Genomic DNA, 71476 nt, shown 5'->3' with positions numbered 1-71476 from the left:
GTATAGTGAATAATTTGTGAAGTACTATTCTTATTGTATTGGCCTTTAATTGTATTAGGACATCTTGTTAAAAATTTTATCTTGAAATAAAGCTAATTAAATTAACCTTTTCATTCAAATGAAATAGGTTATACAGTAAGTAGTAGGTTTGAGAATGGAACAAATAAAAAATAGCCTTTCCTCAATAACCTTAGGTTTCTTTAGCTATGAACTGTGCATATCGTAGAGGCAATCCAGGGTATTTTTCCTGCAAACTTGCTGCAAACTGATCTAGAACATCTTGACCACCCATGATCAGTCTGAATCAGGTCTTAAGTCTGTCGCAAAGTCTGACTCTTTATGAAAGGTGTTAAGGAAGAAGACTTTGTTTCTAAGGTGGATGGAAAACGGAAGGTTGATATTCCGGAAATTTCTACCTCAGATGCTGAACGAATCAGCAGGTATTATGAGGAAGAAATGAAGAAACAAAGGAAAGGAGAAGAAACTAGAGGATCAAAAATCACTCCAGGTCTTAAAAAGGCGGAGCTCAATGAGCTAATCTCGAGACTCAGGGAATCTGAGTTTAAAGATGATCCACTTGAAGGAATTCGAAATCCTTTAAATTCTTTCGAAGGATTTCTTAAGGAAATCTCTAAACCCGAATATAAACAAACTTATCCCACAAAGATAAGGTCAGAGTTTATACCTAGGGGAATACCTAGAATGGTGGAGATACTGTCTAGTGGAAGTTTCCTAAACATCGATTGTGTCACGAATGTGACAGATGCAATCGAAGCATGGGAAATTGATAACTGGGTTCATGTACAAAATAAAAATTTTGGATTCAGTGATACTTACAGGTTTCTAAGATCCACATTGTAGGGAGCTGCAGTAAGCTTTTGGAGAAGTTTAGAAGCTGGTACGGGTCTATTAGATATTGTAAAGGACTTGAAGAATGCAGAGGCTATTTTTGCAATCTTCAAGGATATTCTCTGTAGAGAATTTATTGGGATAACTATTACCAATAGGAATCTCGCAGAGGTAGTTGCCTTAGAAGCTTTAACAAAGCTTAGGCTTTGTGACATGTGTCTGTTTGAAAATTTCGTCTGTGAATATAGACGTTATTTTTATCAGTTGCCTGGTGGCACACAGGAAGTCATGAAGAATACTTTCTTTGCTAAGCTTCCCCAAGGATGGGATAAGGCAGCAAACGAGGCGTTTAAGCTTCTACTTGAAAAGAATCAGGTTGTTGATTCTTTGTGGCAGGATAGAAGCTGTTAGACAACTTGTGAAGACAAGATGTTTGAACGCCAAGCTGAATAAAGAGGCAAAAAGGCTTGAGTTCAACGAATCTTGTTGTCGAAACTTTGACGGAGTGCGGGGACAATATGGCTGTGAGTCAAGGAATTCGATTAAACATCAAGGTTGGAAAACCCATATGAAACGAAAAGGATCGTTCGATAAAAACAATTTTAGGCCGAAACGTTTTCGTAATATGGTAAAAAGACCTGTTACTACTAAACAGAATCTTCCGGATCATGGAAGTTTTATTAGGCGAACAGGGAAAGGTAGACTTAACGCTAAGGAAAGTAGAGCGCATAAGTTTTGTGCTACCTGCCCATCTGGCAAAAACGCAAAAGATTGTAATTGTTGCTGGATTTGTGGTAAGATAAATCATTTTGCGGATAAATGTCCTCACAAGGGTAAGAAAAAGGCGGCGGTAAGATTTTTGGAAATCAACACGGAAAGCCAAACTTCTTAATTTGAGCCAGTTTGGGGATACGAAATTGATTCAGATGATGAAGTTTATAAATTAATTTCGGATTATTCTGAAGATTCAGATTCTCCATAAGATGACTCAAAAAATATTTCTTTTGAGGAACAATCTTCAAATCTTCAACGCATAGCTATATTCATGCAAAAGACTAGTAGTCTTAATGAATATCCTAGGAATAGCGGAATTGGTGATAAGGATGATCTAATTCCAATTAGAAATGAAGATGAAAACCCTAACTCGGTAATTAGTTCATCATATAATTACGAGGATCACTCGGGTAGCCCGGATAATTGGGTAATTCCGAGGTTAACACCTAAAGAAGTTTTTGACAAACGCTCTAAGTGGTTATTTAAAGCTGAAAGCTTGGAAGACGTACATGAGAAACCTGTTCATGTAGCTTTATCTTAGTCTCGCGAAGGTGAGTTAATACACTCCGACGATGAGAGGCTACGGAAGGTTAGACATCTTGCCAAACGGGCAAATGGCAAGTATAACTATGTACAACTTGGTGCTGTACAGATTCGTGTACAAGGACTATTTCGTTGAGGAATGAATGTACCTATTCAGGTTGCTTTACTGGATAGACAATGGCTTACGTTTAGCAAAGATTTAGTTGGTGGTTTTCACGCTAATTTAGCTTTGGGGGATGCCTATGGGACTGTTAAACCAGGATATATGGTTAGTCTCACGGATCCAAATCTTAAACGGATTATGGTTCTTCGAATTCATACTTCATGATTAGAAGACTTGATGGCTTCTAGTGACGGAACAGCAGTTCAGTATAGGTTGATTTATTGGTTGATAAATTTTGTTAATCTTATACGAATGAATTCCAGTGTAGATATTGAGGTTCATGGCCCAGGACAGGATTATGTAATTCCAATTCGCCCTACGGTGGTCAATGCTAAGGCTCTTACATGGTCGAGATGATGGGTTTTAGAATATTCGACGCAGCCCAGCGTGGTGGAATTAAACCCAAATCGGGGAATTCAAATCTAGGAACTTGATAATGAGGTTGAGGTTACTCTTCCTACGCCTAGAAACTTGGTGTCTCTAGAGTGGAATAAAGAGGTTCAACCTATCATATCAAGAAAAAATATACTAGAGATAGATGACACTGCTAGTGATGCTAGGAGCAGCAGTAGTAGGAAAATAGTTGGGTATAAATCTGTGCAAATTCCAGTAGATGAAGACGAAACTCCAACCACGAAAATGATGATGAGTCATGAAATGCACTGTCATGCAATAGTTCATGGAACTATTGACACGTGTATTTGTACTAAACTGTGTTTTCCAGAATATTAGGAATATAATCTAGATATTCTTGTAGACACATGAGCAACCAAATGTATTGCAAGGAAGCAATGTTTTCTACAAGAGCTTTGGAAATCATTGGAAAAACCAATCCTAAATACGGTTGCAGATGGAAGTCAAAGTATGATCACGGATGTGGTTGAAAACGTGGTTGTACTGTTAAACATCATCAATATAGACTACACAAAAGTTAGATAAGTCTCCAAAAACCTTATCCATTTTCCTCTGGAATATTGATGGTGCTTGCTTAAGTCCAAAAGGCAAAACCATCCATTCAAACAATCCTTTCGGACAGGTGAAAGCCGTCAAAGGAATGCTTGACTCTGCCATTCTGATCTGCCAGAATCCTGACTATAGAGCGAATTTTTAGAAGATTTTTTCAAATCTAGCTTTATTTAAACAAGCCGATTTGTTTGGTATCTTATAGGCATTGTCAATGGTTTTCTCATTCAACTGCCTATAGTCGATAACCATCCGCGCTTTACCACTTTCCCGCTTAGTTCTATTCATAACCATGAATGCTGGTGAAGAGTGTGGACTTTTACTGGCGCATATCAATTACTTTACCAGCAATTTCGATATTTGCTTACTAAATTCCTCCTCTGCATCAGGAGTATAAGGATAGGATTTGGTAGTTATCGCATAATCTTTCCTTCTCAATTCAAGCGAAGCATATATACCATTCCTTTCCTCCCATAACTTTAATGGTTGATCATCAAAGCATGGAGAAAGTTCCTCTTTAAAGGATTTAACAAGTTCCTCAATCCTTAAAGAGTTCTTTGGCTCTTATTTTCAGTCTTCAAGAATTTTTTCTTATGTATGAATTTATCTGTGCTCTCAGGACATGCATCAGAGGGATCAACCTCTTGCGATATATCCCATGCGATCCGGTTTATATGATAACTAGGGTATAATCTCTGAAAGAAAACATTACAAGCCTCATCCACTTCTGCTTCAGAAGTTTTCAACCACCTTTTTCCTTTTCCAAAATTTGGAAAACAATGTGATCTACTTCTCGCCTTAGTTTCACTAGTCTAACTTTTGAAACTTAAGGCTTAGCAAGAATAGGGATTTTATGACCTCCAAGGATAATGTGGTCGTTATCCTAAGTAAACGGCCTAACTTCTGTTTGACCTTGCAGAAAGCTATTTCCGAGAATAAAATCTACCTCTAAGTAATTCAGTATTAGGACTTCCCTTAGAGTGAATTTCTTCTCATTTAACAGTACAACCATGTTTTCAACCACATCCGTGATCATACTTTGACCTCCATCTGCAAGCGTATTTAGGATTGGTTTTTCCAATGGTTTCCAAAGCTCATGTGGAAAACATTGCTTTCTTGCAATACATTTGGTTGCTCCTGTGTCTACAAGAATATCCAGAGTATATTCCTCATATTCTAGAAAATACAGTTTAGCACGGATACACGTGTCAATATTTCCTTGAACTATCACATGACAATGCATTTCATGACTCATCATCATTTTCGTGCTTGGAGTTTCGTCTTCATATAGTGGAATTTGTACAGATTTATACCCAACTATTTTCCTGCTACTGCTGTTTCCAGCATCACTAGCAGTGTCATCTGTCTCCAGTATATTTTTCCTTGATATGATAGGTTGAACCTCTTTATTCCGCTCTAGAGACACCGAGTTTCTAGGCATAGGAAAAGTAACCTCAATCTCCTTATCAAGTTCCTAGATTGGAATTCCCCGATTTGGGTTTAATTCCACCACACTGGGCTACGTCGAATATTCTAAAACCCATTATCTCGGCCACGTAAGAGCCTTAGCATTGACCACCGTAGGGCGAATTGGAATTACATAATCCTGTCTTGGGCCATAAACCTCAGTATATGCGCTGAAATTCATTCGTATAGGATTAACAGAATTTATCAATTGATAAATCAACCTATATTGAATTGCTATTCCATCGCTAGAAGCCATCAAGTCTTCTAATCATGAAGTATGAATTCGAAGAACCATAATCCGTTTAAGATTTGGATCCGTGAGACTAACCATATATCTCGGTTTAACAATCCCATAGGCATCCCCCAAAGCTAAATTAGCGTGAAAACCACCAACTAAAGCTTTGCTAAACGTAAGCCATCGTCTATCCAGTAAAGCAACCTGAACATGTACATTCATTCCTCCATGGAATAGTCCTTGTACACGAATCTGTACAGCACCAAGTTGTACATAGTTATACTTGCCATTTGCCCGTTTGGCAAGATGTCTAACCTTCCGTAGCCACTCATCGTCGGAGAGTATTAACTCACCTTCCCGAGACTTAGATAAAGCTACACGAACAGGTTTTTCGTGTACGTCTTCCAAGCCTTCAACTTTAAATAACCACTTAGAGCGTTTGTCAAAAACTTCACTAGGTGTTAACCTCGGAATTACCCAATTATCCGGGCTACCCGAGTGATCCTCTTAATTAGATGATGAACTAATTACCGAGTTAGGGTTTTCATCTTCATTTCTAATTGGAATCAAATCATCCTCATCACCAATTCTGCTATTCCTAGGATATTCATTAAGACTACTAGTCTTTTGCATGAATATACCTATGCGTTGAAGATTTGAAGATTGTTCCTCAAAAGGAATATGTTTTGAGTCATCTTCTGAAGAATCTGAATCTTCAGAATAATTCGAAATTAATTCATAAACTTCATCATCTGAATCAATTTCGTATCCCCAAACTGGCTCAAATTCAGAAGTTGGGCTTTCCGAGTTGATTTCCAAAAATCTTACCGCCGCCTTTTTCTTACCCTTGTGAGGGCATTTATCCGCAAAATGAGTTTTGTCACCACAAATCTAGCAACAGTTATAATCTTTTGCGTTTTTGCCAAATGGGTAGGTAGCAAAAACTTATGCGTTCCATGTCCCTTAAACATTAAGTCTACCTTTCCCTGTTTGCCTAATAAACCTTCCATGATTCGGAAGATTCCGTTTAGTAGTAACAGGTCCTTTTACCATATTACGAAAACGTTTTGGCCTAAAATTCTTTTTACCGAATGATCCTTTTCGTTTCATATGGGTTTTCCAACCTTGATGTTTAATCGAATTCCTCGACTCACAGCCATATTGTCCCCGCACTCCATCAAAGTTTTGACAACAAGATTCGTTGAACTCATGCCTTTTTGCCTCTTTATTCAGCTTGGCGTTCAAACATCTTTTCCTCACGAGTTGTCTAACAGCTTTTGTCCTGCCGCCTAAATAATCAACAACCTGATTCTTTTCAAGTAGAAGCTTAAATGCCTCATTTGCTGCCTTATCCCATCTTTGGGGAAGCTTAGCAAAGAAAGTATTCTTCATGATTTCTTGTTTGCCCCCAGGCAACTGATAAAAATAATGTCTATATTCACAGACGAAATTTTCAAACAGACACATGTCACAAAGCCTAAGCTTTGTTAAAGCTTCTAAGGCAACTACTTCTGCGAGATTCCTATTGGTAATAGTTATCCCAGTAAATTCTCTATAGAGCATATCCTTGAAGAGTGCAAAAATAGCCTCTGCATTCTTCAAGTCCCTTACAATATCTAACAAACCTGTACCAGCTTCTAAACTTCTCCACAAGCTTCTTGTAGCTCCCTGTAATGTGGATCTTAGAAACCTGTATGTATCACTGAGTCCAAAATTTTTATTTTGTACATGAACCCAGTTAACAGTTTCCCATGTTTCGATTGCATCCGTCGCATTCGTGACACAATCGATGTTTAGGAAACTTTTGCTATACGGTATCTCCACCATTCTAGGTATTCCCCTGGGTATAAACTCCGACCTTATCTTTGTGGGATAAGTTTGTTTATATTCGGGTTTAGAGATTTCCTTAAGAAATCCTTTGAAAGAATTTAAGGGATTTCGAATTCCTTCAAGTGGATCATCTTTAAACTTAGATTCCCTGAGTCTCGAGATTAGCTCATCAAGCTCCGCCTTTTTAGGACCTAAAGTAATTTTCGATCCTCCAGTTTCTTCTCATTTCCTTTGTTTCTTCATTTCTTCCTCATAATACCTGCTGATTCGTTCAACATCCGAGGTAGAAATTTCCGGAATATCAACTATATTAAAAAAATATATATACATTAAGATACTTTGCCAGTAGGACAAAAATAACTCAAAACAAGGAAAATAAATTAAATAATTAGTTATCGAAGGTGCCGGACGGATCCACAGATCGATGGCTGTAAGTGAAAAATTAATCTTTCACAAGATGACAATTATTATTTAAAAATAAAATTATAATTGTCGATTCGCTGCCAAGTCTCTCGGAATCTCGTCAACATGAAATTTGCCCCCTATAGTTAGCTTAAATGACAGTTATTTTTCCTTAAGTTGGAATTTTTTTTTTTTTTTTAGTTGCCTTTGTAAATTGAAATATCATTTCTTAAAATGTTTTTTGTTTTATTTATTTATTTTTAAAATTCAGATATTTTCATCTTAAATTATCTTTTTTACCCATGCATCTTTCATTTAATGATTTTAATCAAATAATTTTATTATTTTTGAAACCTCAAAAAAGAATACTGTTGTGCGAATATGGAATGAGAATATGTGAAATTATTCTCATTCCTATTGTATTTTAGATATTATTATCTTTCTTTTTTTTTTTTTTTTATTGCAGAGATTGCATCATTATTGTAATATTTTCTATTCTTACATAGCTATCACATTTTTGTATAAATAGGATGTGTATTCACATACAATATACAACAACTCAATATCAAAGATATTTCTTGGGCATATTTCGGCTTTCTTCAATTGTCTTTCTTGCTCTCTCAATTCTAACAAAGTATCAGAGTATCCGGGTTTAGGACAGTGAGTAGCTATTTATATGAATATAAGTATGTCTAGAAAAATTCTGTCAACAAAATGATAAATGTCTAAGCAGATTGTGTCTCAAGTGGGGCCCTTTTTGGCCCCTCCAATGTTTCCTAGGAATTTTCCTGACATATACTATCCTAGTCTATTGAGTTGTTGTCCAACATCTTCCCTAGTAACTCATGTTGTTCTTTCTTTCTCAGGTACTACATAGGCAGCAATATTCACATATACTAAGCAAGCTTGAAGGTTATGACTTATACAAGCCACAAGCTTGAGGGGGAGTGTTGACATGCAAATACAGGATGAGAATATGTGAAATTATTCTAATTCCTATTATATTTTAGATATTATTATCTTTCCTTTATTATAGAGATTATATCATTATTGTAACATTTTTTATCCTTACATAGTTATCACATTTTTGTATAAATAAGTTGTAAATTCACATACAATATATAACAATTCAATACAATTAAATTGAATTCCTCTAAGATATCTCTCGGATATTCTCTGATCATTTCAGTTGTCTCCCTTGCCCTCTCAAAGATATTTCTCTCCAGCATACTTCGACTTTCTTCAATCACCTCTCTTGCACTCTCAATTCTAACAAATACGTTATTAATTTAAGCTAATTTTGGGGTCAATTGTAATAACCCCATACAAGAAATCCTTTAACTCTCTAAGTAATAGCTCACTTAAGTTAATGAATGTTATCACTTGACAATCGCAGAAGTAGCAAATACCGTAAATACCCCTAACATTCACCATAAATGACTTTAGTGCCCTAGTCACCTAAAATCTAGAACTATGCCATCTACTTTTTCCCTACTCAATCGCGTCTCAATGCCACCATAAAAACATCGAATATCAGCATCACGAACCAAAAACATTTGAAACAGCCATCCTCACGAACCCCGTTCTCCTTCCCGCACGAGCGAATTGCTTTCCTTAGTTTGCTATTATATATACTTTGCTCCAAAGAAATGCTCCTACTATATTATCTGTTAAGGATAAACATGTACTAACGTTTGCATAATGGAAGGTTTTGAGCTATTACCTATACTATGGGGGTTTATTAATATGGAAAACCTTGGGGGTTGTGTGAGTTACTAACCCTTTTTTGTAATAAAAATGCATGTTCATTTATATCTCTGAATTTATTGACATAGCATGTTACTTTCCTTGTCAATCCTTCTCACCTTTAACATTTTATATATATTGAAAAAACAACATTAAAAAAAGGAATATAATATTATGGGGACGTTTGGATCGTATAATTTTTTTTTTTTTTTTTTAATCTTAGTAATAAGATTACCATAAAGAAAGATTACATTGTAGATTATCGGGTTTAAATTATTATTGTGCTTGGTTCAATTGGGAAGTATTAATAATTAATGTGTTTGGTTGACAGTAATAGCAGATATCCTGAAATACCCTTTTACTAGAATACCCTTGGGATGATTACTTGTATTACTAATTAATCTGTTTGGTTGGCTGTAAGACCAGATTTCTTGATTACGTTTTACTAAATGCCCTTTAGCTAATTACTGGATATAAATAATTAATGTGCTTGGTTAATAAAAGAAATGATCAATTAACAAAATTCTTTTTCTTATATTTTAGCCAATTATTTTATTGTTAAGTCATTGTCGGGAGCAAATAGATGGAGACAAAGACTTGAGTTTACTGCGACAGAGATGGTCGACCAACAGTAGAGGGAAGAAAACGAAAAATACAATGGAAAGAGGGCGAGGGACTTATAGAAAATGGTGAATGGAGTGTTGTCCGAATCAAACAAATGGAGATGAAGACCAATGGTGTTGTGGGGAAGATGGTCAACCAACGGTAGAGGCAAGAGCGAGATCTTAGACTAACGAATGCAAAACAAACCCAAAATGAAAAATACAATGGAAAGAGGCATTTGACTTATCGAAAAATGGCGATCAAAGTGATGGAGTCGCAAATGAGTCAAGAAGAAGAAGACCAGTGGCGACGATGGAGGTTTAGGGTAGAGTCTCAGTCGAAATGTGTATTAGGGTTGAGAATTTTTTTTCTTTTTATATTGTAGTTTTAGTGAAATAAAAAGGCATATTGGTCACAATATGCAAATATGTGAGGATAATATGGGCACACCAATATTTCATGGCATTTATGAAAATATTGATAATAAGCAGGGCAATTTTGTTTGAAAAATTAAAAAACTGAGAACAAATCCATCTTCTTGTGCAAATTGGGTGTTTTGTAATTATTAACAAAGCTAAGGATATTTTCATCCACATTGTCCACTATTTTGGGGCAAAATTGGATAGAAATTTGGATTACCGGAGTAATATTTTTAATAACACCCTCCCCCCATGTAATATTATTCCCAGCGCTTTACCCCAAATTTTGCACTGTTTGACATTGTTTTTCCAGGAATGTTTTTTTTTTTACAAAAAAACCAAACATGGTTATCTATCCAGTTTAAAATATATTACCCCAGTTATATAATATCAACCTGATCCAAACGGCCCCTATAAGATACTCTTACCTGTTAAATAATTTAAATATGGAAGGCCTCAAATGGATTCATGGATGGTTACAAGTGAAGGATAATGGTTCAATGTTTTTTACCTTGGTAATTTCATCGTTACTTGCAACACAAATGACAATCTTCTAATAATTTTTTGAAAAGGTTGCCAACTCTCAAGGAGTCTCATGAACCTCTGAAGGACTTATTACTACCTGCCGTCTATATGTTTATTCAAAGGCAACAATTGTATAATCCTCTCTCACTATTCTCTTTCCATTTTCACATATGGAGTTTTTAATCTCCTCATTTTCAATTCTTCTCAGTTTTCTTCTCTTTGTCTTCATGATGATGACATTAGGGAAAAGATTTACAACAAACGGTAAAACTTTAAATCTCCCTCCAGGGAGATAGAAATTACCTCTCATTGGAAATCTACACCAGCTTGTTGCTCTTGGGTCTCTACCTCATCAAGCACTGGGAGATCGAGTTGGCCAAGAAATATGGACCCTTTATGCACCTACAGTTGGGAGAACTTTCCACTAATTTTGTTTTTGCTAGGGATTGGTTAAACCACTTTGGTTTTAGATTACCCATTTTTTAAAATGCAGTGGAAAATTACCAAGTTGATTAAGAGATTTCCTCTTTTTTTATTTTTTTATTTTTTTTTATTTTTTATCACTACATCAAACACAAGTGCAGAAAGTAAAGAACACAACCATATACATGGTTCGGCTAAATCTACTTTTAGCCTACATCCATGGGACCTTTTCTAGATTGAAGCAATCCACTAAGTTAAAAACACATGACAAGATATAGTTCAAAGTTGATATAAGTTACAGTAAAAAGAACTCTTTGTTCAACTTTACACTTAGCACCACACTCTGAATCCTTAACGTGTAGCAACTCCTTGGAGCTTCTTCTCACCAGGAACACACCCGAGAACAACTTATAAACCACAAGCTTCAAGCACCGACGCCACGCACCAGCATCAGCAAAGGAACCACGTTCCAAAAGCCATCAGGTCTATGTTTGATATGGTGAGGTTTTGGCACAAAATGGAAAATGAACCTTGAACCTTAAGAGAAAGAATACTCTAAGTGTAATTTTATAGCCATGTGTGTGACCCGTAGGCTCCTCATCATACCAGTAGTGAGTAGTATCGTGATTAACACCAATTAATCTTCTCACTACACACATACTAAGATTGGCCCCTAGTAGGGCATTGTGACCACCTGATAGATTTGGATTTAGGACACAGCTACCTGTCAACGATATGGTTACCATGCAATCAAATCTTTTTATCATCTATTATCTCATCGAGACAGAGGTATAGAAATAGTGTCAATCTCAGTTACTCTTGATGTGTTTGCATTCAGTTACTGGACTAATAACCAGAAAGATAAATTGGATTGGGCAATGACTCAATCCCACTGTGGCCACATATTTAATGTCTTTGTCATTTATTGAATTGCACAGTGAGATAACTTCTCCCATACTTGGGAGTGATGAATCCTCTATTGATCCACCATAGTCTTAATACACTCGTCGATGTAGTCAATCATTACCGTATTGATAGCTTTGAATAAAAATACATTAGGCTAGTGTCAAACTACACCAATCGATACACAAGGTGCTTCGATGATCTCAAATCCAAGGATCACATGTACCACCATTCGTTAGAGGATTTATTCCATAGACACTAGGGTTACCATCTATATGGAATCCTCTGATGGGTCAGTCCAGTGAACTTACTATAGCAAGCATCTATGTGTTGTACCAGGTTGTTGGCAAACAACCTTGACAAATGAGATCAATCACTGCCTTTCGACAAGGTCGTTCAACCCTATGATAGTCTTATTGTATTATTTGTGTCCTTGGTCAAAATAATACTAAGGCTGCGAACATTTCTAGAATGACCTCTATATGTGCTCATAGGGTTCTCACTATCAAGATTTGAAATACTTGATACCCTCGTCATGGTTCTACCATTCTAAGGACATATATCAATACATATGAATATGATTTAGACGATATAAAATAAAATTCTTTTTATTGATCAATAAACATTATTACAAAAAGTCAATTTTACAATAATTGATTGGCTCTAGGGCACCTACTCTAAGATAGCCCACCTGATAGTATTCCGAAGTCATCCGACTTAGACTCAGATGCTTCGGCTGTTATTGTCTTCCTTTTCCTCGAAGCCATGGTTTTCTTCCTCGTTAGGTGAGCCGCAATAGGTTGGAGAGCTTCTTCACATCGCTCCATAGCTGGTTGCCTTTCAGGGCTAGCTTGGGTCCTCGTTACAAGGACATTGCTTGGAATTGATCCAACTTACGAGTCTGGATTCAATCTCAGGAAAGTAATTCCCCCAGATCACTTTGATTTCTTTGGCTGCTTGGCTTACAAAAACGATTAGCATAAAGAATCCAAATATGCCAAAGACTTGGGTTTTTTCTGTTAAAAAAAACAAAACAAAAAAAAATCTTACGAGCTGAATCATCTAAGTAAGCTCTAGGAGGGAAGAATTCGTACTTTTGAAGATTTTAAGTTGTCACGAGCAACTTCACATCGTGACCTCTGTCAGTGAAATTAATAGGTAGTGAAATTCACTTTAGCTATATTCTGAATGATGTGATAGATTATTCTTTTGACAATATCATATACCTATAGGGCCCGTTTGGATCGGGTTGAAATTTTTTAACAAGGGTAATATTTGTTTAATTGAGCAGATTACCGTTTTTGGCATTTTTGTACAAAAACATTACCGGAACATAAGATGACAAACAGTGCCAAAAAGGGGGTAAATCACCAGGAATAATATTACCTCGGGGGAGGGTGGTATTAAAATATTACTTCGGTAATCCAAATTTTTGTTCAATTTTGCCCCAAAACAGTGGACAATGTGGACAAAAATATCCTTAGTTTTGTTAATAATTACAAAACACCCAATTTGTAAAATGACAAAAACACCCCCACCACCACAATGCCAGATTCTGGCCACCACCGCTAGAATGTGGTCGAAATCTATCGTTACGACTCAGACTGGTTGAATCTGGCCGGTGGTGTGTCGATCTGGCATTTTCCAACCAGATACACCATGGATCTGGCCGAAAAAGGCCAGATCTATGGCCAGATTTGGTCGTTGATGATCGTAAAGGCCAGATCTGGCCGTCAGAGACAGCCAAAGAAATGGCCATCTTTGACGGTCAACGACGGCTAGATCTGGCTTTTTCACGGATCTGGCCGAAAAGGCCAAATCAATGAATAAACGGCCATTTCCAATCATTTTTAGGCCGTTGTGACATATTTTAGCCACCATTGACGGTGGTTGCCGGAATTTGGCAACTATGGGTGGGTGGGGTTGTTTTTGTTAATTTTTAAACTTTTTTCTGGGGGTGTTTAATTAAGTTAATAAACTTAAGGGGTCTAAAAGTAATTTAATAAATAGAATAGTATTTCCCAAATAATTAAACAAACAAGTATTTTGGGAATAGGATAGAGAATGGGGTTTGAAATAATAAAACAAACAAGTCCTTAATTATTTATACCTAGTAATCACCTAAAGGGCATTCTAGTAAAAGGGTCTTTCAGGATATCTGTTATTACTATCAACCAAACACATTAATTATTAATACATCCCAATTGAACCAAGTACAATAATAATTTAAACCCGGTAATCTACAATGTAATCTTTCTTTCCAATAATCTTATTACTAAGATAAAAAAACATTATATGATCCAAACGCCATCATATTATAGAATAATATTGTATATCATATAAGTATAATAAATTAAGTACACTATGTTGTCTATGTTGTTTGAAATGCAAAATTGAAATGTATGTAGCATGGTGTTTAATCTATATGAAAAAGAGGATTAAACATAGAAATTAATTATGCTTTTCCTGCAAACTTTGAAATATAAAATTACATGTGTTTATTTGAAAAAGCGGATTAAATGTTGTTAGTTACCACATGTAAATGTTTATTTGCATGTGGTGTTTTATATGTTTAATAATAACTATAGTTCATAGTTTTCTCATATATTTTCTTTTCTTTTTTTGGCCAGAGGGATTTGTTCATATTCCAATGGAGCCGTCATCCATTTTCAGGTGTTGTTGATGGATACTCTGTGCATAGCACATTTTATGTGAAAATAGAAGTGTTTGAATTCCAGCGTTCTATATTCATTGCTGAACTTGCGAATTGAACAGCACCCTTTTGCTGATATTTTTTTGTTGGCTGCTGCATATGTGTTTAAATCCTTCCTTGGTGGCTGCTGTTATTGACTCCATTTTTACATATATATTATTGCATATGTGCTATTGCTAGCGAATTGAAAATCGGCCAATGTGTAAGGATGTTCAATTTATTTGTTATGGTATTTAAAGCCTGTAATATTCATCTGGACATTTTCAGAATTCCCAAGCTTCATTTCTCATGCGTATTTCAACGTCTATGTTGATTGTTTAAAAGTCAATATAATTCTGCTTCTTGGTTTTGGGCTTCCATTCTTAGATATGTTAGAATGGATCCATATTCACATCTACTGTCTGCTTCTTTTCATGCATTTCTTGGTTTGCTTTACTATAAAATTCAATTTTAAAAACACATAAATACTTCTGATTGGTTATTTAATTAATTAAAGGGATGAGAAGCAAGGTTTGTGCATTTATTAACACTTTGAAATTTATTAACAAAATAATTGAAATAATACAGTATTAAAAATATTGTTGGCGAGCCGAGCTTGGCTTAAGCCTAGACTTGGCTCGGCTACTGTTCGAGCCGAGCTCAAGCCATGCGTAAATGCTTTGAGTTGAGCTCAGCCAACCACTACTTGGCTTGGTTTGGTTCGACTTGAGTACACTTCTAGGTATAACTAATCTCGATGGCTAAAGGGTTTGTCATCTAACCATAAAAGGGAGAGGTAATGCATATAGGACTTGCTAATATGGAGCAATGCTAAAAAAAAAAAATGTGATCATCATTTATCTTCACAAGAAGTCAAAATGGAGAAGACTTCACATACTTAAAACAAGATTCTACCTTTTTATATTCAATAATACTATAATTATAAAGAAATCTTACAAAGTGAGGTGGTAAAAAATGAATGAAAGAGTGAAACAAAAAATCAAACTCATTAAATTCACTCTTCCATTCATTTTTTGTCACATCACTTTGTATAAAGATCTTTGTAAAATTTATTTGTAAGTATAGTATTACTCTTTTATATTTACAAAAACGTGGATTTTTCTATTCTGCACTCTTCATTATTTATTTTGTCAACTCTCAACCCAATGAACAACTTATAAATATAGACAATTAAGTAGTAATGGCCGCAAAAGATTTCACCTACGTTTTTAGACAATATATAGAGACCGTGTTTTATTCCTAGTTAGTAAATTCACGTTTTATACGTAAATATTCGGCTAGCCGTATAATTCACATATAAAATACAAATTCATATATTTTATAAGTACAGTCAAATTATACGCGAATTACATGCCCCAGCCGTATAATTTGCGTATAATTCAAATATAATTCGGTTGTATTTTTGAAAATAAAATTTTGTCATTTAATGAGCTAGAACAACATCATTTTAGGCTTCTTCTTTTTTTTGGCGCCCTCTTCCTCTCTTCTTCTTCAACTATTCTTCAACCACTAAGGCAATAACGACTCTCCATCTCTTCTTCTTCAACTTAATGACAAATAAAATTGTTTGTTTTGTTTGGTAATTGGCCAATTTCTATAACATTTGTAGTAATTAATTATGAATCAAATGATACAATTTTTTGCAAACTGAAATATTATAATTTAAAAAGATATAAATCATACACCTATAAAGAAAAACAATGGAGGATTGATTCAGTGATCATGAAAAGTGCTAAAATCAAGATTATACTGTCGTATTTTAAAACGTATTATTGATAATATATCGTATTAAATCCATATATACTCATATCGTATTTTTTCCGTATCTGAATTTTATGATTGAATTTTTACAAATGTATTTTTCACCATCTACCGTATCAGACCCGTAAAATTTCTGTACCCTTTTTTTTGCTATATCCATATTTACTAACTAGCGTTTTGTTATACATTAATTAATGGAAAATGATAGAGTTATCGAAAAGTGTACACCGAAATTGTGCACCGAATGACATGGCAAAATCATGGCCGTTGATTAATATTAACTTATAATGATATAATGAATCAACGGTCAGGATTTTGCCACATCATTCGATGCATAAATTCGGTGCACACCCGTTGGTAACTATAGTATTACTCTTAATTAATTATTCTTGAAGATTGATGTGTTTGTTTTATAGTAAACGATAAGCCTAAAATTCCAACAAACGATATTATTTAATGAATTAAAACAGTATCAAAATGAGAAGATACTCTGCTATTAAGGGACAAATCTCATCAGAAAACTTTTTTTGTATGAAATTTCCTGAGGTTCAGACATCAATATAAGTTAATGAAATCGATGTAATTCATTGGCAGGCCAAAATTAGTATAATCCTATTACTCAGATGGAGCTCATACCCCCTCCTTCTCAATAACCAACTATGCAAACACTTCTAATCTACCCCCAGGGCCATGGAAATTACCTATTATTGGAAATTTGCACCAGTTTGCTGCTGTTGGGGCTCTACCGCATCGTGGACTAAGAGACTTGGCAAATAAATATGGACCGTTATATGCACCTTCAGCTTGGAGAAAATTCCACTGTTGTTGTTTCTTCTCCAGAGTTCGCTGAACAAGTGATGAAAATCCATGACGTTACATTTGCATCAAGGCCTTACAATTTAGCAGCAACTATATTGTCTAATGATGTAGTTTTTTCGCCGTATGGTGATTACTGGACGGCGAAAAAACTAAGGAAAATTTGTACATTGAAGCTTTTGAGCTCGAAAAGAGTCCAATCGTACCGATCTTTAAGAGAAGAAGAGGCGTCTAATATCATAAATTCGATTGCTTCAAAAGCAGGATCAGTGGTTAACTTCACGGAGATAATTTTCTCATCAACATATGGTATTACTTCAAGGGCAGCTTTTGGCAGAAACTGCAAAGACAAAGAATTGTTCATATCTGTTATGAAGGAAAGTTCAAAGTTGCTGACAGGTTTTAACATTGCAGATCTGTTTCCTTCAGTCAAATTTCTTCAATCGGTTAGTGAAATCAAGTCAAAAATGGAGAAGCTGCATCAAGAATCTGATAGCATACATGAAAACAACATCAATGAACATAAGATGTTGATGTTCTCTTGAAAGTTCAAGAGAATGGAGGTGATCTTCGATTTTCCTTATCTACCGAGAACATCAAAGCGATCATTTTTGTAAATATTTAACAACTCACGGCACGTTCATTTTTGCTAGAACATGTATTAGGTTTGTTTTAACTCTGGTTTCTCGTATAAATTCTTTAATTTCCAGGATATTTTTAGTGCTGGCAGTGAGACATCTTCTACAATAACCGATTGGGCAATGTGTGAGATGCTCAGAAAACCAACACTCATGGAAAAGGCACAAGCTGAGGTGAGGGAAGTGTTTAATAGAAGAGGGAAAATTGATGAAAGGCCATTGAAGAAATCAAATCCTTGAAGCTAATTATAAAAGAGACTCTGAGATTACATCCTCCTCCTTTACTTCCAAGAGAGAGTTCAGAGAAATGCGAGATCAATGGATACATCATACCTGCCAAAACCAAAGTGATTGTTAACACATGGGCAATTAATAGATATCCAAACTATTGGACTGACCTGGAGAGCCTTATTCCAGAGAGGTTCCTTGACGGTTCTCTTGACTTCAAGGGAACAAAATTTGAATACCTCCCATTTGGTTATGGAAGGAGGATGTGCCCAGGATCTATATTTGGTCTGGCCAATGTTGAGCTTGCTCTCGCAATGTATCTTTATCATTTTGATTGGAAACTTCCTGATGGAATGAAGCCTGAAGATTTGGACATAAGCGAGTCCTTTTGTGTTACAGTTAGAAGAAAAGATGATCTCTGCCTCATTCCCATTCCTTATCATCCATCACCTGTTGCTGTTGCAAAGCCTCAAATCGTAGTCTTTACGGAGTTGAATCAGCCATAAGCACTGCGCATTTTAAATTATTTGGTATATATTTGATATCATCCTTTTCACATTAGTTGAAATACTTTTAAGTTTCATTCATCTTTTATCATTCTGTCACGTCAGGTTACCAATTTGGCAGCTCATCCTTGGCAGTTATCAATTTTGCAGACGAAGTCATGTACAAATGAATACAGTCATGTTTGACGGTAGTATCAAGAGTTGCAAATTTTGGAGGTTGGATGATGGTGAAGCTTTGCCACGTCCCTCTGTTATATATGTTGTTATATTTATATATATATATTAAAAGTATGGCTGTGAAGAGAATTGTGAATCGAAGAAGAAGAAAGAAAAACTCAAGAGAAAGACGGAAGCAAGAAGAGAGCAAGTAGCATAAGCTACTGTGAATAATATTCTGTTTTCTGTATTGAATGACTAACTGAAAACGAAACAGAATGGCTCCTTTATATTAGCTATTTAGTACAAAACGCAGCATTTAAGACTATACTGAAGCTGCTTAAAAAACGCAGCGTTTAAGACTATACTTAAGCTGCATATTACTTCACCAACACAACACAACACATTCTGCATTTACTCTCTGCATAATATGCTCCCTTAAACCAAACTCCTGTACACCTCACATTCTCTGCATAATACCTTCCCTTAAACCAAACTACTGTACAATTCACATCATTAGCTCAATATCTCCCCTTAGACCAAGCTGGTCTTTGTTCTATATTGCATCTTCTGCTCAATATCTCTCCCTTTAAGCAAAGCTACTGTACAACTCACAGTCACTGCTGCTCAATTCTCTTTTAAACCACATCTGAGCTGGTCTTGTTCTACATTGCATCTTCTGCTCAATAGCTCCCCTTAAGCAAAGCTACTGTACAATTCACAGTCACTGCTGCTGCTCAATTCTCCCCTTAAGCAAAGCTACTGTATAATTCACAATCACTGCTGCTGCTCAATTCTCTTTTAAAAAAAATAAAAAAATAAAAAAAAATTGATAGAATTTCGAAGAAGCAAAGCAACTACACAGAAAAACAAGGTATCCAAACAAAAACAGAAGTAACCAACTGTAACCAACCAAACTTAAGACTCCAATAAGTTGAAGTAGAATCAAGTTTTTTTAATGAGGATGCCACATTGAGCTTATCACGAAGAATATGAAACCTTTGCCAAGGAAGGGCTTTTGTAAGGGCATCGGCAATCTGATATTCAGAAGCGACATATTGCACACACAATTTCTTTTCAGTAGCCAATTCTCTCACATAATGAACATCGATTTCAATATGTTTTGTCCTGGCATGGAAAACAGGATTAGAAGAAAGAGCTCCTGCACTCATATTGTAACACCAGAGTATAGGAGTCTTATTTATTTGTATCCCAAGCTCTTGGGAAAGGTTTTGAATCCACACCGGTTCTGTAGCTTAGAGCTCTGTACTCTCCTCTGTTGAAGACAAAGCTACAACTTTCTGCTTTCGAGGACTCCACTGAACCAAGTTCCCTCCAAGAAAAATGCTATAGCCAGCAGTCGATCTCTTGTCACTAGCCCAGTTAGCATCAGTATACCCTTCTAGGATACAAGGAAGATTTTTGGCAAAGATTAAACCATGTTGAATGGTACCCTTAATGTATCTGAGGACCTTTTTACAGGCTGTCCAGTGAGCAACTGTGGGATATTGTAAGAACTGACTTAACTTATTGACAGCAAAGGCTAAGTTAGGTCAGGAGAGTATTAAGTATTGTAACCCTCCTACAGTGCTCCTATATACTGATGGTTGATCAAGCAGATCACTATCTTCTTTTCCTAGTTTAGTCCCTGTTGCCATAGAAGTAGTACATGGCTTACAATTAGTCATTTCAGCCTCTAGAAGTAAGTCTTCAGCTTACTTAGACTGTGTGAGTAACAATCTTGAACTGTTCCTATTAACCTCAAAGGCAAGGAAATAATTCAATGCACCTAGAGTTTTCAAGGCAAACTTCTTGTTTAAATCCTCAACATTCCGAGCAATTAAAGAGGAGTCAGTACCTGTGATGAGTATATCATCTACATATACAAGCAAGTAGATGACCTAGTTGTCAAGTTTGAAGTATAACAAACTTGTGTCTAAAACTGAGTTCACAAAACCCCAATATAGTAGAGAGTTCTTCAACTTGTCAAACCATGCTTTGGGGCCTGCTTTAGTCCAGACAAAGCTTTGTTAAGCTTGCATACATGGTGAGGTAACTTCATATTAGTAAATCCTTCAGGTTGTGCCATAAAAACATATTTTGTTAATTCACCATTCAAGAAGACATTGTTAATGTCAATCTGCTGAATGTCCCACTGATGATGAATAGCAAGGGAGAGGATGATCCTGATTGTGGTAGGTTAACTTCTGCAAAAAAAGTATTGAAATAGTCAGGGCCTGGTGTTTGTTGAAACCCCTTAGCAACCAATCGAGCCTTGTATTTCTAAAGAGTACCATCTAATTTCAATTTTGTTTTGAACACCTATTTACAGCAGACTAGATTGATTTCTGAAGTAGAAGGAACTGGTTCCCAGGTGTCATTTCTTAAAAAAGCTTGAAATTCTTCCTCCATGGTTGCTTTCCATTCTGGTATGGTTAGTGCCTCAGAAGTAGTACCTTTGGTATAGTCAGTATAATCTGAGTAGAGAGATAAGCATGGCCTGCAACATGACTTGCAGTTTGAGAAGTTGAAGTTTTAGATCGAGTCATCATGGGATGATGATTAGTAGCTGTGTTTGGTTTCGAAATTGGCAACATCACTTCCAATTGTATGCTAGGAAAACAATGAGTAGGGGACAGAGGTGAGTGTGCTTCAGACAGCATATTAGGAACTATTGTCTCTTCAGCCATGTTGTCAGTATAAACTTCTTTAGAATTAGGCAACTACACTCCTAATTGAATGTTAGAGGAATTATGAGCAGGAGACACAGATGAATTAGTTACAAACATAACACCAGTAGCTGATGTCTCTTCATGTATGTTATCAGAAGTAAAAGGAGAAACTGATGGACAAGCCATGATAGTTGCTTTACTGGCAGCTTTTGACTCATCACTAGTAGAAGTAGCTGGAACAACAATAGGAAAAGGTTTTGGAACAGAACTTAAGTTGATACAGTGATCAAACCTCCATGAGGAAATACCTCCTCCATTATGAGAATCTAAATTGGAACTTGAACCTGCAACATCAGAATCTTGAAAAAGAAAACAATTAAAACCATCTTTAAAAAGAAAAGCTGTTTCATGAAATTTGGCTTGTCTAACAATGTAAACCTTTCCTGATGCTGAGAGGCACTTATAGCCTTTATGTGCATTGTTGTAGCCTATAAATACACATTTTTCAGTGTGGTATGACAACTTATGTTTTTGGTATGGCCTGATGAAGGGATAACAACAACATCCGAAGACTTTTAGATCAGTGTAACTTGGTTTCTGTTTGAATAGCTTCTGGAAAGGAGAAAGATTTGAAAGAGGGGCTAAGGGTAATATGTTGGTAAGATAGGTTGATGTGTTAAAGGCTTGCCACCAGAAGCAAAAAGGCATGCCAGCATGTGCTAACAATGTCAACCCAAATTCTGTGATAATTCTGTCTCCACTCTATTCTTCCATTTTGCTATGCAAATATGGACAAGGATGTCTTAAATGAATGCCATGTTGTTGAAGATAGCCAGCAAAAGGTCTAAATTCTCCTCCGCAGTCAGTTTGTAAGCATTTCAGTTTAGCATTCAACTGTTTTTCAGCAAAGCAGTGAAATTGAGTAAAAACCTTGAAGGCTTTAGATTTCAATTTCAAGGGATAGATCTACATGTACCTGTTGTAATCATCAACAAATAGTATATAGTATCTAAAACCATCAGAGGAACAAACTAGTGCAGGTCCCCAAAGGTCTTAATATACCAATTCAAGTGGACTATTTGTTTGAAAATTAGACATAGGAAAGGAAATCTAATGCATTTTACCCAACTTGTAGGCTTCACAAAAATCCAATTTTTTATTCTTATCAGAATCAGTTACATGAACTTTATTTAGTATCAACTTCAGAGTTTTCTCTTGTGGATGCCTTAACCTAGCATGCCACAGAGCTGGAAGGCTATCAGGAGTTGTCAAATGAAGTTTATTCATACAATTGTGATCACTATTGTGATTTACAGTATGTGATCTACTACTACTACTAGAAGTGACAGGTATAGAGTCTGAAACAGTAACATGACAATGTGAATCACATGTTTTTGAGTCAGCAACAAATGAATAAGCCACACTGGGAAGTGAAAGTTGAAGTTGATACAAACCATTCTTCAAAGAACCTTGGAGTAGCACTTCTCGGGTGAGTTTATCCTTAACAAAACATTGGTTAGAATAAAATTCAACAATCACACCATTATCTTTGGTTATTTGAGAGATGCTTAGCAAATTTTTTGCTATATGTCGAACACATAACATATTCCTAAGATGTAACAACCTTGGAGAAGAATTAGAAAGGCAAATTGACTCATATGTGTGTGTAATAGGAACAGATTGGCCATTCCCAACTTGGAATGTGGAACCACCTTGGTAATTAGTTTTGAGCAGCAGGTTAGTTGCATCAGCAGTCATATGATTTCTGGCCCCTAAATCCACATACCATTTCATCATCATTAATAGTTTGAGGAGTGGCTATAGTCATCTGATTAATCTGTCCTGAAGTAGATGAATGGGCACTTTCAGACATAGAGGACATGCTAGAAACATTGGCTGAAGAGAAAGGAGATTGGAAAGGTTGATTTTGTTATTGAATGCCAACCAATTCCTTATTAAACCCTGTAAAACCAAAGCCACTGTTCTGAAAATTTGTTAGACCAAAACCTTGAAAACCTGGAGAATGTTGGTAATTGCCTTGAAAACCTAGACCACCATTTTGAAAGTTTGTTAGACCAGATCCATAAGAGCCTGGAAAGTGTTGAAAATTGCCTTGAACACCTGGACAATTAAAATCATTAGAAGTTGGCTAATGCATTAATTGTCCTAGTGAATTTCTTGCTGCAAACATGGCTTGAGCTGATTTATTTGTTTGACCAGAAGTCTGATTATGTGATGGCACTGATGAACTGGAAATAGACATGGGAAAACCTTGGAAGCCTTGATCAAACCTATGATAACATTGTACAATAGAATGTCCTCCTTTTTCACACACTTGACAAATTAGTTTAGGCCTAAGGAAGCCTCTGCCTCTGCCTCTTACCATATATGGATTATATGGAAACATGCCGGGGCCAAAATGATTGAATGATTCATTACCTGATATATGTTGAGACTGATATGGAAAAGAAAAATTAGGTTTTGAATTTCCTTGACTCATAGAATTTCCAATAAATTGAGGCATATTAGGTACAATAGAGGTCATTGGTGCAAGCGAGTGCATAGGCATATTAGAGGGCACAAGTCCATTAAAGGGAGGTAATGGTACATTAGAAGGTATGAAAGACTGACTTGGAAAATTCAGACCTGTATTTACATCTCATACAGAAGTAGTTTTGTTCTGGGATGCTGAGAACATATCATGGTTCCCTTGACCAATTCCTTGTTTGGAAACTGCAAAAGTTGTACCAAGCTGATCATGTAAACTATTGTAAGCAGTATGTTGTCGTTCAAGTCTCATTTCATGTTTATGAAGCAAAAATTGAGCTACCTGTAGCGTTATTTTACTACTATTAGATGTAAGATTAGCAACCACAACATCATACTTTGCTCCCAAACCATCCAAAATGTACAGCAACAGCTCCTCATCACTTATATTCACTCCACTAGCTATTAGTTCATCTCCCAAATCCTTCATTTTTAGTTCATATTCACTAATGCTACTTGACTCTTTCTTAGTGCTTTGTAACAAGTTTCTTAGATGTAATGGTCTGGCTTTAGACACTGATTGAAAATGTAATTCCAAAATATTCCAAATTTCATAAGCTGTATTGCATTTGGCTACATGTCTAAAGTCTAAACATAGACCCAGAGATAGTAGAAAATAGCCAACTGACCAAGAATTGATCAAATTTCTTCCAAATAAAATAGTTAGGGTATGGTTTCTTTATCGTTTCCCCTGATTCATCTAACTTCTCAATTAGAAACATTGAAAGACATACTTTCTCTCTTGTAACAAAACTGTCCAGTCCATGCAAAGTCAGAGCGGGCAGAATCTGCGATCTCTAGAATGTATAATTTTTTTTCCTAACAACTTAATCAAGATTGAAGGTAAGGTGGGAGTTGTAGTGGTACAGTTCGTAAAGATAGAGTCCATCTCTCCTAAGATTGAGGATGAATTAGCTAAATCAAAGTTTGGATTCACCATAGACGCTTGTCTAGGGCTCTGATAGCATGAAGAGATTTGTGAATCGAAGAAGAAGAAAGAAAAACTCAAGAGAAAGACGAAAGCAAGAAGAGAGCAAGTGGAGTAAGCTATTGTAAATAATTCTGTTTTCTGTACTTGAATGACTAATTGAAAACAAAACAGAATGGCTCTTTTATATTAGCCATTTAGTGAAAAACGGAGCGTTTATGACTATACTAAGCGCAGTGTTTAAGACTATACTTAAGCTGCATAAGCTGCATATTGCTTAAGCCCAGTAGCCAACAACACTCTGCATAACAGGCTGAGAGGAATTCCTGGACTTTATATATGTCTCTACGCGCAAATAAATATTGCACCTGTCGAAGTTAGAATGCGAGCTAGTGTGAAATTTGTATTTCAAAAATTTGCTATATGTAATATGAATTGGCTATGTATTTGATATCTAATCTGTACGTATCGGGATTTGATACTTCGGCATACAAAAATTGAGAGAATTAATATAATTCAATCCTGGTTAAAGACATAATTTTGACTCCCATTAACTCCACAAACATATACATCGAATTAGTGGATATAGAGCTACTTAGGGGTGAGCGATTTCGGATACCCTGCCTTTTTCGAGAAAATTAGAACCGGAACTGCATAGTACAAGTTCTAAAAAAAAATGGAACTAGAATCGCATAGTGCAGGTTCTTAAATTCAAGGAACCGAAACCTAAAATGCAAGATCCGGTTCCTTTCCCGGGTACCCTATAAAAAATCAATTACCCTCCTATTAGTTTAAAAAATGACAAAAATACCGTCAAAGTTTACAAATACACCTCTAACAAATTTTGATTACTCATTCATTTGTGTCCAATGTAACTCATAAATCCTCTAATCTCTAAGCAACACTTGAATTTAATCAATTCATCACAATTCACATGAAATTCCTCAATCAAAACCAAAATACAAACAATTATTCATCACAATTCACATCAAATAACTTCACTAAAATCATTCAAACAAACAACAATATAGAAAGTTCGAAACTGTCGCCAACTTCTTTGATTCTCCCACTACTAAATACTAATGTAGTAAATTTAATGTTATAGATTATTAATGTTTATAATGTAATATAGTAATACTGTTATTAATTAAGTAATTATTTAATTATAATGTAATGTTATAATTAATTAAGTAATCATATTATATATTTATAATATAATGTTATAATTAATTAAATTTCTAATTATTTAATTAAATATTGTATTAATATTTATAATGTAATGTTATAATTAATTAAGTAATCATATTATAAATTTATAATGTAATGTTATAATTAATTAAATTTTTTAACCATTTAATTAAGTAATGTACTAATGACTAATGTAGTAAATTAATAATGTTTATAATATAATGTTATAAATTTATAATTAATTAAGTAATCATTTAACTGTGTAATGTTATACATAATTAAGTGATCATAATATAATGTATTATTATAATTGATTAAGTAATTATTTAACAATAATGTCATGTTATAATAAATTAAATTTCTAATCATTTAATTAATTACTAATGTTTAATGTTTATAATATAATGTCATAATTAATTAAGTAATCATTTAATTATGTAATATTATAATTAATTAAGTAATCATACTACAATATAAATTATAATATTATAATTAATTAAGTAATATACTATTTAACTATAATGTAATATTATAATTAATTAAATTTGTAATCATTTAATTAAGTATTGTACTAATGTTTATAATAGAATGTTATAATTAATTAAGTAATCATATTATAAATTTATAATATAATGTTATAATTAATTAAAATTCTAATCATTTAATTAAGTATTGTGTAAATTACTAATGTTTATAATATAATGTCATAATCAATTAAGTAATCATTTAATTATGTAATGTTATAATTAATTATGTGATCATACTATAATGTAATGTTATAATGAATTAAGTAATCATACTATAAATCTATAATTTAATATTGTAATTAATTAAATTTCTAATTATTTAATTGATATACTAATGTTTATAATCGATTAAGTAATCATACTATAAATCTATAATGTAATGTTATAATTAATTAAATTTTTAATCATTTAATTAAGTAATGTAATAATATAGTAAATTACTAATGTTTATAATGTAATGTTATAAATTTATAACTAATCAAGTAATCATTTAACTATGCAATGCTATAATTAATTAATTGATCATAATATAATGTAATGTAATAATTTAATAGTTTAATTAAATAATTATTTAACTATAATGTAATGTTTAATTAATTAAATTTCTAATAATTTAATTAAGTAATCTGTTTATAATGTGATATTATAATTAATGTTTATAATATAATGTCATAATCATCTAATTATGTAATGTTATAATTAATTATGTAATTATACTATAATGAAATGTTATAATGAATTAAGTAATCATACTATAAATCTTTAATATAATATTATAATTAATTTGTTTATAATATAATATTATAATTAATTAAGTAATCATTTAATTATAATGTAATGTTACAATTAATTAAGCAATCGTACTATAAGTTTATAATGTAATGTTATAATTAATTAAATTTCTAATCATTTAATTAAGTATTGTGTTAATGTTTATATAGTAAATTAGTAATTACTAATGTTTATAATATAATATCATAATCAATTAAGTAATCATTTAATTATATAATGTTATAATTGATTATGTGATCATATTATAATGTAATGTTATAATGAATTAAGTAATTATACTATAAATCTTTAATATAATATTATAATTAATTAAATTTTTAATCATTTAATTAAGGGTTGTACTAATGTTTATAATGAAATGTTATAATTAATTAAGTAATTATACTATAAATCTATAATTTAATGCTATAATTAATTAAATTTTTAATTATTTAATTAAGTAATATACTAGATGTTATAAGTCAATTAATTAAGTAGTAATCAATTAATGTAATGCTATAATTAATTATACTATAAATCAATTAATGTAATGCTATAATTAATTATACTATAAATCAATTAAGTAATGTTATAAAATTATAATTAATTAAGTAATCATTTAATTATAATGTAATGTTATAATTGATTAAGTATGATATTTAACTAGTAATTAAATTTATCATCTTTATCAATTTATCATATGTGATTAATTAATTGTTAATTTACTATAGATATACTTAAAACTTAATAATTGAATAAAATAACTAAATATATTATTATTCAATCAAATATATTATTTTATTAAAAAATAATTCTTTTAATAACATTAAAACATTTTTAATTGGATCCTAATTCCAATTATACACTTAATTAATCAAAACTTTAATATATTATATTATAATATATTAAAGTTTTTAATATGATGTAGTTTATATGTAATAAGTATAATTGTATATTTATTTAATAAAGTTATTCTAAAAATTTAACTTTTTCTATTTTCAATTTTTTTATATGTAAAATAATAGAAACCCCCCATTATTCACAAATATTTCATTGCAACCCAAGTTCCAAAAATCGATTCCAAACAAGTTCTAAATCAGGTTCCCGCTATAGGTTCCAAGCAGGTTCCAAATCGGATACCTGTTTTAGGTTCTTTTTCCAGGTTTCGGTTTCGGTTTCGGTTCCTCCACACATAAGAACCGGAACCGGAACTGCACAGTGTCAATTCCAATAAAATAGAATCGGAACCTACCCGCACAGTGCTGGTTCCGGTTCCGATTCTACCCGTAGGTTCCGGTTTTACCCGCTACCCATGCTTACCCCTAGAGCTACTCTTTTGAAGAGGCAAAGGGTCTATGAGCAATAAGGCAAACTTGGTCTTTAAACGTAAGAGTCTTTGTAAAGCCATCATAGTCATCCTTTGTAGAAAACATGAATTACACACAAATAATTAACAACTCGCTTAAGTAGAGGTATTGATACACCAGTTGGTTTGAGCATTTCCTCAGTCACATCTTTCCAATCGTTTGCTTCCTCATTCACATCTTTCCATGCATTCGCAACATGTTCCTGAATCACTTTAACTGCCTCTTCTTCCATGCATTCGCAACATGTTCTTGAATCACTTTAACTACCTCTTCTTTAGAAACACCATGCTGCTTCATATAGCATTCAACAGCTGAGGTAAAGGCAATACCTCTCTAGATAGATCTAACTATACGAATTCATATTTGGGAAGTGATTTTTAGCCTCACCTAATTGATCTTCACCGAATTCATATTTGGCATTTGAGAAACTGCCCCTGTGTTACTTACCTAGCACACATGTTTTACAAAAGTTCAAAGGTGTTATATTGTCTCTACCAAACAGTCCCTGTTGACCTAGGATGTTTAGGCCTTTTTGACTCATTTGTCCTAACCTCAAATGCCACTTTTGTGTCACACTTAATTATGATGAAATCAATGCACTATTGTTCTTATCGCAATAACAGTTTCCACACAAAATATACAAACCATTTCTTTTTAGACCTCTTAGCACTATGTTGTTATTCCTGTATACATTGATGAAACCATTTTCTACCCTATAACAACAACCAGCTTCATCTAAAGTTCCTAGGGATATTAGGTTTCTTTTTAGTTCAAGAATGAACCTAACATTAGACAACATTATCAGTTTACCATTTTCTAGTTTTAAGGTTATTTTACCTATTCCTCTAACCTTACAAGCATTGTTCCCCATAAAAACAATCTCATGTTCGTCATCTCTAAACTCTTGAAACCACTCCCTATTTGGGCTCATATGAAAGGAACAACCTGAATCTAGGACCCACTTTTGGATCTGGTTTGACTTAGACACTGTGAGGACATCTGAGACAACAATGCTATCATTAGTGGAAGCTAAATTACTCTCAGTGTTTCCCTGTTTTTGCTTTTTATCCACTCAAAACAAATTTTCTTTAAATGTCTAGTCTTATTGCAGTGAAAATGCTTTCTGGTCTCCCCTCTTGTTTTACCAGAACCCTTCCTCATTTTCTTATTCTTTGGGCCATTACTATGATGCATACCATTTACAGATTGACCTAAGTCTGATCTACCCTTCATAAAAATTATTTCCATTTCTCTTTTGGACCCTTAATTCTAACTTCCTAGCCTTTAATCTAGCAATTATCAAGTCAAGACTAGGCACAATACCAGTATATTGAAGTGCATTTTTGACAACTTGCTACTCATCAGTTAAGGAATTAAGCAGGATCATAGCTAAGCTAGTGTCCCCTAATTCTTGGTCTGTTCCTTTTAGAATAAAAGTCATCTTAAAAAATTCGTCCAGATTATCTTCTAAAGACTTAGAGTTATCCATTTTGTAAGAAAACAATGCACCCTTTAAGAAAACTAGGTTTGGAGTAGACTGTGATGAATAAAGTGTTTCGAGTTTACCCCACAAGGTGAGAGGTGTATCCATGCCATCTACCTTCCTCAGCATGTTGTCAGACAGGTTCATCATGATAAGGTTGTGCGCTTCCTCATCAACTTCAGTCTTTTTCTTCAATTTTTCCTCTAGTCACTTGGTAACATCCTTTTCCAAAGCAATTGCAACTTTGTTATGGGACAACAATGCTTTCATCTTCTTTTTCCAACTATTGAAGTCGATTTTCCCATTATATTGGGAAATCTCCATTCGTGTGGTACTCATGGTGTAGCGTTTGGGAATTGATGTGGTATTTGAATGAAATACGGACACTAGATTATCTAGGAAGAGACAGATTAAAGAATCCCCAAAAATAGATTTCTACGAAACCCTAGATTTTCAATAGAACCACTAAATTGAAGAAATCTTGACTCAAATTCAAGATCTAATAATCCTTAAGTACTAAGGAACACAGAGATCAAGAAACCCCTAATTTTCTACGAACCCTAGATTCCAAGAAAATCAATTTGATCGACACGAAACCTTAGAAATTAAGGCTCTGATACCACTATTATGATTCTTTAATCAGAAACCTGCTTTAAACCTAATCAATCAAACACAAAGATCAAGCCAAGCAACCACAAAGAAATCAGACACACAATATACCGTGGTTCACCTATTCAAGAATGAACAGGCTATGTCCACATTGAGCTCCACAACTGATGGGGCTCTTTGCACTAATTGATTCCACAAATCCAGTTACAAACACAATCAAGATTCACTCACTCCTCACTTTGTTCAAACTCCCTCAGTAAATCTAAGCAAAACTGCAATCTTGACCCTAGGAGAAACTCTATCTTGGTATCCCTAGCCCGAGAGTAAACAGACCCTCAATGAGTCATTTACAAAGAAATCCTCACTTGATTACTGCATATTTTACAGAGAAATATAACAAAGAACCTTAGCTCTAACAGTGTCAAAAGTCATATAGAGGAGAAAGAAAGAAAGTGTTTTTTGAGATCTATTGACCAAACCCAATTTTGGACTGCTTTTATATGGCTGGATGTGTGACTTAATAACAAGCGTTGGATCAGCTTTAGACTCAACGGCTTAGATCTTGGATGGTTGAACAATGCGGCACCGTTTGGATAAGTGCAATAGCTGAAGCAAAAGACGTCACCGTTTCTTGCTTCACCATCAACACCTACAAAAATGCTTCCGAAATTTCTTAAACGCGTAAGGGTCAAACTCTCCAAATTCGGAAGCATACTTCTCAGGACATTCTCCCAACTTATCAGCCTTATGATGGAACTACAACTTGATATGGTAAGCGACTTTAAACCTGGCAGGCCACACAAACTTTTCCTTGCAAATAATTCAGATAGCGTACTTTTGCCACCACAATTTTCCAGGACCAGGGGACTTGAATTCCACAGCAATCCATCAAGGCCTCTTCCCATGACGTCGACTCCTCTTAGAACGACTCTTTTCTCATCATGTTGAGTGGGTAGATAGTTTGAATCGCTGCTCCTTGGACCAATGCATATGTTAAACTTTCTCAGTCTTCTCAGCCACTGAGCATCAAAGGCAAAATTATCGAATGAGTCTAGCTGTAAGTGGAGCACTGATAGCTGCTCCCACGAAAATATCTCTTTCAATCCTGCTCTCCCTTCTGCATTACTGTTAGGAGCCCCCTTCTATGCACTGAAAGACATGTCCAATGCCTCAAGACTAGATAATCCTGATATAGCCCCATCTGGGATGATTTCCACGAGAGCCTGACAAGTTCAATTCTCTCAGACTACTCAGGTTCCCCATTTCTCTTGGTAGTTCTCTCAGTTGAGTACCGAAGAGATCTAGCTCTTGGAGTTTACAAAGAGCTCCAAGTGAGGGCAGATTTTCCAGAGAATAACAGTTTTTCAAAAGAAGAGCCCGAAGCTCCACTAGGTGAATCAGAGGTGGCAATGAAGTTATGAAAGTGCTGCTTAGATTCAGAACTCTCAGTGCTTTAGCTTCGGAAAAAGAAATTATCAGGAATTCGTGTAATGGGATTTCCTTGGAGGAGCAACACAGTCAGTTCAGAGCAGCCCATTAATTGAGTAGGCAATTTTGTGATCTTGCTATGCATAAATGAAATCCTTGTGAAAGATTTCTCAAACTTTTGTGGCATTTCATGCAACGAAACACTGGATTGACAGAAAAATCTATTCTCCTTGGATATCCATACAGCTACATCCCTCACCATAGTATGCATCCTCACAGTTCCACTGCATTCACCCTGTTCTAACAAGCAAGAATCCTTCAATTTTTCAATAAATGCAATGCCATTATTAAAAGATTCCTCCCGAGTTTGGTTTTCATCAATCAATCCATCAGCAATCCAGCATTTTATCAGTTCAGATGTCTCGATGGAAAAGTTTTCTGGGTATAAAGAACAATGTAAAAAGGACCATTGAAGAACCTTACTTGGCAAGGTGCTGTAACTCCACTTTAATTGCTGATAGACATCCTTCTCAATGCTCCCAAAATGAGCTGCTGAACGCTGCAACTCGCTGAGTGCATTCATCCAGAGCTCTTTCATTGTTTTGTTCCTCATGGACTTCCCCACAGTTATGATGGCTAATGGCAAACCACAGCATTTCCTAGCAATTGCTCTTGCCAAGGGATTTATGTCCTCTATCTGGACCACATTTCCTGCACTTTCTGCAAACAAATTCCAAGCTGCTTCTTCATTCAAAACATTCATCTTCACTTCTTTATTCGTCAACATATGCCTACACACGTCAAGAGAACGAGTTGTCAGTAGGATCTTACAGTTACAATTAACTTGGTCATGTGGAATTCCCACAATGTCTAAATCAATTTTCTCCCAAACATCATCTAGAATGAGGAGAAACTTCTTTTTCATCCTTAATCTTTCAAACAATCTTCCAGCCCTTTGCTCTACGGTCTCTTCCGCATCCAATTCTAACCTCAATCTCTCAGCAATCTGAGATTGAATCTTTCTCAAATCCAGGTCCCTGGGGACTGTGACCCAAGATAACAATATTGAAGGATTCCTTCAGAACTGATGAGGCCTCCAGCTTGTTGTTCAAGTTACTCACCACTGTACTCTGAACAGCTGGTATAGGAGATTTCTTATCAGTTGCCACATGCTGAAAATTGCATGTGTCTATCAGTTGCTTCACCTTATCTCTCTTCTTCGCCACATTTCTACCCACTTGATGGCGCAAATGTATATTGCAGCCCAGGCCGCAACCTTGGACTGCAATTCTGTCACTCTCCTCCAGGATTTGTTGCCCATCGCGTTGAATCTCCTGAACCTTTCTGAGCCACTCCTTAGCTTGTGCTGTAGGACACTTCCCTTCTGATTCAGCTATTCTAATATCTTCTTCAATCTCATCCTTTCGGGCAATGAGTTCTTGTAATTCAGTCTGGAGAGCTTTGATTTTACCATGGAGATTTCTCAGAGGAGCAATCTTTGACCAGAAGAAGATGGTAAAACCTTTACCGGCTTCAATAATGATTGCCCCTATAGTTTCCATGGTAGGAGAAGTTGAAGAGATGCATTTGAAGTGTTTATATAGTCTCCAAATAGTGACAAAACATGAACAGATGGAATGAGGATCCCGAGAAGTAACAAGACAATGATTGAACCCATTTTGTCCCCATTAACACTACAGTCCAAACTAGGAAACCGCTATGGATATTCTTATTTTTGCTTCAGCATATGGTCTCTAACTTAGTGTTTGCCTACAGAGTCATGTATGTACAAAGGATTTGTAACGAAATCATAAACCATGGAGCCTGGAACTCCAAGAAGAAGACAAGGAATGACACTTTAAACAAAGAGATTGCACATTGTTTTAGTCAACATAAATTGCAGGTGCACCTACCAAGATAATTACCTGATTGAATGTCATCATTTGAGCTTCATCTCACACAAAACCCATTAAAAATAAGCTGTCAACATAACTGTTTTACTGATTAAAGAAGGTAAAATTATTCCAAGNTGTTTCACATACTCGCTTTCAACCAAGTGAACAGGGTTTTATTGGTTTTCATCTTAAATTAGCAACAATCATGGCTCCAATTTTCAAGTAATGGGCCAAAGGGCTGCAGAATCCTCAATTTTGAGTTTCTAGTTCTGGTCATGGAAACTTTTTCCCTTTTTCAGAAATTTGTTACTTACTAAATGGAAAAATTAACGTGGTTGAAGCATTGTAAGGGAAGAGTATAAAGATAAGGGGTTTCATACAAAAGAGGCAAGATATTTTCATCTCCCTTGGATCTGTCCTGTACAATAGAGTGGGAATTTATAGATGTTTTCACAATCAATAGATGGGAAACTATGCAAACCATATAATGAAGAAATGATCATTTACCTAAAAGAAGTTAGCTTTTAACAAATGATCATGTACCTAAAAGAAGTTAGCTTTTGACAATTTGAGTAGTTAAATGAAAAACAGAACGAAAAGATTTAAGCGACATAACAACAAACGCTAATGATTTTATTGGCATATTATGATTCTAATATTTATGGTTGCATAAATTTAAGTGTAGAGTACCTTTTCATTATCAATATCTTTTGCCAACATGCGAAGGATTACGGGAGCACTGTTTCGAACCTTTTCACCATGAAGATGAACAAGAAGTGCAGAGTCTTGTAAGGCTGCCCATTTCCGATTCAGGTCTCCATCTTGATAGAGATTCACCTGCTGTACCTGGTTGAAAAGACATTCCACCTCATCAAGCTTGGGTTCTGCATCTATAACTGTGTTCCTACTCTTCCATTCTTCAGCTGATGAGCGCAGTGATTTTAGATTTTCACTGAGGAGAAGAGGTTTGCTCTCATTTTCAGACCGTTCTATCTCAATTCTTCTTAATGTCTGCCTTGAAGAACTCTCTGCAGGGTCAAACATGACACCCCCTGCGATTGGCCAATATAATAATTGGCGAAAAGCAGATAGATGATTATCCAAAGACTCTTCCCAAAGAAGAAAAGCCGAATCTATCATTTCCTTCTTACTTAGCTGCACATTTTCAGGCTCAAATTCTTTATGCTCCTTTCCCAACGAGGTCCTACAAATCTCTGGTGTGAGGATTGGTGAAGTGGTACAAGAATGATCAACCTTTCTCTTCTGTACTCCTGACTCGGTTTTCATAACTTCTACCTTAGCTGTCTTAAATTCTGGTTCCAGCATATTTTCACCGAGTCTTCAAGCCTCTACGATGACTTATGGCTCTTGGAGTTTAAGTGTTCGGAAATGACTCACTTTGGTATATGAAAGAGGATTGTTAAGACTAAAGGACTAAACAGATATCAGAGCAAAGGTTACATTAAGTCAGACGAATAAAGTTTCATGTAAGTCTGTGCCTTATTTACTGTGACCATTCCAAGAAAGCTCCCTCACAGGTTAGTTTTCCAGGAAATTTCTTTTTTTACTTCGTGTATTGCAAGGCAAGTTTATGGTATTATAAGGAGAAGTAGCAGCTAGGGATTTTCCATGAACTCTACCTAGGAATAAAAGGACAACGGGGACAGTTACCCAGTTTTTACGCAGGCAAGATTTTCAAAGGAATTAGTGGTGTTATTGTTAGTGCTAGTACATGCCGCGTATTCACCTCTTTGCTTCTGACACAAGTTGACAAAAGAGGCTAATAAAGCTTAAGCGAAACTTCTCCTGGGCTTTATGGGTTGACTGGTAATTACCTGGAAATGGTAGAGGTGTATTCTTCTCCTTTAAGTGATTTTCCGCAATGACTTACTAAAACCCAGCGACTTACTAAAATAATTGGGATAGACTACTCTGATTCGGTACCTGTATCTTCCAAACATCTCCCAGAAATTCTCTTTCATTTCACAGAAATTTGGACGACCACCCAATTTAAAGAAATTTCAATGATTTATAAAATTGTTATTGGGGATTTAAGCATGGGGCCTCACAAGTAAATCAAATAATTAGATAGAGGCCATTAATCTCTAATCATTAATTTTGCAAGTATGAGTTTGCTGCATTTTTTAATTTTAATTCGTTTGATGTAATTGTGTTTTGGTTTGATATAAAAATCATAGATAAGTAAAAATTTAAAAAATAAATAAATATAATTAAATATATGACATGACTCGACAAGAAAAAGTATGTCTAGTGATTTGAAAGTGTGGTATTGTTTTCTTAGTATTTTCCTCTGATTTTCATTTTGCCTTTTTACATTGGAACATCTGAACATGAACCCAAATTAGAGGTGCAGTGTTTATATAATAAGCTTTCACCTCAAGCCATCCCGGATCATAGGGAACACATTCGAGCACAAAAACAACCCCAACCACCAGCCATCCAGATCATAGTTGAATACATTAGAGTACTAAACCCCACCACCGCCCCCCCCCCCCAAAAAAAATGGCCTAAGTATCATGAAAACAACAATTTTGAAGGGAGGGTTGGAGGAAGAAACAAGGGGTATTAATTATGTTTAACTTGGATTCATTTCAGGAACCTATTGGAAGAGATGATGCTGATAAAGTCAAGTCGTTACTCTTGGAATACGGAGAATCATTGGAGGATGATGGAGGATCAATGTGGCTGCAGAAACTTTTTCTCATTGCCTATGGACGAGGAAGCTTTCATGTTGCTGAAGGGTTGGCAAAACTGCGGCCTCAAATAGCTAGCATTAAAAGTGATGAGGATGGTTACACAGCCATGCATCATGTTTGCTGTGGAGGAAATGTCAAGATGATTAAATTATTGGGGACTCTTAATCCCCAGTCTCTTGAAACTCTGACTTCCAATCAAGAGACGGTTCTTCACCTTGCAGCAAAGAACTCCAAATGTGATGCTTTTGAAGTCCTGCTGGATGAAATTAAAAATTTCAACCTAGAGGATGTCCTGAATAGTAAAGATGAAAACGGTGACACAGTATTGCATATCGCTACAGTAAATAAATCAGTCAAGGTAAACGATATCAGTATATCCTCACCATGAAACTCAAGTGTTTTAAATTACCTAATGCTTGCAAGTTCTAAAGAGTTAAATAATACTTTGCAGACTGTGAAGCTGTTGGTCCGTGAGTGTTCCAATGGCAATGCATCTCTACTCAGTTGCAGGAACAACAAGGGACAAACAGCATTAGATGTGTGTCCATCTGATTCTAAAGATAAGAATCACAAAAAAATCTTCAAGATCCTTAAGGATGCTGCTGCTGCACATGATCAAGAATTATGTTCCCCGACAGATCAGTATGCCTCTAAGTTGACTTCGGAGGCAAGAAATGTTCTATTGATGGTTCTAGGATTGATAGCTGCAGCAGCCTTTACAGTAACATGCAATTTGCCTGAAGCTTTTCTCAAAGATCTTGCAGGCGAAACTTTGGAGGCTAAGGATGTGATATTTGGTAGATTGCCAACGGTTTTCTACCTCATGGTTTTCAACTCAGCTGGATTCATGACTACCATGTTTATCATTGTGATACTGATATGGCCACTGCTATTTAGAAGCATTCTGCTTTTTGTGGTGATCTGCACATGCATTGTATATGTCATGTTAGTGGACAAGATCACTCCTAAATTATCTGTAAGAATTGGGATCTCCAGCATTTCCGGTATTGCTTTGCTATGGTCATTAGCGATAGTCTTTACTCTCTCTGGAGTTGCAATACTGTGTTTGGCAAAATACAGTTTGCTGTGTTTTTGCCGGCTGGTCAATTGTTTGTGGACGAGAAGAAGCAGCTACAGGAGCAATAATTCCGGAAGATTTGGAAGCATGGTAGAGCTCGGATCAATTAACTGTTTAAACTGAATTTTTTGTTTTTCTTTTTTGAATTCATAGGTATGTGTACATAAAATAAAGGATTAAGTTGTAGAGTAATACTAGACTTATATATAAATCTTACAAAGATTTTTATATAAAGTAATGTGGTAGTAAATGAATAGGAGAGTGAATATGATGAGTTTGATTTTTTGTATTCACTTTTGTATTTATTTTCTGTTACATTATTTTGTATATAAATTTTTATAAAATTTCTTTGTACGTTTAACATTATAATAAGTTACGATAGCATTTTTTGATACAAATTTGTAAAAAAAAAAAAATTGACTTAAAAAAGTCTTTTTTTATTAGAAAAAGAGTAATATTAAACCAACGATTTTTTTTCCCGTACAATTCTCTAAGTTTTTCGAAACATGTGTTAAGTTTTGGACCTCTCATTACAGGACACCTCCATACTATTCTTTTCTTTAACAGCGACACTAAAGCACTAACGTTGTAGTGGCATTTTAGTAATCCCACCGCATGTTCATAGACCAGCAACTTTAGAAACAAGTAAATTTGTTAACATTAAAAACAAATATATATATTAAATAGATTTTTTTTTAAATCTTATAACTAATACATAATAAAGGTATAACAGGCATTAAGGGTAATACAATAATTTAGCTGTTCTCTTTAATATAAGGGCAAAAGGGAAAACAATCATATTTTGCGGTGCCAATACAACTATGGAAGTCCCCCCAGGATTTTCCAAAAAATCTGTAACTTATTAGTTATTATCAGATAATTAAACCCAAAAGAAAACTAAATGAAGCTTAGATTATAATAAGGCCTATCATATACAAATTTAATAATTAAGCCAAAAACAAATCAAATAAAATTTAGATTATAAATAAATAAAATGTATTTTATACAAACTTAATAAATTAAGGTTTTGATATATCACAAATTATTTGTTAGCTTATGATTAATATTAGAAAAAAAAATTATTATCAATAAATATTAAAATTTTAATATTTATTTGTAGAAAATGTTTTTAAGGTACATGATTTTTTAATCTCACCAGTCACCTCCCTCGGTTCAGATCTTGGCTCTACCACTGTTTGTGCATATTGTTGGAACAATATGATGATGATGTCATTGATGAAAACTCCAAAAACCTGGCACGCATCTATCAGTTTCGGAAAACTCAGGGGTAATAATGAAATGTACTCGAGATCCAATTCCAACCCGGTCTTTAAGTTAAAAAAGTTTGAAATAAGCTTCTGCTTCCTCTGGTCTCAACCACTCACGCACTTTCTTCCTCTTTTCTTTGATCTTTCTACTGCTACAAAAGTACAATTAGAAATTGCGTTGTAAATGTAAAGAAATATCATATGAGCGCAAAGATTCAACTGTATTGTTTGTACAAGTAAACTTACGTCCAAAGGAAGAAAGGACATGAACATTTACCTTTTCTCGGAATATTGCCTTTGTCGTAAGTGAAGCATTGAGAAGGTAATATTGTGAATTTTGTATCTCCATCTTTGATTTGATTTTTTCCTGAGGTGACTTATTAATTTCTCATAGTTTTTCTCTGAATCTAGTTTTCACATCAAAAATCATTGTGTTATTGAGATTGTGATTGTGATTATGATTTTAATCTCCGAATGGATATAGAATTGAAGTTTAATTAATTTATAATCTATGATGAATTCAATGCTCATATTTGTTCTTCCTGCACCTTGCTAGGTAGAGAATGTTGAAGTAATATTGAACACCAGTAAAATATCCAGTAAATCAGTTTTGACTACTAATTATCAAGCATGAAGGCATATGAGAACTTCATACTTTTACATATATTTGATAATTTCTACATGCCTGTAGGCATTGGAACACTTTTATTTCTACAGCAAAAGAGGAGCTTCGCTGGGTGTTATTCCAACTGCCAACAATATCAATAGGGCCTAGGATGAGCACGAGCGAGGCTTGAGAGGGTCCAATATTGTGCACAGGTAAGCTCCAACCATTGAAAATACTGAAACTTGTAACAATGGCCTGAGTGGAAGCTCATTGAAGAGTCTCATCAGCAATGCTACCGATAAGAAAAAGGCGATGGAATTAAACATAATGATCAACCAGTTTGAATAGAAATAATATTGATTTTCAGTCTGGCTGACAGCATCATTTATGCTAGAATTGTATTCATAGCTTTCTTCCACTCTGTATCCTTGGATCTTTAAGGCTGTGTGGAGCGTTATAGATGCCAACAATGAGGAGATGAGCAATAACTGATGGTAAACATTGCTTTTGGACTCTTTTTTATTTTTCATGTGGCAACTGTTCTGGTGCAACCAAGAAAATGCTTTCTTAAATAAATCTTTAGCTCTCAAAGGTCTCTTCCTCTGTGGACTCTTGTTAGTTTCCGAATCTTTCTTCACGCAAACGGGTAAGACAAGAGAGGTTTCCAAATCTGTGAAGCCACCGGCATCCATGGCGTTCTCGGGTCTGGAGTTGTTGGGAGTATGAGGTAGCAAACTTGTCTGCATAACATCCTAGTGTAACAAAACATAAACAATTTTAGGATATTATCAGTTTTTCTACATTGTTTACAAAAACCAAAAGAGCATCAAGGGAAAACTTACCCCAACAAGCTGTATATTGGAGGGGTTGATGTCTCTGCAAATATCTTGCTTCTTTAACATATCTAGAAACACCAGTCCTTGAGGAACTTCAATTGCAATTATATGCCATTTAGCCGAAGAGATTTGTTTGATAGAAGGATATTCTACCATAGCATTAGCTGTCTGAACCTTGTAAGCTTGAATCATATATATTCTTACAGCTGCCCTCTAAAATAGTTGATGAAAACAAATTCAAGCAGGTCAAATGAATGAACCCTTTTCACAGCAAGCACAAAACATGGAATACACTAAAATAAAGTAAAAAATAAAAAGTTGATAAAATGATTCCAATTTTCAATGAAGGTGTATTGTGTTGTGCATTGTTCATATGCCTTTTTTTTTTTTTTTTTCCAGGAAATTTTCTTTTGGCACCCCAATTACAGGAAGGCGCAGCTATAGATAGAGAAATAATCAAGAAGAAAACAGGTAGAATAATGTAGCCAGGAAATTTCCATGAGCTTTATCATAAAGAAACTAAGCTTCTCAGATACTTCCTCAAAAGTTTTCATAAGCAAGCAAGACTAAATGTGATTGCTAGATATTGTTAGGAAAAGATACACAAGAAATGATGTAACACTTCATTCAACGATGTGCAAAGAGGAAATAATATCACACAAGCAATTTCCTTTTATCTTCGTTCAACTTTACCTCAATTACTTTGAAATTGCAATCAATGAAGGCCAAAGTGAAGATACTCATTGATTTCGTGGATTTTTTCTCATATGCTCATGTTGAGGAAAGCAATAAATTGAATTGCCTTTTATTAAAAAAAATATATATTTTTTTTCTTACCTTTCTTTTTTTAATATAAAGAAATTCCAATAATGCATAAAATTTAATGAAGAAATTTCAGAAGTCGAGTTGCTGATGAAATTGCCCTGAACAAGTTACTTCACCTTCAAACATGTCTATAAATATTACGGATATGAATTAAAGCCTTTGATTTGAACCGCCCTTCTAATCATATAGGTAAAATGCATTGATTGAACAAAACAGAAGGCTTAGTAGATTATGTGTAACTTGGTTGTGTTGTTTCAAGAAGCTGTGTGAAGAAAGGATAAAATGTTCATCAAGTCCTTTTCTAAGTCTGTCTACACGTTTCTGAAGAGATTGCAAGATTGTGCCCTAAACTTGCCATCATAAATAGATATTTACACTTACACATATGCATGTTGTTTCCGGTGAAACCAATGCCAAGATGTTCTATTTTATATCTTGTTTTAGATAATCTTGATCAAATGATAATTAGAGCCTACTTGAAAGTGTATTTCTAATTTTTCCTTAAATATAGTCGCAAAGCAATATTCAAGTCTGGTATATAACCCATGGACTCAACCTTCTCCCTTAACTCTTCTAACTTGGCATAGATGTCATCTTTTTGTGGATGTTGTTGATCGCCTGCATAGAATTTATGGACTTTACCTTGTACAGAAATCCAACTATATCCTGGTTCCTTCTTTACACCTTTCTCTTTCATTACTTCTCTAAGAGTAAGGCCATCTTCAAAACTCCCACTCTCAATATACGTGTTGGATAATAGAAAATGGGTAGCTGAGTCTGCTCTAACTGAAAGGACCTTCTCTGCAGCAATTTCACCCAACTCAACATTGCCGTGAACTCTGCATGCTCCCAGCAAGGTTTGCTAGACCATTTCATCGGGCTCGATTGGCATCTTTCTTATAAACTCCATTGCATCATCCAAACAACCCACACGACCAAATAGATCAACAATACAAGCATAATGTTCCATCTCTGGCACCAGACCATAATTTTGTTCCGTTCGTTGAAAAAAAATTAATCCTTGCTCTACCAGTCCTCTGTGGCTGCAAGCAAACAGAACACAAAGTAAAGTAACAGAATTAGGCTTCATACCCAGTTGCTCCATCTTTCTAAAGAGTCTAAGGGCATCCTCTGAAAGACCATGTTGAGCATAACTTGACATCATAGCTGTCCATGAGACAGTATCAGGGTTAGAAATCCTTTCAAAGACCTTCTCTGCCTCACGTACACTGCCACAATTTGCATACATGTCCACCAGAGCACTCTCTATGCACTTGTCCGTGTCCAACCCAGCCTTGCACAAAAGACCATGAATTTGCTGTCCATACTCGAGAAAACAAAGGCCAGAACAAGAAACCTGGACACTGGAAAAGGTAAACTGGTTGGGTCTAAAACCTTCTTCCGTCATCTGTGAAAAATAGCCAGTGCTTCCTCCCACACCAAGCATTGAGAGTGAGCAGTCACTGGGGTTGTCCATGAGACCATATCTCTGTCCTCCATCCTGTAAAAAATCTTTTTTACGTATTCAAGAGCTCCACATTTGGCATATGCATCAGCAATTGTATTACAAACACTAATAACCATCATATCATGACCAGACTTCAAAACCATCCCATGAACTTCCTTCCCAAACGGTTAATACTTAAAATCAGCAATGGCATTGAATATACTACAATATTTATAGACATCCGATTTTATATCATTATGACGCATTCTTACATAGAGTTCCAAAGCTTCTTGGCTACAACCATTTTGTGAATAACCGGAAATCATGGCATTCCATGGCATGTTCACCCCAAAATTAATAAAATTCGAGTCAAAAACAGCTCTTGCTTCATGTGGAGATCCACATTTCGAGTACATATCAATGAGAGCTGTCCCCACCTGCACATCAGACTCCATACCCAACTCGAAGGAAACAGACTGAACTTCTTTCCCTTTGTCAGTATCACCTAACTGCCCTACGGCTTTTGAAACACTAATTATTGTATATATATTCGGCCTGATTCCTTCATTCTTCATTTGAAGGAAATGATCAAATGATTCCAAATGCAGTCCATTTAATGTAAAACCCGAAATAATTGCATTCCAAGAAACTTCATTATGTTCTGTCATGATATCGAAAACCTTATACGAGTCCTCAATACTCCCCAACTTTGCATACATGTTAAGAAGAGATGTAGCAACAAAAGTATGAGAATGGAAGCCTCTTATAACAATCTGGGCATGCACCATTCTACCCAATTCAATACATTTTAAACCAACAGATGTCTGCATAATTGCAGAATACGCAAAAGTATCAGGTAAGACTCCAAAATTAAGCATTTGATAAAAATACTTAAACCCATCCAAGAAAAAGCCATTCTCTGTTGAGCCAACAATCATGACAGTCCAAGAGAATATGTTTCTTTGAGACATTTTATCAAATACCCGAAAAGCGGAACTAAAATCCGGGCATTTTGAATAGGCAAGAAAATTTGGTGTTAGATAAATGTTGCATGGAAATTAATGGAGTTGAAATTAAAACAGTACACAAATGGTAAGGGAGAGAAGGAGAAATTATCTTACTTTAAGATTGGAAAGTGAAATTGGCAATTCAAATAAGTTAGAAGTTTGAGAAAAATGAAGACAGATGGAGATACTCATTGTTCGTTGCTCGTTTGAGGACAGTTACCATCGCCCTGTACCATCTGTGTGCTTTTTCTGAATATCTGTGTGTTAAGTATTTTACTACTTTTTATAACATTTAGAATTTTTACATTTATCATTCCAATTTTCTAAATATTTCCTTTCATGGTGTTGAAAATTAATTACTAAATAGAAAATTTTCTTTTAATTATTTAACTTCAAATAGTTGTAAGAAACTAAGAAATTTTTTTGGTTAGGAATAATAAATCAAAATCATGTTATTAATTAAAATGATATTATTAGTTAGATGATTTTAATATGTTTATATAATTCAGCCTATACATTACATAAGTATCTTTTAATAGTTATTAAAGTGTCAAATGGTGGAATGGTAGAACCTGACTCGTTCATATTGTAAATACATCACAACCTAATTTTATTAGACCACAGTATTAGCATTGCTCACAATTGTAGGCAAGAAAAAGAGCACAATTTTTCCCACCCAAAGGTTTGCCTTAATGACACATTTCCATCCAAAAATTTTCAAAATACCACTTTCCCACGTAAAATTTATATTCCGTTAATACCCAAATTGATTTCGACCAATTCTAGCAGCAAAAGATCTCTCCGTCGCCACCATTTGAACCTCTAGTCTCTTCTCTACAAAACCACTCTCACTCTGGCATCTGATTTCTTGCTATTTCCAGCCATTGCAAAGTTTCGTTGGCGAATATTCAATCGGTCACCATCATTTAATCCACTGGCTTCCACTTTACAAAACCCTCTTACCTTGGTTGCTGGTAACTCGCTAAACACCGACTAAGAAAATGAAGTGTATTTTGAGTATTAACGAAATATAAACTTTAGGTTGGAAAATAGTATTTTGAAACGTTTTGGATGGTAACTCGCCGAACACCGACTAAGAAAGTGAATTGAGCCTGAACCACAGTTCCTTATGCCTGGAACCACAAAACTTATAACCCTCAAAAACTTGGAAAGCTAAATACATTGGCTCTGCTATCTCATTTGGATGACATAATTGAAAGTGTAAAAGACAAACTACATCAGAGGTATTGTCGAAGCCTTTCGCTGATCATTGATTCCATTTCCTTTATAATATCTTGAGCTAGAGATTTGACAGGTAACTCTACATCCCCTTGCAATTCACCAAGGAAAGGTATTGTTTCAGTCACATTTTTGCAAACATGGAGTGTGCTTGTGAATATAGAAGATGAAGCAATTGATTTTGACATTTATAACTGTTGATGCTTGATTTTGACACTAACTAAACGCACGTGTGAAATGCTGAGTTGACTCAAAAGACACACGCGAATGGGGCTATGAGAATGGATAAGAAATGGAGAACAATGTTTAAAGTGGTTCGGATGCTTAAACAAGCGACTCCTACGTCCACTGATATTGTATTAATATATTGAGGTCAGGTCGCGTTCAGCGAGCTGATCTACAAGTGATTACAAAGAGAAAATGAGTACGCTATTCTAGAGAGAATTTAGCTAATCCACAAACGGGAGAAGAGCCCTCTATTTATAATGGGATGAATTGAGGTAATGATTACTAAATCAAGGAGTGGGTCATATTGCCGTCCAAATCCTTCCTTGCACCTCGTTATTCACCTGCTCGAGTGATTTGCTCAATTCTTGCAGGGATTGGACACGTGGATCACATCCAACCCTTCACCAGCCTGATGCACACCTATTACACTGGCAGGAGCACGTCTCTTGCGTTAGCGTGTGACGTGGCTACATTTGAATGGCTGTTAGACTTACCTAAGCTCTGACCACTTACGCTGACAAGGCTCTGCGTCAGCCCTACTTTTCCAGGAATAACAGAAGTCCCCTAGTTTTTAAGGTTTGAGAATCGAACCTTGGAAACTACATATTATGCCTTGATTTGATGCGTTTGAACACTGGTTGACTCGACCTAGATGCAAAGAGGTCGAAGAGACATTTTCATGCAGGCGACCTGAAATGGCCTTTAATTTAAGGGTCAACGACCTGTATTTGACCATACCCAGTACCACGACAATGACCTTAATCTTCGTCCGAGGTTCACGACCTGATTACACTTGGTGGAATTTTTTGCTTAAGGCAAAAGATTGTGTTGGTTCACGACTGATACACATCCAAGTCAAAGAGTCACGTCGCCTCGCGGTTGACACAAGACAAGATCGAGAGGTTACGTCGCTTCGCGATGAGACATGAGCCAAAGAGTGTTGTACAAAACAACCTCTTCAGATGTTATTTGTTGCACTTTTGCAGTAGATATATTTAATGAAACATCTTTTGCTCTGATAGACGTGTCTTGTGCACAATAAGGGCCAGCCATGCGCATTAAATGCAAGTCATGCTGAAACGACATTCCTTATCAGATCATTAAATGCTGACGTGGGCGCATTTAATGTGGAGGAGGGAGAACTTGCCGTCGCTTGAGTGTTTCAACGGAAGAGAACGACGATTTGGTTTCTCAAAGCATGGCGATCACTCTTCTTCGCTGATCTGTGACACGTGGTCGCGATCAACGGTGAGATGCGTTTTCCGCCCAAACGTCGTTTGACTTTCAAGAAACCAAAGCGCCATTTCTTTCACCATAAAACCCCAAGTTCACTTCAAGCAATGTCACAATATTCATCTTCTCAGAAAGAGCAAGAGATTTTTGTGAGCCTTGGTTCTTCGCCTATCAGATTGGTGCAAGCTTGATATCCAGAGCAGGAGGAATAATCTTCTCATTTCAAGATGTAAGGTTGATCCTTCTGCCACTTTTACTATTTTTTCTTGTTTTCAATAGTTGCCGTGTGATGACAGTCTGTCGGTAGTTGATCGGAGATGAAATATTCTCTTTGGGATTGAGCCATTGATGGTGGCTCTAAAAGTAGTCTGCTAGGGTTTAAGGGAGGAAGTATTTTCTTTTTCCTCCACATCATCGTACGAAACAGTGTACAAAGACTGAGTGATTCCCTACATGTCGCTTTTCTTTTCAGACTACAGAAGAATGGACTCCCCAACGACCGAGATTGAGGAGAGTCCCCTCAAGAGATCCTATCGATATTTACTGACGATGAGATCCAGAAGGTGATAGACCAATATGCTCTTAGCGTAGAGGTCTTTTGAGATAAGACACCCATAGCTCGGAGTCCGCCATGAGGGATGGCTGCAATCTCCGAGAACATATTCAAGAGTGGGGGGGCTGATCCTCTTCCACCCTTTTGTCAGGTCAATCCTCGATCATTTCAGGATCGTACCATTGTAGCTCATGCCGAACGCGTACATGATAGTCATGGCTATGTACATCGCATGTGCGAGAATGGATTGGGCGAGCTAACCGCTGTAAAGCTCGGTTGCTCGTACATTCTAAAAAAGAGTAAGGACAAAGATTCTTACTATCTTTCCAAGCGACCTACCATTGAAGCAGAAATACACAGTTACTCGAGCAACGTAGGGGCATACGAGACGAAGTTCTTCTTTCGTCATAATGGCATTTGCCATTTTCAGGAGCCAAGTAGGTCCTCATTTCTTTTGAGCTTGCGAACCTTCTTTCGTTCTTTGCTAACGAGCTCTTTGTTTCTTCGCAGTTAACAAAACGACCAGGTTAGAGCTCCTCGGGGATCCAGACAGGATTGCTACCTTCGGCTTTCTGCCTAAAGAGAGTCGCGATGCAAGATTGCTCGTGACAACAGCAAATTTGCAGAAGTACGGTTTCTTCAATTCAGAAGCGACCTAGAGCCCACACCGAGTAAGCTTCTTGACCTTAGCCTTTTTTTTTTTTTTTATTTCGCATGCGGTGAACTTTTTTACTAACGATGTTTGCGTGCAACGACCATGCCTCCCAAGGTGCCCAAATCACCGCGACCATGACAATTTGCCTTCCCCCGAATGGGTGCCACTGAACCAACTGGAGCGGCTCCCAACGGTCCCCTAGTTGGAGGGACATCGGCAGCTGCTCCGGCCTGAACTGCGGGCGTTCCCCAGCCTTCGACTTCTCGCCCGAAGCAGAGTACCATGGCCCAAAGGCCTAATAAGAGGAGGCAAATTCGGATCGAGGAGTCAGAGTCCGAACCGGAGGGTTTGGGCGTTAAACCTGAGAGGTCACAGCCTTACCAAGTGTTCCGCTCACGAGGGCCACCTAGGGACACGACCGAAATCTCTGTTGCTCCCGGGGTTTCGCAAATGAGACAACAAGCGACTGTAGTCCCCGGGAGGAGGTCGGGCAAAGAGCCAGCAGAGGGAACTCTACCTGCTACGGGCACAGACACCCCCGTGGTGGAGTCAATGGGTCAGCTACTGGACCATCTACAGCCGGTAGTCTTTGCTTTGCTGGAATGTGGGCTTGCAGAGGCTTTTGAGCAGTTCGTGGCCTTCGGCACTATAGACCTGATGACCACGTCCTTCCAGCACCTAAGTCACGTAAACGAGCTACCCTCGGCGAGGACTTTTATTTGCTTTTGTAATATAAAGGACTAACTTTATTCTCTTCGTTATGCAAGCCCTGCTCTCCATGCATCTGTCCCTATAGAAGGTCCAGTTGGGGGCTGCTGAGGGACTGGTCGAGATGAGGGAAGAGAATGCGTAGCTCAAGCGGGAACTAGAGGCCGTGCAAACAGATAGTGACTCGTCCATCGTTCAGGCGAATCAGCATTTGTCCGAAAGGGATGCTACACTTCACACAATGGACTTTCAGAAGGCCGAGCTGGAAAAGCACAGCGAGAAGGTGAAGGAGCTCCAGAGGACCGTGGTCAGACTCACCAGGGAGGCTGGCAAGAAAGACCAGGCACTGCAAACGACCTCCAAGTGGGCCTTACGAGCAGAGAGGGAAAGGGCGAGCTGTGGGAGACTACTGAGAAGCAGCGATCAGCACTTGAGGCCAAGCTCCACTTCACTCAAGGTTGCGTCACTTTGCTAACTACGGAGATGCAGCAGTAGGAGGCGGAGATCGAGAGTAGGTCTACAGAATGGATGATTCAGTCCATCTTTGTCCTTTGGCTGAAGAACCCTGAGATAGATCTGTCCGACCTTCCCGATGAGTATCGGGATGCCTTTGTTGCCATGGCACAAGTGGAGGACGAGGAAGCAAACCAGGGAGGCCTAGAAGAAGAGCATCCAGAGTACGTCCCTGAGGAGCTTGCACCCGCACAGGCAGTTGGCAACCAACCTGGGGATGTTAACATTGCCCCTCCGAGACCTGGGGACGAGGATTGATGATGCGCTTTTGTAGTCTTTCCCTTTCTTGCTTATGTACTTTCCCTTTCATTATAAATAAAGACATTGTTTTTTTTTTTTTTTCTATCTTTCATGAGTACTTATAATATTTGCATTTTCTGTTACATACGAACTCACATTCTAACAGTTTACAATAACATTGGTGCAAGTTTATGAGAACAGAATTATACATATGGAAAAATGATTACAAAAAAACAAGATCTTGCACTTGTTATTTACAAAGATTAAGATAAGTAAAATCTTTACAAGGCAAAATTGAGTTCAGGATTACTGATAATATGGTCGGAGATGTTCAGCATTCCAAGCTCGCGGTACTTCAGAACCATTTAGCCTTTTGAGATGATAAGTCCTCGGTCTTATTACTTTGGCGATGCGGTATGGGCCCTCCCAGTTTGGTCAAAAAACTCTCGCACTTGGTTCTCTAGTACCGAGAAGGACTTCCTTTAAAATGAGGTCACCGACCTGGAAGTCTCTTCTTTTAACCTTAGAGTCGAATAACTTTTTCGCGCGTTGCTTATAGGCTACTATTCTTAGCTGAGCCTTGCTGTGATGTTCTTCAACTAGATCCAGACTTGCGTGCATAAGCGCTTCATTGTCGGCTTTGTTGAACAGGTCCCTCCGAAGTGAACCGGTCCTTACCTCAACAGGGATCATCGCTTCGCAGCCATATGCTAGCGAAAAAAGGGTTTCTAAGGTAGAGGTTCTCAGAGTTGTCCTGTATGCCCACAGGACTTCGGAAGGTCATCGGCCCAATTCCCCTTGGCTGCGCCAAGTTTGGCCTTCAGAGTGTGCTTGATGGTTTTATTGACAGCTTCAACTTGACCATTTGCTTGCGGTCTCGCGACAGAGGCAAAATTTTTATGGATACTCAGCTCGTCGCAAAACTGCTTAAATTCCTCGTTATCGAACTGCTTCCTATTATCAGATATGAGGGTGTGAGGAATCTCATAGCGGCACACAATGTTTTTGAAGACGAAGTCCTTGAGCTTTTTGGTGGTGATCGCGGCTAATGGCTCTGCTTCGACCCACTTGGCGAAGTAATCCACCGCAACCACTGCATACTTGACTCCCCTTTTACCAACTGGCATGGGACCAATGAGATCGATTCCCTACATGGAGAATGGCTAGGGGCTAGTCATGGTTATCAACTGGTGGGAAGGAGCTCGCGGTATGTTCGCGAACTGCTGGCACTTGTCACACTTTTTAACAAAGTTGTAGGTGTCTTCTTGGATCAAGGGCTAATAATACCCTTGACGAACAACTTTGTTGGCGAGGGATCGTGCGGCTGTGTAATTACCACAGATCCCTTCATGTATCTCCCGCATGATGTAATATGCTTCTTTGCTGGTTACACATCGAAGAAGGGGGCGCTAAACCCTTGCCTATACAGCTGGTCTCCTACAAGTGTGTGACGAGGAGCTCTTGTTCGCAGGGTCCTTGTTTCAACCTTGTCGTTGGGCGAGGTCCCATCTCAGATATATTGAATGATATGAGTCATCCAGAAAACTAATTTTGTCATATTTACGGCCTGTTCAGTCGAGTTGACACTGGGGGTCTCTATGAACTGAACAAGAATACTTTTCGGAGCATCTGAGTCTAGTGATAAGGCTATCTTTGCCAAGGCATCCGCCATAGAATTACTATCTCTAGGAATCTGTGTGATTGTGAATTGCTTGAATGGCTCGAGTGCGGCCTTAGCTTTCTTCAGATAGCTAATCATATTTTCTTCCTTGGCCTGGTATTCCCCTAAAATCTGGTTGACAACCAGCATAGAGTCTCTGCAGATGCTGATCATGGTTGATCCCATTTCTCTGGCCATCAACCACAATCCAGTGAGCAGAGCTTCATACTCAGCCTCATTATTGGTTGCTTTAAACCCAAACCAGAGGATGCCATGAATACGAGTCCCTCGGGACTTAAGAGGAGAAGACCTGTCCCTGCCCTCTTCCTATTTGATGATCCGTCGATGTATAGGCTCTAGGTCAATAGATTTTGAATAGTATCCTGATTGACTTCGCTGGCTTGTTGCTCGGATTCCTTGGTTGGATGATATAAGAATTCCGAAATAAAATCAGCAACAACCTACCTTTAATGGTTGCTTTCGGTCTATATTGTAAGTCGAACTAACTTAGTTTCGTGGCCCATTTGAGCAATTTACCCGATGCCTCTAGTTTGTGGAGGACCTGCTTGAGCGGGTAACTCGTCATTACATGGATTGTATGGGCGTGGAAGTAAAGTCACAACTTTCGGGAAGCGATCAATAGGGTATAAGCTAATCGCTCCATTTCCAGATACCGTATCTCGGCATCCAACAGACTATTGCTCATGTAATACACTAGTCATTGAACCTTGCTCTCTTTCCGAATTAATGATACACTGACCGCATACTGAGAGACGGACAAATACAGGAGCAGAATTTCTTGCGAGAAATGCTTGGATAGAAGAGGTGGTTTTCCGAGGTGCTCTTTAATGCTCTGAAATGTCTGTTCGCACTTGGGAGTCCACTCAAACTTCTTGTTGGCCTTAAGTATGTTGAAGAATGGAAAGCAGCGATCTGTTGCCCTCGATATGAAGCAATTAAGCGCCGTTATTCACCAATTGAGGCTCTAAACCTGTTTTCGGTTGGTCTGACTCTTCATATCGAGGAGAGCTTGGATTTTCTCGAGGTTGATCTCTATTCCCCGCTAGTTAACCATGTACCCCAGAAATTTTCCTGAGGATACTCCAAATGAGCATTTGAGGGGATTAAGCTTCATTCTGTATTTCTGGAAGATGTCGAATATCTTAGCGAGATGCGCTATGTGATCTGAAGCGACATGCGACTTGACTAGCATGTCATCAACATAGGCTTCCATTGACTTCCCGATCTACTCGAAAAACATTCGGTTAACTAGCCGCTGATAAGTCGCTCCAACATTTTTCAGGTCGAAGGGCATAACTCTATAGTAATACAGCCTCCGATCTGTGACAAAGAAGGTATGATCTTCGTCTGACGCATACATCAAAATTTGATTGTATCCCGAGTACGTGTCCATAAAACTCAACAGCTCGTATCCGGAGGTGGCATCCATGAGCTGGTCGATCCTTGATAGGGGAAAGCTGTCCTTTGGGCAAGCTTTGTTGAGGTCGGTGAAGTCCACACAGGTCCGCCACTTGCCATTGGGCTTCTTTACCAGAACCGGGTTGGTGACCCAGCTCAGGTAGAGTGCTTCTCGAATGGACCCATTTTGAAGGAGGTTATCTACCTCGATTTTCAAGGCAGCATATCACTCTGGATCTATCACTCTCCTTTTTTGGCAAACCGGCTTGGCTTCACTATCGATGTTCAAGGTATGGCAAATGATGTCCGAGCTTATCCAGACCATATCGGCATGCGTCCATGCGAACACATCAATATTCTTTCTAAGGAAGCTGGTCAGGTCACTGACAAGCTAGGGGTTGAGATTGCTTCCAATCCTCAACACTGTGCTTGACTTGCTCTAGTCGACTAACACTTCTAATAAATCCTCAACTAACCCACTAGAAGGGCCTGGATACGAGGATCCAAATTATCCTCGGCTGGGCCAAGCTATGGTTTGATCCGGCTGATCACCATTACCTGTTTGGGAATGCCAAGCGAGATGTCTTTCCCCTTGCACGCCATCTGCACTGCCTTTACATAACAGTCGCGAGATGCGCGATGAGATCCGCTTACTTCCCCTATCCCCGTTGGGGTGGGGAACTTCATCTTGAGATGGTAGATCGAAGTGACTGCTTTGAAGTTTCTTAGTAGAGGTCGCCCTAGGATGCCATTGAAAGCGGATAGGCAATCCACTACTAAGAATTCAGTTATTTTGGTCACCTCGTCAAAGTCACCTAGTGTGACTGGAAGTGAGATCGTTCCTTTGGGGATCAGATTATCCCTTGTAAAACCATATATAGGGATTGAGGCGGGCTTCAGGTCAACCTCATCCAATTTTATTCTCTCGAAAGCTGGTTGGAACAGAATGTTCACAGCGCTTCCGTTGTCCACCAACATTCTGTGGACATCGAAGTGCCTTATTTGGGGCGTGATGACGAGAGCATCATCATGGGGATGATGCAATCGGACTAAGTCTTTTTCGGAGAAGGTGATTTCCTCCTCCTTGCGAACCTTTGGTGGTCGTTGTGTCATGTTCATCACACGAATAGGGTCGTGATGGGCTGCGCAAGCATATCTTTCTTGAGCACCTTGCGAGTTTCCTCTGAGGTGTGGTCCTCCAAAGATTATCCCCACGCTACAGATACCCTTGCAATCACGACACTTCTTGCTCGATTCCTCTCGATTTTTCTCTCTTACGAGAGCAAGGTCATCAACATACTCTTTGAAATACCCCTGCTTGATAAGATTTTAGATTGCCTGCTTGAGAGCTTGGCACTCATCAGTGTGATGCCCATTGTCCCGATGATAACGACAATATTTTTTGCTGTTTCTAGATGAGGAGGGACCTTTCATGGGCTCAGGCTCTCTGAGCACATAGGCCTTTTCTAACTTATCAAGAATGGCCGAAACGAATGCATTCAAAGGCGTATACTGATTCCTATCGCAATCGCGACGAGGAACTAGAGCATAAGACTTCTTGAGCTCAAACCACTGTTTCTTTCCTTTTTGCTAATCATCGTTAGCCTATCGACGATCAGCCCTCCTATTTTCCCCCCGACCTGGCGCACTACCTAAAGTGTCAGGGTCGTGGCGGTGGAGTGTCGCCACGGAGTTCTTAATACGGAGGTATTTCTCTGTAAGGCTATAAAAGCGGATGAGAGAAACATCGTCCTCTGATTCCAACTCCTTCCATAGATCTGTCTGTGGACGAACTCCCACGATAATAAGAGTCCGAACGGACTCTTCAGGAGTGTGAGCTACTTTATGGAGCTCCTTGTGGAACCTATCGATGTAAGATTGGAGGGATTCATCCCTCTCTTGCCTTATGTTGCTGAGGTAGCTCAAAGGCATTGAGAACTTCCTGTTCGCCTAGAAGTGTCTCAAGAATGTTGAGCTCATCTGGTTCCACGAGTTGATTGATCCTGCCGAGAGCGACTTGAACCACCGCTTGGCATGAGATGTAAGAGTCATTGCTAAGCATCGGCATTTTGCCAAGTCAGAAACTTGGTGAAATTCCATCAGGTCGTTGAATTCGTATAAATGATCTTGCATATCAGAATTTCCATCGAACGCCCGCATATTGAGCATTCTGAATCTAGATGGGAAAGGGGCGGCTAACATAGCCGGAGAAAAGGGAGACGCCTCTACGACCTACCCTCGCTCATTTTGCTGAGCTTTTAGTTGATCCAGAGCTCGGTGTAGCTCGTCAATCTGAGACAGCGGAGCCATCTGGGGATTGCTTTCCCCTATATGGGTTCGACCCTTGCGATTGTGGTTGAGGAAAGTCTGGAGGTCAGATTCCTCCTTGCCTCTGCTGGCAGTTCCGACCAATCTTGACACACATTGGTTAGAGTCATATGATGGTGATGAATGGTGCGGGGAATCTTCACGACCTCCGTGATGGTACGAACCGCCCCGTGGAGTGTGGGAACTTGCCGCATGACGACGATCGGAATCATCATTATGGTGGTGATGGGAATCACCCCGCCTCACACTTTTGTGGGAGTGCTCGCACGATGTGGCATGGGACAACTCGGGTTGCGGCATGTCACCGAGTCTTTGCGCCATGGGTATTCTACCCAAGGTACAGTCGGTGTTCGTTGGTCCATCGGAGCCTATAGGCCTATTGTTCGCCACTTGCTTACCCTTCATTTGATGCATTATAGTGCGCGCGGCACAGGCTATCGCCGTTTTCAATGCTTTCATGCGACATGCAGGTGTTTTAGGTGGTGGTACCGCCTCATTTGATTCGGGTGGTGCAACCCGGTCCAAACGGTTCAACCTTTGGTTGACCGTTTGGAGAGTATTATTGAACCTCTCCAGGTAGCTCATGCCGACTGGATCAAGCTGTGAGCTTGAAGGAATATCCCCCACGAGATTTTGCGGAACTCCCTCTTGCACCTAGGGGACTTCTTCCTCACCATGATTGGGTTGCTCAAATTCGAATCTTCGAGCCATTTACTGCTGTAGGACCAGTTAGTTAGAGATTCTCCTGATGAAGGACGAATACTGAATCAGGCCCTTCTTCTAACGCCAAACTGCGGATGCTTGATTTTGACACCAACTAAACGCGCGTGTGAAATGCTGAGCTGACTCAGAAGACACACGCGAATGGGGGTATGAGAATGGATAAGAAATAGAGAACAATGTTTAAAGTGGTTCGGATGCTTAAACAAGCGACTCCTATGTCCACTGATATTGTATTAATATACTGAGGTTAAGTCGCGTTTATCGAGCTGATCTACAAGTGATTACAAAGAGAAAATGAGTATGCTATTCTAGAGAGAATTTAGCTAATCCCACAAACGGGAGAGGAGCCCTCTATTTATAGTGGGAAAAATTGAGGTAATGATTACTAAATTAGGAAGTGGGTCAGATTGCCGTCCAAACCTTGCACCCCGTTATTCACTTGTTCAAGTGATTTGCTCGATTCTTGCAAGGATTGGACACATGGATCACCTCCAACCTTTCACCAGCCTGATGCACACCTACTGCACTGGCAGGAGCACGCCTCTTGCGTCAGCTTACGACGTGACTGCATCTAAACGGCTGCTGGACTTACCTAAACTCTGACCACTTATACTGACAGGGCTCTGCGTCAGCCCTACTTTTCCAAGCATAACAATAACATTCAATATAAACTCATTGCAAATATATTTGTAAATGTGATATTTCATCTTAAGAGTAAAGGCTTGAAAATCTGTGTTAAATCTGTAATTTGAGAAAGATTCAATTCAAGTATCCAACTTCTGAGTAACACTTTGCCACTCTCATTTATTAATTTAATTCACAGCGCGGTTCTCTCCAGTCTCCACTCTGAAGCTTTGCCATCTTAGTGCCTGAAGTATTAAACCCCGCGCGCTCACAAGTCTCTGTTTTCTGTTATCCACTTCATTAAACCCACGCGCTCACAACTATACATCGATCAAATTTACCCTAGACACTAGACACAAGCCCCATCAAATTGAAATATCAATATTTATCTGTCTGCTCACGTGCTCTACAAGCGCGTCTTCTGTTCTGTTTTACCCAAATCAGTTGTCTTTTGATTCTGTTTTACCCAAATCAGTTGTCTTTTGATTCTGTTTTACGTGCGGCCGCATGAGCAGTTATAAACACAATTAATTAATTATTATTATGCGATTTGGTTTTATTCTCAATTTTCATTTTTATTCATTAATTCATATTACCGATTTGTAGGAGGCAGCAAAATCATGTTATTTAAACGACGCTGCAAAAATGATGCATTTGGGCAGACAAGCACTATATCTATATCTACTAACACAAATCAGTGAAATCACATCTATCTCTCCAGCCCCATACACACACACACTTAGACTAACACTAACAGTAACCTTGAAGAAGAGCTGAAGACGAATATGGCTTCACTGGACGAAAAGGAAGCCGGTCATGAACTCTCATTTGAGATTCTTGCAAACAAGAACGTCTCATTGGAACCTTCCAAGAACGGCCACTGCTTGGCTGAGCTTAAGAGTAGCGGGGTGCTCAACTGGGGTAATAGGAAGAAATTTCTGTTCCTCAGAAATGATGAGACGGAGAAACTAGACGGTGAAGAAGAAGATGTGAAGTTAGATCGGTCACCTGAGGAGATGAAGGAGAATCAGAAGAGAAAGCGCGCGGCGCACGTGTTTATTACTGGCTGTGAGAAGAAGAGGATGAAGAAGAAGAAAGGGACAAAGAACTTTAGTTCTAGATGGTCGAAAGAGAGGTATCAAATAGCCGAACTTAATATGTTGAAGATATTGAAAGAGAAAGAAGCGGTGTTTGGGAAGCCGATATTGAGGCTGGCATTGAGATTGGAGGCGAGGAAACTGATTGGGGATACCGGTCTGTTGGATCATTTGTTGAAACACATGGCGGGGAAGGTGGCGCCAGGAGGACGAGAGAGGTTTCGAAGGAGACACAACGCCGACGGAGCTATGGAGTACTGGTTGGAGAGTGCTGATTTGGTTAATATTCGAAAAGAGGCAGGAGTTGAGGATCCTTATTGGATTCCACCGCCTGGTTGGAGCCTTGGTGATAATCCGATTCAGGATCCTGTTTGTGCCATGGAGTTCAAGCTGCTCAAGGAAGTCATGGCCAAAATGGAAAGGTTACTACGTGCCTGAGGCTTGTTAATTTCCTTATAACAAATTGATGTTGAATAATACTGATATATATCTGTATTTTGTTTGGAAATCTACAGGAACATGCAGGAGCTCTTGTTAAAGAAGCAAGAGGATGATGTGGCTGTTGTGAACACTCCAAGTTCTTGTAATACGAGTCAGAACTTTGATCATGACAACTTCTTGCTTCCATTGAAGGTAAATGATTAACTGGTGAACAGGGGATTTGATCCCCAGAGTGTTGTTAATCTAACTCTTTCGGTGTTTGTTGGATTGTTTTGGCAGGAGATTTATACAGATTTGGTGAATAAGAAAGCTAAGATTGAAGGACAAATGATGGAAGTTTCACGTTCTCTTTGTGGAATGGAGGTATTCAATTATTAAACCTTCAATTACTGAGTTTCCTTTTATTTCTGATATGTTTATCTGCTTTTGAATCTTTGTCCGACAATTGAAAACATGTGGTGATTAATGGTACATTAATTAATGCTCGACATGATTAACAAACATTTGTTAGTATTGATTAGCTAATAGTTTAGTGATGATTGGGTATTTATGATATGTCTATTTAAAGCTTTAACTAATTCCATACATGAAATTACATAAATTAATGGTAATCATGCAGGTTCTAATGGAGAACCTAAAATCATCCGTGGAGGAAACAAACAAATCAAAATCAACCCCAGCACCGTTACTACAAATGGGATCAACAATATCACCTGCGGCTACAACAAAAGTAATAATACCAGAAGACAAAACCACCAAAATAAAAAGACTGAAGAGCAGTTTCAAGATATGCAAGCCCCAGGGGAGTTTTATGTGGCGAGACATGACAATATCGGTTAAGGATGTAATCCCTCTTGAAGATCTCATTATGGTCCCAACACCTCCCTCAGTTTCCTCTTCCTCCACCTCACCACCACACTTCCTTCTCTCTCCCGACCTTCCCCAAATGGAAAACCATTCAATATCCCTAGTCAAGCCACGACCTGAGAAGCGTCCCCTTGCTGTCACTTTGAGTGATCATTCTCTTCCTCCTGAAACCACCACCACCCAGACCCAGTTTGTAAAAAATAAAACTACTGCTGTTACCATCAATACCAACACTAAAACTTCTCTTATTAACCTCAATGTGGTTCCCAACAACCAAAATGAGACGATCACCACTGCTGTTTCATTTGTATGTATAACTTCATCGGCTATCTCAATTTCATTTTTATCATCAATTTTTTTGCTATGTATTGAAGATATTATATATTAAAGTTGGCATGCTTTTTGTTACAGTTGCAACTTGAAAAGCAAGAGGATGCTACGAGGCAAACCATGGGAGGTGAAAGAAAGGAAATATTAATGGAGTGTGAGAAGAAGAGAAGGGGATGCTCCTCAACTTCATCATCTCCTTGGCTGGCTCTAGCCACCCCAAATCCACTTTTGCATAAACGGGGTTGAACATTTACTGTTATCATCATCATCATGACCACACAGTTTATATTTATATTTGTTGTTTTAACAAGTAAAGAATAATAATTTGGCTCTTATATTTAGAGATAACATGCATGCAAGATGATTTTTCAATTTTAGAATTTTGATCTTATTCTTGAAAAAGGTTAAAAGGATACAGTTTGCCCTTTAAGATTTACTTATGTAAGACAAGACATAAAGAACAAATTGAAATTATTTGAAGAATGTGAATGTACTTCTCTTATTGGAAGATACTCTTTCAAGTAATTAGTTTACTTTTTTTAAAATCTTATCCAAAATAATGAAACAAACACACCCTATTGAATGCTATTTTATATTATTATTATCTTGAAAATGATTTCTGCCCGTTATCAATAATTACAAGCAATAATGTTATCCTTACTCACAAACTTACTAACCACCTTACTCACCTTTGTTAAAATTACATATGATACCCGTACTATGTTTATGGTACCCTTACTATGCTTCATATTTACTAAAGTGAGTAAGGTGATTAGTAAGTTCGTGAATAAGTTCGTGAGTAAGGATAACATTATTGAATTACAAGCAAGTGATGCAATACCCAAATTGAAACGGCAAGAAATTTAGATTTATATTGTCAAAATTGCTCTACTTAAGGATATATACGATGACTAGGGGGTCAGGCCTATCATGATCATCTACTTAAGTTACCTTGAATTATAGATTACAACAAACCTTTGTAACCCAAAAAGATCAAATTCTATAGCTTACAATATACATTTGAACTATTGCTGGGAATGTCTTCAATGTTGTGCAGTCGTGAGCTTCTTTATACATCTGTAGTATGCACTGCAGTTAGAGTTACTTGTAATCTGAAAAAGTAAAAGAAAAGTAAGCGATCAGCAAAACATTTTGATACAAAAATATTACAATATAACTGACAATGTTGATAGACATCAACCCAAGTTGGTCCAATCTTCAACAACATATAGAACATATTATGAATCTCCGTGGATTTCTTTAATAAGTTCTCAGTTTTCTAGACATATTTCCAGTATGTTCTATTTTTGGTATGTTAGTTGATGGATGAACAACTTTGTTAAACTGAATACTGAACATGATCTAACTCTAACACAAGCCATTGCCAGGTAGTTCAGTGTGTGAGACAGGAGACTAAAGGAATCTGCGGTATATTGTTAACCCAACACACGTTTTGCATATGTTTAAAAGCTACATGTACCATTATAAGTTACAATAAAGTATTTCCACCATGCATTGTTTACGAGGATCTAAATAGACAATTTTGGTTCAGCCACTGGCAAACCAAAATTGTTCTACATATGAAAAGTTGTCTCACAATATCAACAACCGTTTTAGGCATATTAGAGGGAACACTTGGGAAATACAAGGAGTGAACATTATAGGAAAGTTGGAAAGACTCATGCGACTGAAACTAAGTTAGACATGTTAACAGAAAGTACAAAAAGTATTATAAAGGAACTGCAACAAACCTGCATGAGTTGGAAGGTATTGTTGGCAGTCTGATTGTAGTCACATGGAAACCAGATTCTAAGAGATGCCTGCTCCATAAAATTGAAACCGTATGAAGCTGTTGTAACCATGGCTTTAAGCACACAAACCAGAAAGAGCTGAGAGAGAAGAGAGGAGATACCTGCTAGCTAGGAGGGCCTTCTCTTCACTCCCTACAATAAGAGATATAATGGGACTTGAGATTCGGATTCAAGTGAGAGCATGAAGGTCTTGAACCCGGTTCCAAATAGCCCTTCTACGCCATGTTTCCTATTTTGCCACAATAACAGCAGCTGCTAAGTCATACTTGCTTTATCAACAACCGAAAATACCACAACAAGAGGTAATGGCTAGTAGCATAAGATGCCCTGAGACATCATAAAATACAGTTCTTTCAACGTAAAGGATTTACTCATTTTTATCTTTTTACCATTTTGTAAGGGGACAATTGAACCACAAACAGACTCTTCATGCAACATTTCCTGCCCCCGAACCAAACTCAATTTGGAATAACTGTTCAGCTCTCTGTCATGGGAACTCACATATAGTGGCAAAACTGGTTATACCACAACAATTCATCATACGATTGTTTTACCTTTTAAAACATCTATTTACATTCCATAAGTGCTAGTACTCATTAATGGGAAACTAACTAAGACAATCCAAGAAATGTTATGCCACTAATTTTCTTTAAATAAAGTCAAGGAAAAGTATTGACTGTACCATGTACTGCAGCAGCAATGAGAATTGATGCAGAAGTTGAAAATATAAAAGAACGACCCCTAGATTGTATGAACTGCTTCCTCCTTTTGCTGTATAGAAACATTCAGAATAGCTGTAAGTATTATACATATCAAAACTATCATCATATAAATATATTACATATGCACATAAGATGCTCTTTATAGCAAACAAGAAAATAGAAATCATAAAATGCATCAGTAGCTATTTTGTGCGAAAATCAATAACTTTCAAGCTATGTCCCACCAAAAGAAAAAAATAGCTTCATCAATCCGCAAAGAAGCAATCAAAACCAAAATTTTGAAAGTAGATATCTTTTATTGTTTGTATCAAAGAAACGAATTATGTTCCTTCATCCTTGATCCTACAAAAACCTTCAATACTTTTACTCTCAAGCTAAAATGGCTTCTGCTTTTGTTGAGATACCAACAATGGAAACATGTAAACTTAAATTGGGGAAACTCGTGAAATTTTTGTTAAGCATTAAATTCAAAGTCGTTCTTTCTAAGCAATTTTATTGCACTTGTTTCTGTAATAGTTTAACACCGGATGTCTGTAGACACTGCAACAATATGCTAGGCGATTCTTCAATCACCAAAAGCGAAAATTAAAGAGAAAATTTCGAAGGAAATCCAACGAAGTGCTAAAATAACCTTGTCGTAGGCCTACATTTGAGCAAAAAAGCACAATGTAAGGGAATTGTTCTGCTTTCTGTTCTTAACAGAACAAAAAGGGCCAGGTTCTTGTAATTACCTGCATGATATGAAACCACCATGATAACCTGCCGCCTTACTCAGAGTGCCAATGCATATGTCTATATCTCTTTCGCAATTGAATTCCTCGGCCACTCCCCCACCACTTTTGCCACGGAAAAATGTTCCATGAGCCTGAAAATAGTTAAGGAATAGTTACTTGGTGCTAGCATACACCTGCAGCTAATTTATGAAGAAGATACCATCTTTCCCTATGCCATACACTATAAAATTTTGGACAAGCTTTTTAGCATATGAAAGAGAGGAAAGAGAATGTATATATCAACTGAAAAATGATTTATTGAAGAATCAATATAATTAGAATAGTTTTTGAAAAACTAAAATGTTAAGACCCTTTTATGTAGCATAATTTAAAGGCTTTAAGTGTGCAAGAAATAAATGAGTATGTAGTCCAATTCCTCAACAAGTGTCATGTAAGACACAAACTCAACAGTTTCTTCAAGTGCTAAATACTTGAACATTTTCTTTTATGCCTAGAAATTCCCCAACCTTTCATAAATCTTCATGAATTTTAAACTGGGGATTACAAGAAACTTATTGGATGTATCCAAGTAAGTGCTTTGGGGAGTGTTTTACCCCTAACCTCTGGGTTGATTCCAAAAGTCTATACCGCTTAACCTAACCCTTGAAGTCAAATAAGTTGAAAATAAACTAAAAAAAAAAGTGTAGAAGATTGGACCATCAAGACAACTTACATCATCTAAGACTAACAAAAAGCCATACTTCTTCCGAAGCTTCACGAGTTCAACCATTGGTGCAAAGTCTCCATCCAAACTAAACAAGCTGCAGAAAGAAGAGAATTAAGCACATCGTCAAGAAAATATGCCAGTAGTTAAAACATCAGGATTTTCAGCAGTAAAAACATTAAAAAAAATAAATAAATAACACAACATATAAACATAGTAAGACCAGCAATCTGTCAAACATATGGTATATTACCAAAACACCTAGCAAATATTTCCAAAAGACTCGTTGAAGTCACTCAGAGGACAGTGAACCACAGAGTAGTAAGGTTTCGTAGACCAGATGCAAAATATCCAAGGTATACACTCATAAATGGTGTCAGCCATGTATATGAAGTTTACAATCTTATTAGGAGATCTAACAGAAGTAGCTTCTTGAACTGCCTAGAGCATGTGGTGGTTTTACCATTAGCTACTCCATCTCTAGAGACAATCTCATCTCCTGTAAATCCAAAAAGAAACGGTTAAGTGTCAAATAAAGTACTAAGCCATGTCTCCACTCATATTGTTAATAGCCCTGTCCAATTAAAATCCAAGGAGCGACACAAGTGCATAAATCGTTCACCAATAACTATATGGCAATGTTTGGTAAGCCACATTGTCCTGTAGCATTTGCAATACTATAATGAATATTATATTGGGTATATTTTAATCATAAAGTATTTTTTGATTAAGTTTAATAAATTTTACAACCTAAACCTTTTGTTCAGAATTATGTATATACATTAAGTATACAGGGTATTAATTAATAAAATATGTATTAATTTATTCACTATGAATATGATACGGGGCCACTGTACAATCCTACAAAACGTTAACTAAAATCTTGGCAATATCATCCCTAAAAAACAATGGATAAAAAGAAGCAAAACCAAGTATAATGAAAACCACATAAAACTATCATTAAAACCAATCAATATAAGACAAAGAAAGCGAGCAAAAGTACCAGAACTAGGAATGTCATGGAGCCATCTGTGAAAGGTGGAGTCAGAGATTGATATTTCAACGGCAGATCGATCCTAGGGTTGCATTTCATCGAACCCCTCGTAATCATCGTCACGTTCTTCGATGGGTGGAGACTGGAGATTGTTCTTTCTGTAGTTCATTAAATGGGCCTTAGAAAGCGAAGCACTTTTTAAATTTGAAGCTTTGAGAGTGCTGCTTCGACCCAGTGGTCCCACTCCCACAAGTTCGTCTCCATTTCGCAAAATACGATGAATGAAGAACGAAGGGGACGGAACAGAGACAGGGTTTAAGAATTAGAGATGAGCATAGTTGGAGTTGGCTGCTATTTACTCGACTGTCAAAGACGAAGTGGGTAACTGCAAGTTGGGCTGAGTCCGCGTCCGGGTCAGGGTCGGCGCAAGTTAATGTGGAGTCAAATGTTCTCACTTTGCCATGTTTGACTTGGTTTCTAGAGGTTCATATTTTGGTTCAATAATGTTTAATTGATTTTAAATTAGTAATAAGAAGGGTTTATCCGTCAATACGATGTATTGTCACATCCGTTTATAAGAAATAAATTGTATCAGATCATTAAATAGTTTAATTATTTAAACTTTTTTATTAGTTAAATAAAAAATTACCCAAATTTAATAAACATTTTAAGTAAGACCTCTTATATTATTATTATTATTTTAATTTTATCTCTGTCTTTATCACCAAATAACACAAAATCCTTATCCTCAATATACAATTGAAAAAAAAAAAAAAAAATCTTATTTAAGATTAAAATGTAGTAATTATTGTGGTTTTTGTTTTTAGATGATATAATATTAAAAAACATAAAATGTCGAAAATGTATTTTGTGTACAACGAAAACAAGAAAAGTTGTGTTAATTCAAATGGAGTTGAAAATTCGAATATAATGAACAAACTCGAGCACGATTAAATAAATTGAAGTGCTCGAGTGTTGTAATACCCTTGCTCGAAGTGTAGCATTATTTAATATTAATAAAAAGTATAAGAGACATATTTGATAATACGTTAGGGGGTTTTGGGTACAACGTCGATACAGTTCCTGTATAAAATCATATAAGCCCTTTTATCATTTCTTAAAATCATTTATTTATTTATTAATTTTTGTGACTGGAGTGTCTAAGTCAGCTTGCGTATATATCGACTAATCTTAAGATTTACTGAACACCCTACTTTTGAGAGCAGGTTGTTCGAGTCAACTTATGTGCATCTCGACTAATCATCGGTAACTAATCTCCGAGATTCATTGAACACCCTACTTTTGTAACTAAGTTGTTCAAATCAGCTTGTTTGCGCCTTAACTAATCCTTAAGATTCATTGCACAATAAACACCTTACAAGAGTAATGCGCCAAAGAAGTCATAAATGTGGTAAGTGATTACTTGGTGAGAGTCGAACACAAAACCTTTAAATAACATAAATTCTCGCTATCCAACTACATCCAATTGGTTAACATTTATACTTTATTGGAAGAAGGTGAAATCGTGTTGGAGTTTATCAATATTTCCTGAAGAGTTAACATTTCAAATATTTATTTTTTTTATTTACACAATCATGAGTTATTATAAATGTTATGTCAACCGAGTTAACACTTTATTATAAGGAAAATGATACAGTTATCGAAAGTAACGCATCGAATTCATGCACCGAATGACGTGACAAAATCCTGACTATCGATTAATATTAACTTATAATTAATCGACGGTCAGGATTGCGTCACGTCATTCGATGCATAAATTTGGTACACTACTTTCAATAACTGTAACATTACTCTTACTATAAATATTCATCAAAATCGAAGGTGAGGGTTTCCATGTGTTTGAATATATAGGATCTCGGAGTTGCAGCAAACTGCACAATCTTGTGTAACAAGGTCTAGATGATAACAGCAAACTCATTAATGGTAACACAATTCTTTTTCTTTATCTCGCATTTTGCTATATCTCTTGATACTATTACGAAGCTTCATACATTGCCTGTAGTTGTGGTTTTGACTTTTGAATGCTGCCTGCTAATGCAACTTTGCCCTCCGTAAACATCTATGAGACAATACATATATATTAGCAGCTACACGTTGTTAATTATATATAACAAGGTTTTATTCTTTTTGTAATCAATTAAATTGTACTTTAATGGATATTCTTCTACTTCCTTTTGTTTAATCAAGTCACATGGCATGTCTATTGCTGTATTGTTGCTACATCCTCCCCGCCTATCGCCTGAATTCATTTCTGCCATTGTCAATCTCAAAATGCATATGCTTTCCACAAAAAACCATACACTATTATTCCATAAATGATCAACTAATTGCCAATTGCCTTAATTTATATATTAAGGCAGGATATCTCTTCAAAGCATCTCCAACCCAACGCCATTTTGGTGTAAATGTGTGGAAAATGTGCTTCAACCCAACACCAAAAACTACACCAAATCGGTATAAGTGAACAGTGTCACTTCAAATTTGGTGTAACACTATTCATCCACACCAATTTGGTGTAGCACTCTTTATCTACTATAAAATATATTTTATTTTCTTATTTTTGTTATTTGTATTTATGTTAATTTGATTATTATTTATATTTATATTTATAATAATAAATTCATAATAATTATATAATTCAAAAAATGAAGAAAAATTAAAAACAAAAATTTATTCAATATAAATATTAAACTACAATAACTCAAAATAAAAATTAACATTAATTTAAAAACATTAAAATTAAAAAAAAAATACAACATAAACTAAAATAACAATTTAATATTCTGATAGATTAGTTTTGGATCCTCTAAGATCATCAAAAGATTGAAAAGAACTAGAGTTATTTTGAAATATTTGACCTTGTTGTTAAGCTTTTTTTTTTTTTTTTTTTTTTTCATAATTCCAGAGACAATACATATATATTAGCAGCCACAGGTTGTTAATTATATATTTTGCAGGATATCTCTTCAATAATCTTAATTCTTGTATGATGTACTTGGTTCTCTGTTACTAATATCAATGTCAAATTGGTACGGAACTAGCAGCAACCGTATGTAGATCTAACATGCATGATCCATGATATTAATTATTTCTAAATAAGCATTACTCAATATTTTTCCACAGTGGATCTGACCAGAAAATGTCAGATCAATACACTAGAGGTCAGATCTAATCGGTAGTGCATCATCACGGTAGATTTCGGCCATCTTCCGATGGTAGTGACCAAAATCTAGTAAACGTGGGTAGATGGGGGTGTTTTTATCAATTTATAAACTTTTATTGTTGAGGGTGTTTAGTTAAATTAATAAACCTAAGGGGTTAAAAATAATCTGAATATTTTGAGCTGCATAAAATATGACTGAATTTCAAGAATATTGAAATAAATGCATTTTTAGGTTTTTAGGATAGGATAGTGGGAAAGTAGTGAAACAAACGGAGTTAATTTCCTTTCATGATGGTGAAATTTAGGAACTAAATAGAGACCGTTAAAAATATCTTTTAATTGTATAACTTCAAATAGTTGTGATATGCCTAAAGAATGCAAGGCTGACGTAAGGTCCAATCAGCATGCAAAAGTCAGAGCATGGGTACACCCATAGCCGAGTCACATGAGGAAAGAAGCAACATGCTCCTGTCAGTGCAGTGGGTGCGCGCCAGACCAGCCAGGAGCTGGAAAGCTTCCACATGTCCGAATTCCTGCACCAAATTGCATAAATCACTCTATAAGGTGGGCAATGGGACGTAAAGGAAGATTTGTACGGATAATCCCACCAACTCACAGATTTAGTAATCATAATCTTAATCCATCCCACTATAAATTGAGGGTTCCACTCTCATTTTGAGGATTAGCTACTCTCTCTCAAGAATATATAGCATCTTCTCTCTTGTACAATCATTTGTAAGTCAGTCCGCTAAAGCGACCTGACCTCTATCATTAATACAAAAATCAGTGGACGTAGGACTTGCTTCCTTAGCATCCGAACCACTTTAAACGCTTTTTCCCATTGCGTTTACTCTCATTTTTTTTACATTCACGTGTGTCTTCTAGGCCTGCTCAGCATTTCACTCGTGCGTTTGGTTGGTGTCAAAATCCCGCATCAACAGTTTGGCGCTAGAAGGAGGGCTGATTTAGTGTTCATCCTTCATCAGGAGAATCTCTAACTTACTGGTCCTACAACAGCAAATGGCTCGCCAACCTAAACCTAAGCGAACCAATCGGGGGGCTGAAGAGATCCCCCAAGTCTAGGAGGACACCTCTACCGAGGTGCCTTCGGTACTGCAAAATATCGCAAGAGATATCCCGTCAAGTTCACAACTTGACCCTGCCATTAGAAGCTACCTGGAGAGGTTCGACAATACCCTCCAGACGGTCAACCGAAGGTTGGACCGTTTAGACTAGGGCGTGCCACCCAAATCAGCTTGGGTGGTGGAACCGCTAAAAACGCCTGCAGGTCGCGCGAAAGCACGACAAATTGAGATAGCCCATGCCGCGAGCACTGTAGCGCATCGAAAAAAGGGTAAGCAAGTGGCAAAAAACGGGCCTAAGGGCTCCAAAGGGTCGGCAAACACCGACCACGTCCTGACTAGAATACCAGTGGCGTTAAGACTCGGTGAAAGGATGCAACCCGAGCCGTCCCATGCCACGTCGCATATACACCCCTATAAAAGTGTTGGGCGAGGCGATTCTTATCACCGCCAGTAAAACGACCTTAATCTCATCATGCGGGAGGTTCCTACATTTCGCAGGGAGGTTCCTACCACCGCAAAGGTCGTGACAATTCCCCGAACCATTCATCGCCATCACACTGCTCTAGCCAGCGTGTGTCAAGGGCGGCTGGAACTGCCGGCCGCCTCCGGCTGAGGTGAAGCGGAATCCAACCTCTAGACTTTTCTCAACTGCAATCACAAGGGTCGGGCTTGCATGGGAGAAAACAATCCCTAGATAGCTCCGCTGCCTCAGATTGAGGAGTTATAGCGGGCTATAGACCAACTAAGAGCTCAACAAGACAAGCAGGGGCAGATCGCGTCCGCATCCCCTTTTTCTCCGGTAGTGTCAGCCGCCCCACTCCCATCAAGATTTAGAATGCCCGACATGCGGGCGTTCGATGGAGATTCTGATCCGCAGGATCATTTATATGAATTCAACGACCTAATGGAGCTTCACCAGGTCTCAGATCCAGCAAAGTGCCGTTGTTTGGCAGTAACTCTGACCTCTCATGCCAAACGATGGTTCAGGTCACTCCCAGCGGGATCGATCAGCTCGTGGCCTCAAATGAGCGCGACATTCTTGAGGCATTTCCAAGCAAATCGAAAGTTTTTGATGCCTTTGAGCTACCTCAGCAACATAAGGTAAGAGAGGGATGAATCCCTCTAATCGTACATCGATCGATTCCACAGAGAGCTTAATAAGGTAGCTCATACTCCCCAGGAGTCCGCTTGGACTCTCATCATAACGGGAGTTCGCCCGCAGACCGACCTATGGAAAGAGTTACAGGCTGAGGATGATGTTTCCCTCACTCGTTTCTATAACCTTGCGAAGAAGCACCTCCGTATTGAAAGTTCTGTGGTGGTGCTTCGCCGTCGCGACCACGGCGCTTCGGGTAGTGCGTCTAGTTGGGGGGAAAGTAAGAGAGTTGATCGCAAATGGGCTACTGACGATCAACGAAAAGGAAAGAAACCGCGCTATGAGCTCAAAAAGTCTTATGCTCATGTTCCTCGTCGCGATTGCGATAGAAATCAGTATACGCCTTTGAATGCGACTGTATCGGCTATTCTTGACAAATCGGAAGAAGCCAGCCTGCTCGAAGAGCCTGAGCCCATGAAAAATCCCCTATCAGCCAGGAATAGTAAAAAATATTATCGTTATCATCGGGATAATGGGCATCACACCGATGAGTGTTGAGCTCTCAAACAGGCAATCGAAGACCTCATCACGCAGGGGCATTTCAAGGAATATATTGATGACTCCACTCCTGCACAAGAGAAAAGTCAAGGGGAACTTGGAAATAAGTGACGTGATCGCAAAGGGGTATGCAGCCTCAATTTGATCTTCAGAGGACCGCACTTCATAGGAAACTCGCGAGGCACCTAGGAACGGTATGCTTGCGCAGCTCACCATGACCTTATTAGTGTGGTGAGTGCGTCGCGGCCACCACAGAAGGTTCGCAGGGAGGAGGAAATTACCTTCTCCGAAAAGGATGCAATTCGACTGCATCATCCCCACGATAACACTCTTGTGATCACGCCCCTGATAGGGTGCCATAACATCCACAGAATGTTGGTGGATAACGGAAGTGCTGTGAATATCCTATTCCAGACAACTTTTGAAAGAATGAAACTGGACGAGGCCGACCCGAAACCCACCTCGTTCCCTTTATACGGTTTTACAGGGGACCACCTGATCCCCAAAGGAACGATCTTGCTTCCAGTCACACTGGGTGACTTTGACGAGGTGACCAAGGTAACTGAATTCTTGGTAATGGATTGCTCGTCCGCTTTTAATGGTATCTTGGGGCGACCTCTGCTAAGAAACTTTAAGGTAGTCACTTCAATATGCCATCTGAAGATGAAGTTCCCCACCTCGACGGGGATAGGGGAAGTCAGCGGATCTCAACGTGCATCTCGCGACTGTTATATGAAAGCAGTACAGATGACGTTCAAAGGGAAAGGTATTTCACGTGGCATTCACTGATAGGTGATGGCAATCAGCCGAATCGAGCTACAACCTGGTCCAGCCGAGGATAATATGGATCCTCGTATTCAGGAATGCCCTTCTAGTGGGCCAGTTGAGGATCTTTCTGAAGTATCGATTGACCAGAGCGAGCCGAGCAGAGTGTTAAGGATCGAGAGCAATCTCAATCCCTAGCTCGCCACCGAATTGAGCAGCTTCCTCGGAGAGAACATCGATGTGTTCACGTGGTCACATACGGATATGGTCGAGATCAGCGCTGATATAATTTGCCATGCATTAAACATCAATAGTGAAACCAAGCCGGTTCGCCAAAAAAGAAGAGCGATGGATCCGGAGCGATATGCCGCCTTAAAACTAGATGTGGATAACCTCCTTTGAAGCGGATCCATCCGAGAAGCGCTCTACTTGACCTGGGTTGCAAACCCAGTTCTAGTAAAGAAGCCTAATGGTAAATGGCGAACCTGCGTCGACTTTACCGACCTCAATAAAGCATGCCCAAAAGATAGCTTTCCCCTGCCCAAAATCGACCAGCTCATGGATGCCACCTCGGGGCATGAGCTGCTAAGTTTCATGGTTGCGTACTTGGGATATAATCAAATTTCGATGTACGCGTCGGATGAAGAGCATACATCCTTTGTTATAAATCGGGGACTGTACTGCTATAGAGTTATGCCCTTCAGCCTCAAGAACGCTGGCGTGACCTACCAACGGTTGGTTAACCAGATGTTCTCCGAACAGATCGGTAAGTCAATGGAGGTCTATGTAGATGACATGCTGGTCAAGTCCCATGTCGCTTCAGGTCACATAGCGCATCTCGCTGAGATGTTTGATATCCTCCAACTATACAGAATGAAGCTAAACCCCCTCAAATGCTCATTCAGAGTATCCTCGGGAAAATTCCTAGGATACATGGTTAACCAACGTGGAATAGAAATCAACCCCGAGAAAATTCAAGCTCTCCTCGATATGGAAAGCCCGACCAGCAAAAAACAGGTCATGAACCTTAACGGGCGAATAGCGGTGCTAAGTTGCTTCATATCAAGGTTAACAGATCGTTGTTTGCCGTATTTCAATGTTCT

At 37.4% G+C, this 71476-nt stretch overlaps 7 protein-coding genes, 1 long non-coding RNA gene and 1 pseudogene across 11 annotated transcripts; 4 read left to right on the top strand and 5 right to left on the bottom strand.

The window, feature by feature from the left end:
• The first annotated feature begins 16935 nt into the window (after positions 1–16935).
• LOC116119436 lies at positions 16936–18507 on the top strand (annotated as a pseudogene).
• Positions 18508–30781: 12274 nt separating this feature from the next.
• LOC116119427 (disease resistance protein At4g27190-like) lies at positions 30782–33745 on the bottom strand. The gene is given in 5 exon segments (XM_031405378.1): positions 30782–30804; positions 31381–31973; positions 31975–32222; positions 32224–33237; positions 33239–33745. Coding segments are annotated over 5 exon segments (2385 nt in total).
• A 1075-nt stretch (positions 33746–34820) lies between these two features.
• LOC116119525 (ankyrin repeat-containing protein BDA1-like) lies at positions 34821–38139 on the top strand. Of its 4 annotated transcripts, none has more exons than XM_031405487.1 (3): positions 34821–35565; positions 36695–37153; positions 37247–38139. In XM_031405487.1, the coding sequence occupies exons 2-3, from the start codon at positions 36779–36781 to the stop codon at positions 37994–37996; spliced, it is 1125 nt and encodes a 374-aa protein (XP_031261347.1). In that variant the 5' UTR covers positions 34821–35565; positions 36695–36778; the 3' UTR covers positions 37997–38139. The 4 variants fall into 4 exon arrangements, with proteins under 4 accessions (XP_031261347.1, XP_031261340.1, XP_031261334.1 ...); XM_031405480.1 differs by having other exon boundaries at positions 34821–35616; XM_031405474.1 differs by having other exon boundaries at positions 34821–35905.
• A 1114-nt stretch (positions 38140–39253) lies between these two features.
• On the top strand, positions 39254–41207 carry LOC116119608. Its single transcript, XR_004126415.1, has 3 exons — positions 39254–39463; positions 39833–40475; positions 40984–41207. It is a non-coding gene; the product is annotated as an uncharacterized LOC116119608 (long non-coding RNA).
• Positions 39899–41080, bottom strand: LOC116119600. Its single transcript, XM_031405545.1, has 2 exons — positions 40591–41080; positions 39899–40500 (listed from the first exon to the last, which is right to left on the bottom strand). The coding sequence occupies exons 1-2, from the start codon at positions 40774–40776 to the stop codon at positions 39913–39915; spliced, it is 774 nt and encodes a 257-aa protein (XP_031261405.1). The 5' UTR covers positions 40777–41080; the 3' UTR covers positions 39899–39912.
• Positions 41208–41899: 692 nt separating the features above from the next.
• On the bottom strand, positions 41900–42817 carry LOC116119420 (pentatricopeptide repeat-containing protein At4g02750-like). The gene is made up of 2 exons (XM_031405365.1): positions 42315–42817; positions 41900–42248 (listed from the first exon to the last, which is right to left on the bottom strand). The coding sequence occupies exons 1-2, from the start codon at positions 42815–42817 to the stop codon at positions 41900–41902; spliced, it is 852 nt and encodes a 283-aa protein (XP_031261225.1).
• Positions 42814–43827, bottom strand: LOC116119411 (pentatricopeptide repeat-containing protein At4g39530-like). The gene is made up of 2 exons (XM_031405353.1): positions 43129–43827; positions 42814–43032 (listed from the first exon to the last, which is right to left on the bottom strand). The coding sequence occupies exons 1-2, from the start codon at positions 43825–43827 to the stop codon at positions 42814–42816; spliced, it is 918 nt and encodes a 305-aa protein (XP_031261213.1).
• Positions 43828–56771: 12944 nt separating this feature from the next.
• LOC116119402 (protein DYAD-like) lies at positions 56772–58967 on the top strand. Its single transcript, XM_031405343.1, has 5 exons — positions 56772–57505; positions 57599–57716; positions 57804–57887; positions 58144–58698; positions 58803–58967. Exons 1-5 carry the CDS (start codon positions 56772–56774, stop codon positions 58965–58967), a joined length of 1656 nt encoding a protein of 551 aa, XP_031261203.1.
• An 823-nt stretch (positions 58968–59790) lies between these two features.
• LOC116119390 (8-amino-7-oxononanoate synthase-like) lies at positions 59791–64097 on the bottom strand. Its single transcript, XM_031405334.1, has 10 exons — positions 63695–64097; positions 62953–63190; positions 62701–62788; positions 61986–62119; positions 61886–61897; positions 61215–61303; positions 60922–61047; positions 60634–60664; positions 60473–60541; positions 59791–59833 (listed from the first exon to the last, which is right to left on the bottom strand). The coding sequence occupies exons 3-10, from the start codon at positions 62755–62757 to the stop codon at positions 59791–59793; spliced, it is 561 nt and encodes a 186-aa protein (XP_031261194.1). The 5' UTR covers positions 62758–62788; positions 62953–63190; positions 63695–64097.
• Positions 64098–71476: the final 7379 nt, after the last annotated feature.

This window comes from Pistacia vera, unplaced genomic scaffold, assembly GCF_008641045.1.
Source record: "Pistacia vera cultivar Batoury unplaced genomic scaffold, PisVer_v2 Contig125, whole genome shotgun sequence".
In the NCBI taxonomy this organism is placed as follows: Eukaryota; Viridiplantae; Streptophyta; class Magnoliopsida; order Sapindales; family Anacardiaceae; genus Pistacia; species Pistacia vera.
Note: the sequence above shows the minus strand (reverse complement) of the source record. Positions and strands in the feature narration are given on the sequence as shown.

Excerpts from the sequence above, each read along its gene's own strand:
- LOC116119411 (XM_031405353.1), bottom strand. The coding sequence starts at position 43,827 with ATGTCTCAAAGAAACATATTCTCTTGGACTGTCATGATTGTTGGCTCA. Across the intron at positions 43,033-43,128 it reads AAGAAGCTTTGGAACTCTAT|GAAGTTCATGGGATGGTTTT; the intron begins GTAAGAATGCGT and ends CCGTTTGGGAAG.
- LOC116119525 (XM_031405468.1), top strand. The coding sequence starts at position 36,671 with ATGTTTAACTTGGATTCATTTCAGGAACCTATTGGAAGAGATGATGCT. Across the intron at positions 37,154-37,246 it reads CAGTAAATAAATCAGTCAAG|ACTGTGAAGCTGTTGGTCCG; the intron begins GTAAACGATATC and ends AATACTTTGCAG.
- LOC116119402 (XM_031405343.1), top strand. The coding sequence starts at position 56,772 with ATGGCTTCACTGGACGAAAAGGAAGCCGGTCATGAACTCTCATTTGAG. Across the intron at positions 57,888-58,143 it reads GTTCTCTTTGTGGAATGGAG|GTTCTAATGGAGAACCTAAA; the intron begins GTATTCAATTAT and ends GTAATCATGCAG. Across the intron at positions 58,699-58,802 it reads TCACCACTGCTGTTTCATTT|TTGCAACTTGAAAAGCAAGA; the intron begins GTATGTATAACT and ends TTTTTGTTACAG.
- LOC116119420 (XM_031405365.1), bottom strand. The coding sequence starts at position 42,817 with ATGACGGAAGAAGGTTTTAGACCCAACCAGTTTACCTTTTCCAGTGTC. Across the intron at positions 42,249-42,314 it reads TGTTTGGATGATGCAATGGA|AGTTCACGGCAATGTTGAGT; the intron begins GTTTATAAGAAA and ends GGGAGCATGCAG.
- LOC116119600 (XM_031405545.1), bottom strand. The coding sequence starts at position 40,776 with ATGATTCAAGCTTACAAGGTTCAGACAGCTAATGCTATGGTAGAATAT. Across the intron at positions 40,501-40,590 it reads CCAATATACAGCTTGTTGGG|GATGTTATGCAGACAAGTTT; the intron begins GTAAGTTTTCCC and ends TTGTTACACTAG.
- LOC116119390 (XM_031405334.1), bottom strand. The coding sequence starts at position 62,757 with ATGGTTGAACTCGTGAAGCTTCGGAAGAAGTATGGCTTTTTGTTAGTC. Across the intron at positions 61,048-61,214 it reads CATTGCTGCTGCAGTACATG|TTTTGCCACTATATGTGAGT; the intron begins GTACAGTCAATA and ends TGGTATAACCAG. Across the intron at positions 60,542-60,633 it reads AAGGCCCTCCTAGCTAGCAG|GCATCTCTTAGAATCTGGTT; the intron begins GTATCTCCTCTC and ends TTTATGGAGCAG.